Raw genomic sequence first — 69,546 nt, forward strand, 5'->3', positions numbered from 1 at the left:
TTTCTTTCGTTCTGAACAAGTGTTAGTGTTTTCTGTACAAAAGCGATTCTGCCAAGCAATGTGAACACTTCTGCTTCCCAGGCACAGAGAAGGTGCTAGCAGGGAATTCTCTGCCTGCCTTTCCCCAGTGCTCTGCAAGCTCTCCAGGACAACATAAAATGTGGGGCTCTGTGCTTTCTTTCGTTCTGAACAAGTGTTACTGTTTTCTGCACAAAAGCGATTCTGCCAAGCAATGTGAACACTTCTGCTTCCCAGGCACAGAGAAGGTGCTAGCAGGGAATTCTCTGCCTGCCTTTCCCCAGTGCTCTGCAAGCTCTCCAGGACAACATAAAATGTGGGGCTCTGTGCTTTCTTTCGTTCTGAATAAGCGTTAGTGTTTTCTGTACAAAAGCGATTTTGCGAAGCAATGTGAACACTTCTGTTTCCCAGGCACAGAGAAGGTGCTAGCAGGGAATTCTCTGCCTGCCTTTCCCCAGTGCACTGCAAGCTCTCCAGGACAACAACAAATCTGGGGCTCTGTGCTTTCTTTCCTTCTGAACAAGTGTTACTGTTTTCTGCACAAAAGCGATTCTGCCAAGCAATGTGAACACTTCTGCTTCCCAGGCACAGAGAAGGTGCTAGCAGGGAATTCTCTGCCTGCCTTTCCCCAGTGCTCTGCAAGCTCTCCAGGACAACATAAAATGTGGGGCTCTGTGCTTTCTTTCGTTCTGAACAAGTGTTACTGTTTTCTGCACAAAAGCGATTCTGCCAAGCAATGTGAACACTTCTGCTTCCCAGGCACAGAGAAGGTGCTAGCAGGGAATTCTCTGCCTGCCTTTCCCCAGTGCTCTGCAAGCTCTCCAGGACAACATAAAATGTGGGGCTCTGTGCTTTCTTTCGTTCTGAACAAGTGTTACTGTTTTCTGCACAAAAGCGATTCTGCGAAGCAATGTGAACACTTCTGCTTCCCAGGCACAGAGAAGGTGCTAGCAGGGAATTCTCTGCCTGCCTTTCCCCAGTGCTCTGCAAGCTCTCCAGGACAACATAAAATCTGGGGCTCTGTGCTTTCTTTCGTTCTGAATAAGTGTTAGTGTTTTCTGTACAAAAGCGATTCTGCGAAGCAATGTGAACACTTCTGCTTCCCAGGCACAGAGAAGGTGCTAGCAGGGAATTCTCTGCCTGCCTTTCCCCAGTGCTCTGCAAGCTCTCCAGGACAACATAAAATGTGGGGCTCTGTGCTTTCTTTCGTTCTGAACAAGTGTTACTGTTTTCTGCACAAAAGCGATTTTGCGAAGCAATGTGAACACTTCTGCTTCCCAGGCACAGAGAAGGTGCTAGCAGGGAATTCTCTGCCTGCCTTTCCCCAGTGCACTGCAAGCTCTCCAGGACAACATAAAATCTGGGGCTCTGTGCTTTCTTTCGTTCTGAACAAGTGTTACTGTTTTCTGCACAAAAGCGATTCTGCCAAGCAATGTGAACACTTCTGCTTCCCAGGCACAGAGAAGGTGCTAGCAGGGAATTCTCTGCCTGCCGTTCCCCAGTGCTCTGCAAGCTCTCCAGGACAACATAAAATCTGGGGCTCTGTGCTTTCTTTCGCTCTGAACAAGTGTTACTGTTTTCTGCACAAAAGCGATTCTGCCAAGCAATGTGAACACTTCTGCTTCCCAGGCACAGAGAAGGTGCTAGCAGGGAATTCTCTGCCTGCCGTTCCCCAGTGCTCTGCAAGCTTTCCTGGACAACATAAAATCTGGGGCTCTGTGCTTTCTTTCGTTCTGAACAAGTGTTAGTGTTTTCTGCACAAAAGCGATTCTGCCAAGCAATGTGAACAGGCACAGAGAAGGTGCTAGCAGGGAATTCTCTGCCTGCCTTTCCCCAGTGCTCTGCAAGCTCTCCAGGACAACAGCAAATCTGGGGCTCTGTGCTTTCTTTCATTCTGAACAAGTGTTACTGTTTTCTGCACAAAAGCGATTCTGCCAAGCAATGTGAACACTTCTGCTTCCCAGGCACAGAGAAGGTGCTAGCAGGGAATTCTCTGCCTGCCTTTCCCCAGTGCTCTGCAAGCTCTCCAGGACAACATAAAATCTGGGGCTCTGTGCTTTCTTTCGTTCTGAACAAGTGTTAGTGTTTTCTGTACAAAAGCGATTCTGCCAAGCAATGTGAACACTTCTGCTTCCCAGGCACAGAGAAGGTGCTAGCAGGGAATTCTCTGCCTGCCTTTCCCCAGTGCTCTGCAAGCTCTCCAGGACAACATAAAATCTGGGGCTCTGTGCTTTCTTTCGTTCTGAACAAGTGTTAGTGTTTTCTGCACAAAAGCGATTCTGCGAGGAAATGTGAACACTTTGCCTTCCCGCGCACAGAGAAGGTGCTAGCAGGGAATTCTCTGCCTGCCTTTCCCCAGTGCTCTGCAAGCTCTCCAGGACAACATAAAATCTGGGGCTCTGTGCTTTCTTTCGTTCTGAATAAGTGTTAGTGTTTTCTGTACAAAAGCGATTCTGCGAAGCAATGTGAACACTTCTGCTTCCCAGGCACAGAGAAGGTGCTAGCAGGGAATTCTCTGCCTGCCTTTCCCCAGTGCTCTGCAAGCTCTCCAGGACAACATAAAATCTGGGGCTCTGTGCTTTCTTTCGTTCTGAACAAGTGTTACTGTTTTCTGCACAAAAGCGATTCTGCCAAGCAATGTGAACACTTCTGCTTCCCAGGCACAGAGAAGGTGCTAGCAGGGAATTCTCTGCCTGCCTTTCCCCAGTGCTCTGCAAGCTCTCCAGGACAACATAAAATCTGGGGCTCTGTGCTTTCTTTCGTTCTGAATAAGTGTTAGTGTTTTCTGTACAAAAGCGATTCTGCGAAGCAATGTGAACACTTCTGCTTCCCAGGCACAGAGAAGGTGCTAGCAGGGAATTCTCTGCCTGCCTTTCCCCAGTGCTCTGCAAGCTCTCCAGGACAACATAAAATGTGGGGCTCTGTGCTTTCTTTCGTTCTGAACAAGTGTTACTGTTTTCTGCACAAAAGCGATTTTGCGAAGCAATGTGAACACTTCTGCTTCCCAGGCACAGAGAAGGTGCTAGCAGGGAATTCTCTGCCTGCCTTTCCCCAGTGCACTGCAAGCTCTCCAGGACAACATAAAATCTGGGGCTCTGTGCTTTCTTTCGTTCTGAACAAGTGTTACTGTTTTCTGCACAAAAGCGATTCTGCCAAGCAATGTGAACACTTCTGCTTCCCAGGCACAGAGAAGGTGCTAGCAGGGAATTCTCTGCCTGCCGTTCCCCAGTGCTCTGCAAGCTCTCCAGGACAACATAAAATCTGGGGCTCTGTGCTTTCTTTCGCTCTGAACAAGTGTTACTGTTTTCTGCACAAAAGCGAATCTGCCAAGCAATGTTAACACTTCTGCTTCCCAGGCACAGAGAAGGTGCTAGCAGGGAATTCTCTGCCTGCCGTTCCCCAGTGCTCTGCAAGCTTTCCTGGACAACATAAAATGTGGGGCTCTGTGCTTTCTTTCGTTCTGAACAAGTGTTAGTGTTGTCTGCACAAAAGCGATTCTGCCAAGCAATGTGAACAGGCACAGAGAAGGTGCTAGCAGGGAATTCTCTGCCTGCCTTTCCCCAGTGCTCTGCAAGCTCTCCAGGACAACAGCAAATCTGGGGCTCTGTGCTTTCTTTCATTCTGAACAAGTGTTACTGTTTTCTGCACAAAAGCGATTCTGCCAAGCAATGTGAACACTTCTGCTTCCCAGGCACAGAGAAGGTGCTAGCAGGGAATTCTCTGCCTGCCTTTCCCCAGTGCTCTGCAAGCTCTCCAGGACAACATAAAATCTGGGGCTCTGTGCTTTCTTTCGTTCTGAACAAGTGTTAGTGTTTTCTGTACAAAAGCGATTCTGCCAAGCAATGTGAACACTTCTGCTTCCCAGGCACAGAGAAGGTGCTAGCAGGGAATTCTCTGCCTGCCTTTCCCCAGTGCTCTGCAAGCTCTCCAGGACAACATAAAATCTGGGGCTCTGTGCTTTCTTTCGTTCTGAACAAGTGTTAGTGTTTTCTGCACAAAAGCGATTCTGCGAGGAAATGTGAACACTTTGCCTTCCCGCGCACAGAGAAGGTGCTAGCAGGGAATTCTCTGCCTGCCTTTCCCCAGTGCTCTGCAAGCTCTCCAGGACAACATAAAATCTGGGGCTCTGTGCTTTCTTTCGTTCTGAACAAGTGTTACTGTTTTCTGCACAAAAGCGATTCTGCCAAGCAATGTGAACACTTCTGCTTCCCAGGCACAGAGAAGGTGCTAGCAGGGAATTCTCTGCCTGCCTTTCCCCAGTGCTCTGCAAGCTCTCCAGGACAACATAAAATCTGGGGCTCTGTGCTTTCTTTCGTTCTGAATAAGTGTTAGTGTTTTCTGTACAAAAGCGATTTTGCGAAGCAATGTGAACACTTCTGCTTCCCAGGCACAGAGAAGGTGCTAGCAGGGAATTCTCTGCCTGCCTTTCCCCAGTGCACTGCAAGCTCTCCAGGACAACAACAAATCTGGGGCTCTGTGCTTTCTTTCCTTCTGAACAAGTGTTACTGTTTTCTGCACAAAAGCGATTCTGCCAAGCAATGTGAACACTTCTGCTTCCCAGGCACAGAGAAGGTGCTAGCAGGGAATTCTCTGCCTGCCTTTCCCCAGTGCTCTGCAAGCTCTCCAGGACAACATAAAATGTGGGGCTCTGTGCTTTCTTTCGTGCTGAACAAGTGTTACTGTTTTCTGCACAAAAGCGATTCTGCCAAGCAATGTGAACACTTCTGCTTCCCAGGCACAGAGAAGGTGCTAGCAGGGAATTCTCTGCCTGCCTTTCCCCAGTGCTCTGCAAGCTCTCCAGGACAACATAAAATCTGGGGCTCTGTGCTTTCTTTCCTTCTGAACAAGTGTTACTGTTTTCTGCACAAAAGCGATTCTGCCAAGCAATGTGAACACTTCTGCTTCCCAGGCACAGAGAAGGTGCTAGCAGGGAATTCTCTGCCTGCCTTTCCCCAGTGCTCTGCAAGCTCTCCAGGACAACATAAAATCTGGGGCTCTGTGCTTTCTTTCGTTCTGAACAAGTGTTACTGTTTTCTGCACAAAAGCGATTCTGCCAAGCAATGTGAACACTTCTGCTTCCCAGGCACAGAGAAGGTGCTAGCAGGGAATTCTCTGCCTGCCGTTCCCCAGTGCTCTGCAAGCTCTCCAGGACAACATAAAATCTGGGGCTCTGTGCTTTCTTTCGCTCTGAACAAGTGTTACTGTTTTCTGCACAAAAGCGATTCTGCGAAGCAATGTGAACACTTCTGCTTCCCAGGCACAGAGAAGGTGCTAGCAGGGAATTCTCTGCCTGCCGTTCCCCAGTGCTCTGCAAGCTTTCCTGGACAACATAAAATCTGGGGCTCTGTGCTTTCTTTCGTTCTGAACAAGTGTTAGTGTTTTCTGCACAAAAGCGATTCTGCCAAGCAATGTGAACAGGCACAGAGAAGGTGCTAGCAGGGAATTCTCTGCCTGCCTTTCCCCAGTGCTCTGCAAGCTCTCCAGGACAACAGCAAATCTGGGGCTCTGTGCTTTCTTTCATTCTGAACAAGTGTTACTGTTTTCTGCACAAAAGCGATTCTGCCAAGCAATGTGAACACTTCTGCTTCCCAGGCACAGAGAAGGTGCTAGCAGGGAATTCTCTGCCTGCCTTTCCCCAGTGCTCTGCAAGCTCTCCAGGACAACATAAAATCTGGGGCTCTGTGCTTTCTTTCGTTCTGAACAAGTGTTAGTGTTTTCTGTACAAAAGCGATTCTGCCAAGCAATGTGAACACTTCTGCTTCCCAGGCACAGAGAAGGTGCTAGCAGGGAATTCTCTGCCTGCCTTTCCCCAGTGCTCTGCAAGCTCTCCAGGACAACATAAAATCTGGGGCTCTGTGCTTTCTTTCGTTCTGAACAAGTGTTAGTGTTTTCTGCACAAAAGCGATTCTGCGAGGAAATGTGAACACTTTGCCTTCCCGCGCACAGAGAAGGTGCTAGCAGGGAATTCTCTGCCTGCCTTTCCCCAGTGCTCTGCAAGCTCTCCAGGACAACATAAAATCTGGGGCTCTGTGCTTTCTTTCGTTCTGAATAAGTGTTAGTGTTTTCTGTACAAAAGCGATTCTGCGAAGCAATGTGAACACTTCTGCTTCCCAGGCACAGAGAAGGTGCTAGCAGGGAATTCTCTGCCTGCCTTTCCCCAGTGCTCTGCAAGCTCTCCAGGACAACATAAAATCTGGGGCTCTGTGCTTTCTTTCGTTCTGAACAAGTGTTACTGTTTTCTGCACAAAAGCGATTCTGCGAAGCAATGTGAACACTTCTGCTTCCCAGGCACAGAGAAGGTGCTAGCAGGGAATTCTCTGCCTGCCTTTCCCCAGTGCTCTGCAAGCTCTCCAGGACAACATAAAATCTGGGGCTCTGTGCTTTCTTTCGTTCTGAATAAGTGTTAGTGTTTTCTGTACAAAAGCGATTTTGCGAAGCAATGTGAACACTTCTGCTTCCCAGGCACAGAGAAGGTGCTAGCAGGGAATTCTCTGCCTGCCTTTCCCCAGTGCACTGCAAGCTCTCCAGGACAACAACAAATCTGGGGCTCTGTGCTTTCTTTCCTTCTGAACAAGTGTTACTGTTTTCTGCACAAAAGCGATTCTGCCAAGCAATGTGAACACTTCTGCTTCCCAGGCACAGAGAAGGTGCTAGCAGGGAATTCTCTGCCTGCCTTTCCCCAGTGCTCTGCAAGCTCTCCAGGACAACATAAAATGTGGGGCTCTGTGCTTTCTTTCGTGCTGAACAAGTGTTACTGTTTTCTGCACAAAAGCGATTCTGCCAAGCAATGTGAACACTTCTGCTTCCCAGGCACAGAGAAGGTGCTAGCAGGGAATTCTCTGCCTGCCTTTCCCCAGTGCTCTGCAAGCTCTCCAGGACAACATAAAATCTGGGGCTCTGTGCTTTCTTTCCTTCTGAACAAGTGTTACTGTTTTCTGCACAAAAGCGATTCTGCCAAGCAATGTGAACACTTCTGCTTCCCAGGCACAGAGAAGGTGCTAGCAGGGACTTCTCTGCCTGCCTTTCCCCAGTGCTCTGCAAGCTCTCCAGGACAACATAAAATCTGGGGCTCTGTGCTTTCTTTCGTTCTGAACAAGTGTTAGTGTTTTCTGTACAAAAGCGATTCTGCGAAGCAATGTGAACACTTCTGCTTCCCAGGCACAGAGAAGGTGCTAGCAGGGAATTCTCTGCCTGCCTTTCCCCAGTGCTCTGCAAGCTCTCCAGGACAACATAAAATCTGGGGCTCTGTGCTTTCTTTCGTTCTGAACAAGTGTTACTGTTTTCTGCACAAAAGCGATTCTGCCAAGCAATGTGAACACTTCTGCTTCCCAGGCACAGAGAAGGTGCTAGCAGGGAATTCTCTGCCTGCCGCTCCCCAGTGCTCTGCAAGCTTTCCAGGACAACATAAAATCTGGGGCTCTGTGCTTTCTTTCGTTCTGAACAAGTGTTAGTGTTTTCTGCACAAAAGCGATTCTGCCAAGCAATGTGAACAGGAACAGAGAAGGTGCTAGCAGGGAATTCTCTGCCTGCCTTTCCCCAGTGCTCTGCAAGCTCTCCAGGACAACATAAAATCTGGGGCTCTGTGCTTTCTTTCGCTCTGAACAATTGTTACTGTTTTCTGCACAAAAGCGATTCTGCCAAGCAATGTGAACACTTCTGCTTCCCAGGCACAGAGAAGGTGCTAGCAGGGAATTCTCTGCCTGCCGTTCCCCAGTGCTCTGCAAGCTTTCCTGGACAACATAAAATCTGGGGCTCTGTGCTTTCTTTCGTTCTGAACAAGTGTTAGTGTTGTCTGCACAAAAGCGATTCTGCCAAGCAATGTGAACAGGCACAGAGAAGGTGCTAGCAGGGAATTCTCTGCCTGCCTTTCCCCAGTGCTCTGCAAGCTCTCCAGGACAACATAAAATCTGGGGCTCTGTGCTTTCTTTCCTTCTGAACAAGTGTTACTGTTTTCTGCACAAAAGCGATTCTGCCAAGCAATGTGAACACTTCTGCTTCCCAGGCACAGAGAAGGTGCTAGCAGGGAATTCTCTGCCTGCCTTTCCCCAGTGCTCTGCAAGCTCTCCAGGACAACATAAAATCTGGGGCTCTGTGCTTTCTTTCGTTCTGAACAAGTGTTAGTGTTTTCTGTACAAAAGCGATTCTGCGAAGCAATGTGAACACTACTGCTTCCCAGGCACAGAGAAGGTGCTAGCAGGGAATTCTCTGCCTGCCTTTCCCCAGTGCTCTGCAAGCTCTCCAGGACAACATAAAATGTGGGGCTCTGTGCTTTCTTTCGTTCTGAACAAGTGTTACTGTTTTCTGCACAAAAGCGATTCTGCCAAGCAATGTGAACACTTCTGCTTCCCAGGCACAGAGAAGGTGCTAGCAGGGAATTCTCTGCCTGCCTTTCCCCAGTGCTCTGCAAGCTCTCCAGGACAACATAAAATCTGGGGCTCTGTGCTTTCTTTCGTTCTGAATAAGTGTTAGTGTTTTCTGTACAAAAGCGATTCTGCGAAGCAATGTGAACACTTCTGCTTCCCAGGCACAGAGAAGGTGCTAGCAGGGAATTCTCTGCCTGCCTTTCCCCAGTGCTCTGCAAGCTCTCCAGGACAACATAAAATGTGGGGCTCTGTGCTTTCTTTCGTTCTGAACAAGTGTTACTGTTTTCTGCACAAAAGCGATTCTGCCAAGCAATGTGAACACTTCTGCTTCCCAGGCACAGAGAAGGTGCTAGCAGGGAATTCTCTGCCTGCCTTTCCCCAGTGCTCTGCAAGCTCTCCAGGACAACATAAAATCTGGGGCTCTGTGCTTTCTTTCGTTCTGAATAAGTGTTAGTGTTTTCTGTACAAAAGCGATTCTGCGAAGCAATGTGAACACTTCTGCTTCCCAGGCACAGAGAAGGTGCTAGCAGGGAATTCTCTGCCTGCCTTTCCCCAGTGCTCTGCAAGCTCTCCAGGACAACATAAAATGTGGGGCTCTGTGCTTTCTTTCGTTCTGAACAAGTGTTACTGTTTTCTGCACAAAAGCGATTCTGCCAAGCAATGTGAACACTTCTGCTTCCCAGGCACAGAGAAGGTGCTAGCAGGGAATTCTCTGCCTGCCTTTCCCCAGTGCTCTGCAAGCTCTCCAGGACAACATAAAATCTGGGGCTCTGTGCTTTCTTTCGTTCTGAATAAGTGTTAGTGTTTTCTGTACAAAAGCGATTCTGCGAAGCAATGTGAACACTTCTGCTTCCCAGGCACAGAGAAGGTGCTAGCAGGGAATTCTCTGCCTGCCTTTCCCCATTGCTCTGCAAGCTCTCCAGGACAACATAAAATCTGGGGCTCTGTGCTTTCTTTCGCTCTGAACAAGTGTTACTGTTTTCTGCACAAAAGCGATTCTGCCAAGCAATGTGAACACTTCTGCTTCCCAGGCACAGAGAAGGTGCTAGCAGGGAATTCTCTGCCTGCCGTTCCCCAGTGCTCTGCAAGCTTTCCTGGACAACATAAAATCTGGGGCTCTGTGCTTTCTTTCGTTCTGAAGAAGTGTTACTGTTTTCTGCACAAAAGCGATTCTGCCAAGCAATGTGAACAGGCACAGAGAAGGTGCTAGCAGGGAATTCTCTGCCTGCCTTTCCCCAGTGCTCTGCAAGCTCTCCAGGACAACATAAAATCTGGGGCTCTGTGCTTTCTTTCCTTCTGAACAAGTGTTACTGTTTTCTGCACAAAAGCGATTCTGCCAAGCAATGTGAACACTTCTTCTTCCCAGGCACCGAGAAGGTGCTAGCAGGGAATTCTCTGCCTGCCTTTCCCCAGTGCTCTGCAAGCTCTCCAGGACAACATAAAATCTGGGGCTCTGTGCTTTCTTTCGTTCTGAACAAGTGTTAGTGTTTTCTGTACAAAAGCGATTCTGCGAAGCAATGTGAACACTTCTGCTTCCCAGGCACAGAGAAGGTGCTAGCAGGGAATTCTCTGCCTGCCTTTCCCCAGTGCTCTGCAAGCTCTCCAGGACAACATAAAATGTGGGGCTCTGTGCTTTCTTTCGTTCTGAACAAGTGTTACTGTTTTCTGCACAAAAGCGATTCTGCCAAGCAATGTGAACACTTCTGCTTCCCAGGCACAGAGAAGGTGCTAGCAGGGAATTCTCTGCCTGCCTTTCCCCAGTGCTCTGCAAGCTCTCCAGGACAACATAAAATCTGGGGCTCTGTGCTTTCTTTCGTTCTGAATAAGTGTTAGTGTTTTCTGTACAAAAGCGATTCTGCGAAGCAATGTGAACACTTCTGCTTCCCAGGCACAGAGAAGGTGCTAGCAGGGAATTCTCTGCCTGCCTTTCCCCAGTGCTCTGCAAGCTCTCCAGGACAACATAAAATGTGGGGCTCTGTGCTTTCTTTCGTTCTGAACAAGTGTTACTGTTTTCTGCACAAAAGCGATTCTGCCAAGCAATGTGAACACTTCTGCTTCCCAGGCACAGAGAAGGTGCTAGCAGGGAATTCTCTGCCTGCCTTTCCCCAGTGCACTGCAAGCTCTCCAGGACAACATAAAATCTGGGGCTCTGTGCTTTCTTTTGTTCTGAAGAAGTGTTACTGTTTTCTGCACAAAAGCGATTCTGCCAAGCAATGTGAACACTTCTGCTTCCCAGGCACAGAGAAGGTGCTAGCAGGGAATTCTCTGCCTGCCGTTCCCCAGTGCTCTGCAAGCTCTCCAGGACAACATAAAATCTGGGGCTCTGTGCTTTCTTTCGCTCTGAACAAGTGTTACTGTTTTCTGCACAAAAGCGATTCTGCCAAGCAATGTGAACACTTCTGCTTCCCAGGCACAGAGAAGGTGCTAGCAGGGAATTCTCTGCCTGCCGTTCCCCAGTGCTCTGCAAGCTTTCCTGGACAACATAAAATCTGGGGCTCTGTGCTTTCTTTCGTTCTGAACAAGTGTTAGTGTTTTCTGCACAAAAGCGATTCTGCCAAGCAATGTGAACAGGCACAGAGAAGGTGCTAGCAGGGAATTCTCTGCCTGCCTTTCCCCAGTGCTCTGCAAGCTCTCCAGGACAACATAAAATCTGGGGCTCTGTGCTTTCTTTCCTTCTGAATAAGAGTTAGTGTTTTCTGCACAAAAGCGATTCTGCCAAGCAATGTGAACACTTCTGCTTCCCAGGCACAGAGAAGGTGCTAGCAGGGAATTCTCTGCCTGCCTTTCCCCAGTGCTCTGCAAGCTCTCCAGGACAACATAAAATCTGGGGCTCTGTGCTTTCTTTCGTTCTGAACAAGTGTTACTGTTTTCTGCACAAAAGCGATTCTGCCAAGCAATGTGAACACTTCTGCTTCCCAGGCACAGAGAAGGTGCTAGCAGGGAATTCTCTGCCTGCCTTTCCCCAGTGCACTGCAAGCTCTCCAGGACAACATAAAATCTGGGGCTCTGTGCTTTCTTTCCTTCTGAACAAGTGTTACTGTTTTCTGCACAAAAGCGATTCTGCCAAGCAATGTGAACACTTCTGCTTCCCAGGCACAGAGAAGGTGCTAGCAGGGAATTCTCTGCCTGCCGTTCCCCAGTGCTCTGCAAGCTCTCCAGGACAACATAAAATCTGGGGCTCTGTGCTTTCTTTCGCTCTGAACAAGTGTTACTGTTTTCTGCACAAAAGCGATTCTGCCAAGCAATGTGAACACTTCTGCTTCCCAGGCACAGAGAAGGTGCTAGCAGGGAATTCTCTGCCTGCCGTTCCCCAGTGCTCTGCAAGCTTTCCTGGACAACATAAAATCTGGGGCTCTGTGCTTTCTTTCGTTCTGAACAAGTGTTAGTGTTTTCTGCACAAAAGCGATTCTGCCAAGCAATGTGAACAGGCACAGAGAAGGTGCTAGCAGGGAATTCTCTGCCTGCCTTTCCCCAGTGCTCTGCAAGCTCTCCAGGACAACAGCAAATCTGGGGCTCTGTGCTTTCTTTCCTTCTGAACAAGTGTTACTGTTTTCTGCACAAAAGCGATTCTGCGAAGCAATGTGAACACTTCTGCTTCCCAGGCACAGAGAAGGTGCTAGCAGGGAATTCTCTGCCTGCCTTTCCCCAGTGCTCTGCAAGCTCTCCAGGACAACATAAAATCTGGGGCTCTGTGCTTTCTTTCGTTCTGAACAAGTGTTAGTGTTTTCTGTACAAAAGCGATTCTGCGAAGCAATGTGAACACTTCTGCTTCCCAGGCACAGAGAAGGTGCTAGCAGGGAATTCTCTGCCTGCCTTTCCCCAGTGCTCTGCAAGCTCTCCAGGACAACATAAAATGTGGGGCTCTGTGCTTTCTTTCGTTCTGAACAAGTGTTACTGTTTTCTGCACAAAAGCGATTCTGCCAAGCAATGTGAACACTTCTGCTTCCCAGGCACAGAGAAGGTGCTAGCAGGGAATTCTCTGCCTGCCTTTCCCCAGTGCTCTGCAAGCTCTCCAGGACAACATAAAATCTGGGGCTCTGTGCTTTCTTTCGTTCTGAACAAGTGTTAGTGTTTTCTGTACAAAAGCGATTCTGCGAAGCAATGTGAACACTTCTGCTTCCCAGGCACAGAGAAGGTGCTAGCAGGGAATTCTCTGCCTGCCTTTCCCCAGTGCTCTGCAAGCTCTCCAGGACAACATAAAATGTGGGGCTCTGTGCTTTCTTTCGTTCTGAACAAGTGTTACTGTTTTCTGCACAAAAGCGATTCTGCCAAGCAATGTGAACACTTCTGCTTCCCAGGCACAGAGAAGGTGCTAGCAGGGAATTCTCTGCCTGCCTTTCCCCAGTGCTCTGCAAGCTCTCCAGGACAACATAAAATCTGGGGCTCTGTGCTTTCTTTCCTTCTGAATAAGAGTTAGTGTTTTCTGTACAAAAGCGATTCTGCGAAGCAATGTGAACACTTCTGCTTCCCAGGCACAGAGAAGGTGCTAGCAGGGAATTCTCTGCCTGCCTTTCCCCAGTGCTCTGCAAGCTCTCCAGGACAACATAAAATCTGGGGCTCTGTGCTTTCTTTCGTTCTGAACAAGTGTTACTGTTTTCTGCACAAAAGCGATTCTGCCAAGCAATGTGAACACTTCTGCTTCCCAGGCACAGAGAAGGTGCTAGCAGGGAATTCTCTGCCTGCCTTTCCCCAGTGCTCTGCAAGCTCTCCAGGACAACATAAAATGTGGGGCTCTGTGCTTTCTTTCGTTCTGAACAAGTGTTACTGTTTTCTGCACAAAAGCGATTCTGCCAAGCAATGTGAACACTTCTGCTTCCCAGGCACAGAGAAGGGGCTAGCAGGGAATTCTCTGCCTGCCTTTCCCCAGTGCTCTGCAAGCTCTCCAGGACAACATAATATCTGGGGCTCTGTGCTTTCTTTCGTTCTGAACAAGTGTTAGTGTTTTCTGTACAAAAGCGATTCTGCGAAGCAATGTGAACACTTCTGCTTCCCAGGCACAGAGAAGGTGCTAGCAGGGAATTCTCTGCCTGCCTTTCCCCAGTGCTCTGCAAGCTCTCCAGGACAACATAAAATGTGGGGCTCTGTGCTTTCTTTCGTTCTGAACAAGTGTTACTGTTTTCTGCACAAAAGCGATTCTGCCAAGCAATGTGAACACTTCTGCTTCCCAGGCACAGAGAAGGTGCTAGCAGGGAATTCTCTGCCTGCCTTTCCCCAGTGCTCTGCAAGCTCTCCAGGACAACATAAAATCTGGGGCTCTGTGCTTTCTTTCCTTCTGAATAAGAGTTAGTGTTTTCTGTACAAAAGCGATTCTACGAAGCAATGTGAACACTTCTGCTTCCCAGGCACAGAGAAGGTGCTAGCAGGGAATTCTCTGCCTGCCTTTCCCCAGTGCTCTGCAAGCTCTCCAGGACAACATAAAATCTGGGGCTCTGTGCTTTCTTTCGTTCTGAACAAGTGTTACTGTTTTCTGCACAAAAGCGATTCTGCCAAGCAATGTGAACACTTCTGCTTCCCAGGCACAGAGAAGGTGCTAGCAGGGAATTCTCTGCCTGCCTTTCCCCAGTGCACTGCAAGCTCTCCAGGACAACATAAAATCTGGGGCTCTGTGCTTTCTTTCCTTCTGAACAAGTGTTACTGTTTTCTGCACAAAAGCGATTCTGCCAAGCAATGTGAACACTTCTGCTTCCCAGGCACACAGAAGGTGCTAGCAGGGAATTCTCTGCCTGCCGTTCCCCAGTGCTCTGCAAGCTCTCCAGGACAACATAAAATCTGGGGCTCTGTGCTTTCTTTCGCTCTGAACAAGTGTTACTGTTTTCTGCACAAAAGCGATTCTGCCAAGCAATGTGAACACTTCTGCTTCCCAGGCACAGAGAAGGTGCTAGCAGGGAATTCTCTGCCTGCCGTTCCCCAGTGCTCTGCAAGCTTTCCTGGACAACATAAAATCTGGGGCTCTGTGCTTTCTTTCGTTCTGAACAAGTGTTAGTGTTTTCTGCACAAAAGCGATTCTGCGAAGCAATGTGAACAGGCACAGAGAAGGTGCTAGCAGGGAATTCTCTGCCTGCCTTTCCCCAGTGCTCTGCAAGCTCTCCAGGACAACAGCAAATCTGGGGCTCTGTGCTTTCTTTCCTTCTGAACAAGTGTTACTGTTTTCTGCACAAAAGCGATTCTGCCAAGCAATGTGAACACTTCTGCTTCCCAGGCACAGAGAAGGTGCTAGCAGGGAATTCTCTGCCTGCCTTTCCCCAGTGCTCTGCAAGCTCTCCAGGACAACATAAAATCTGGGGCTCTGTGCTTTCTTTCGTTCTGAACAAGTGTTACTGTTTTCTGTACAAAAGCGATTCTGCGAAGCAATGTGAACACTTCTGCTTCCCAGGCACAGAGAAGGTGCTAGCAGGGAATTCTCTGCCTGCCTTTCCCCAGTGCTCTGCAAGCTCTCCAGGACAACATAAAATGTGGGGCTCTGTGCTTTCTTTCGTTCTGAACAAGTGTTACTGTTTTCTGCACAAAAGCGATTCTGCCAAGCAATGTGAACACTTCTGCTTCCCAGGCACAGAGAAGGTGCTAGCAGGGAATTCTCTGCCTGCCTTTCCCCAGTGCTCTGCAAGCTCTCCAGGACAACATAAAATCTGGGGCTCTGTGCTTTCTTTCGTTCTGAATAAGTGTTAGTGTTTTCTGTACAAAAGCGATTTTGCGAAGCAATGTGAACACTTCTGCTTCCCAGGCACAGAGAAGGTGCTAGCAGGGAATTCTCTGCCTGCCTTTCCCCAGTGCTCTGCAAGCTCTCCAGGACAACATAAAATGTGGGGCTCTGTGCTTTCTTTCGTTCTGAACAAGTGTTACTGTTTTCTGCACAAAAGCGATTCTGCCAAGCAATGTGAACACTTCTGCTTCCCAGGCACAGAGAAGGTGCTAGCAGGGAATTCTCTGCCTGCCTTTCCCCAGTGCTCTGCAAGCTCTCCAGGACAACATAAAATCTGGGGCTCTGTGCTTTCTTTCGTTCTGAATAAGTGTTAGTGTTTTCTGTACAAAAGCGATTCTGCGAAGCAATGTGAACACTTCTGCTTCCCAGGCACAGAGAAGGTGCTAGCAGGGAATTCTCTGCCTGCCTTTCCCCAGTGCTCTGCAAGCTCTCCAGGACAACATAAAATGTGGGGCTCTGTGCTTTCTTTCGTTCTGAACAAGTGTTACTGTTTTCTGCACAAAAGCGATTCTGCCAAGCAATGTGAACACTTCTGCTTCCCAGGCACAGAGAAGGTGCTAGCAGGGAATTCTCTGCCTGCCTTTCCCCAGTGCTCTGCAAGCTCTCCAGGACAACATAAAATCTGGGGCTCTGTGCTTTCTTTCGTTCTGAATAAGTGTTAGTGTTTTCTGTACAAAAGCGATTCTGCGAAGCAATGTGAACACTTCTGCTTCCCAGGCACAGAGAAGGTGCTAGCAGGGAATTCTCTGCCTGCCTTTCCCCATTGCTCTGCAAGCTCTCCAGGACAACATAAAATCTGGGGCTCTGTGCTTTCTTTCGCTCTGAACAAGTGTTACTGTTTTCTGCACAAAAGCGATTCTGCCAAGCAATGTGAACACTTCTGCTTCCCAGGCACAGAGAAGGTGCTAGCAGGGAATTCTCTGCCTGCCGTTCCCCAGTGCTCTGCAAGCTTTCCTGGACAACATAAAATCTGGGGCTCTGTGCTTTCTTTCGTTCTGAACAAGTGTTAGTGTTTTCTGCACAAAAGCGATTCTGCCAAGCAATGTGAACAGGCACAGAGAAGGTGCTAGCAGGGAATTCTCTGCCTGCCTTTCCCCAGTGCTCTGCAAGCTCTCCAGGACAACATAAAATCTGGGGCTCTGTGCTTTCTTTCCTTCTGAACAAGTGTTACTGTTTTCTGCACAAAAGCGATTCTGCCAAGCAATGTGAACACTTCTGCTTCCCAGGCACAGAGAAGGTGCTAGCAGGGAATTCTCTGCCTGCCTTTCCCCAGTGCTCTGCAAGCTCTCCAGGACAACATAAAATCTGGGGCTCTGTGCTTTCTTTCGTTCTGAACAAGTGTTAGTGTTTTCTGTACAAAAGCGATTCTGCGAAGCAATGTGAACACTTCTGCTTCCCAGGCACAGAGAAGGTGCTAGCAGGGAATTCTCTGCCTGCCTTTCCCCAGTGCTCTGCAAGCTCTCCAGGACAACATAAAATGTGGGGCTCTGTGCTTTCTTTCGTTCTGAACAAGTGTTACTGTTTTCTGCACAAAAGCGATTCTGCCAAGCAATGTGAACACTTCTGCTTCCCAGGCACAGAGAAGGTGCTAGCAGGGAATTCTCTGCCTGCCTTTCCCCAGTGCTCTGCAAGCTCTCCAGGACAACATAAAATCTGGGGCTCTGTGCTTTCTTTCGTTCTGAATAAGTGTTAGTGTTTTCTGTACAAAAGCGATTCTGCGAAGCAATGTGAACACTTCTGCTTCCCAGGCACAGAGAAGGTGCTAGCAGGGAATTCTCTGCCTGCCTTTCCCCAGTGCTCTGCAAGCTCTCCAGGACAACATAAAATGTGGGGCTCTGTGCTTTCTTTCGTTCTGAACAAGTGTTACTGTTTTCTGCACAAAAGCGATTCTGCCAAGCAATGTGAACACTTCTGCTTCCCAGGCACAGAGAAGGTGCTAGCAGGGAATTCTCTGCCTGCCTTTCCCCAGTGCACTGCAAGCTCTCCAGGACAACATAAAATCTGGGGCTCTGTGCTTTCTTTTGTTCTGAAGAAGTGTTACTGTTTTCTGCACAAAAGCGATTCTGCCAAGCAATGTGAACACTTCTGCTTCCCAGGCACAGAGAAGGTGCTAGCAGGGAATTCTCTGCCTGCCGTTCCCCAGTGCTCTGCAAGCTCTCCAGGACAACATAAAATGTGGGGCTCTGTGCTTTCTTTCGCTCTGAACAAGTGTTACTGTTTTCTGCACAAAAGCGATTCTGCCAAGCAATGTGAACACTTCTGCTTCCCAGGCACAGAGAAGGTGCTAGCAGGGAATTCTCTGCCTGCCGTTCCCCAGTGCTCTGCAAGCTTTCCTGGACAACATAAAATCTGGGGCTCTGTGCTTTCTTTCGTTCTGAACAAGTGTTAGTGTTTTCTGCACAAAAGCGATTCTGCCAAGCAATGTGAACAGGCACAGAGAAGGTGCTAGCAGGGAATTCTCTGCCTGCCTTTCCCCAGTGCTCTGCAAGCTCTCCAGGACAACATAAAATCTGGGGCTCTGTGCTTTCTTTCCTTCTGAACAAGTGTTACTGTTTTCTGCACAAAAGCGATTCTGCCAAGCAATGTGAACACTTCTGCTTCCCAGGCACAGAGAAGGTGCTAGCAGGGAATTCTCTGCCTGCCTTTCCCCAGTGCTCTGCAAGCTCTCCAGGACAACATAAAATCTGGGGCTCTGTGCTTTCTTTCGTTCTGAATAAGTGTTAGTGTTTTCTGTACAAAAGCGATTCTGCGAAGCAATGTGAACACTTCTGCTTCCCAGGCACAGAGAAGGTGCTAGCAGGGAATTCTCTGCCTGCCTTTCCCCAGTGCTCTGCAAGCTCTCCAGGACAACATAAAATGTGGGGCTCTGTGCTTTCTTTCGTTCTGAACAAGTGTTACTGTTTTCTGCACAAAAGCGATTCTGCCAAGCAATGTGAACACTTCTGCTTCCCAGGCACAGAGAAGGTGCTAGCAGGGAATTCTCTGCCTGCCTTTCCCCAGTGCTCTGCAAGCTCTCCAGGACAACATAAAATCTGGGGCTCTGTGCTTTCTTTCGTTCTGAATAAGTGTTAGTGTTTTCTGTACAAAAGCGATTCTGCGAAGCAATGTGAACACTTCTGCTTCCCAGGCACAGAGAAGGTGCTAGCAGGGAATTCTCTGCCTGCCTTTCCCCAGTGCTCTGCAAGCTCTCCAGGACAACATAAAATGTGGGGCTCTGTGCTTTCTTTCCTTCTGAACAAGTGTTACTGTTTTCTGCACAAAAGCGATTCTGCCAAGCAATGTGAACACTTCTGCTTCCCAGGCACAGAGAAGGTGCTAGCAGGGAATTCTCTGCCTGCCTTTCCCCAGTGCTCTGCAAGCTCTCCAGGACAACATAAAATCTGGGGCTCTGTGCTTTCTTTCGTTCTGAATAAGTGTTAGTGTTTTCTGTACAAAAGCGATTCTGCGAAGCAATGTGAACACTTCTGCTTCCCAGGCACAGAGAAGGTGCTAGCAGGGAATTCTCTGCCTGCCTTTCCCCAGTGCTCTGCAAGCTCTCCAGGACAACAGCAAATCTGGGGCTCTGTGCTTTCTTTCGTTCTGAACAAGTGTTACTGTTTTCTGCACAAAAGCGATTCTGCCAAGCAATGTGAACACTTCTGCTTCCCAGGCACAGAGAAGGTGCTAGCAGGGAATTCTCTGCCTGCCTTTCCCCAGTGCTCTGCAAGCTCTCCAGGACAACATAAAATCTGGGGCTCTGTGCTTTCTTTCGTTCTGAATAAGTGTTAGTGTTTTCTGTACAAAAGCGATTCTGCGAAGCAATGTGAACACTTCTGCTTCCCAGGCACAGAGAAGGTGCTAGCAGGGAATTCTCTGCCTGCCTTTCCCCAGTGCTCTGCAAGCTCTCCAGGACAACATAAAATCTGGGGCTCTGTGCTTTCTTTCCTTCTGAACAAGTGTTACTGTTTTCTGCACAAAAGCGATTCTGCCAAGCAATGTGAACACTTCTGCTTCCCAGGCACAGAGAAGGTGCTAGCAGGGAATTCTCTGCCTGCCTTTCCCCAGTGCTCTGCAAGCTCTCCAGGACAACATAAAATCTGGGGCTCTGTGCTTTCTTTCGTTCTGAATAAGTGTTAGTGTTTTCTGTACAAAAGCGATTCTGCGAAGCAATGTGAACACTTCTGCTTCCCAGGCACAGAGAAGGTGCTAGCAGGGAATTCTCTGCCTGCCTTTCCCCAGTGCTCTGCAAGCTCTCCAGGACAACAGCAAATCTGGGGCTCTGTGCTTTCTTTCGTTCTGAACAAGTGTTACTGTTTTCTGCACAAAAGCGATTCTGCCAAGCAATGTGAACACTTCTGCTTCCCAGGCACAGAGAAGGTGCTAGCAGGGAATTCTCTGCCTGCCTTTCCCCAGTGCTCTGCAAGCTCTCCAGGACAACATAAAATCTGGGGCTCTGTGCTTTCTTTCGTTCTGAATAAGTGTTAGTGTTTTCTGTACAAAAGCGATTCTGCGAAGCAATGTGAACACTTCTGCTTCCCAGGCACAGAGAAGGTGCTAGCAGGGAATTCTCTGCCTGCCTTTCCCCAGTGCTCTGCAAGCTCTCCAGGACAACATAAAATCTGGGGCTCTGTGCTTTCTTTCCTTCTGAACAAGTGTTACTGTTTTCTGCACAAAAGCGATTCTGCCAAGCAATGTGAACACTTCTGCTTCCCAGGCACAGAGAAGGTGCTAGCAGGGAATTCTCTGCCTGCCTTTCCCCAGTGCTCTGCAAGCTCTCCAGGACAACATAAAATCTGGGGCTCTGTGCTTTCTTTCGTTCTGAATAAGTGTTAGTGTTTTCTGTACAAAAGCGATTTTGCGAAGCAATGTGAACACTTCTGCTTCCCAGGCACAGAGAAGGTGCTAGCAGGGAATTCTCTGCCTGCCTTTCCCCAGTGCTCTGCAAGCTCTCCAGGACAACATAAAATCTGGGGCTCTGTGCTTTCTTTTGTTCTGAAGAAGTGTTACTGTTTTCTGCACAAAAGCGATTCTGCGAAGCAATGTGAACACTTCTGCTTCCCAGGCACAGAGAAGGTACTAGCAGGGAATTCTCTGCCTGCCCTTCCCCATTGCTCTGCAAGCTCTCCAGGACAACATAAAATCTGGGGCTCTGTGCTTTCTTTCGTTCTGAACAAGTGTTAGTGTTGTCTGCACAAAAGCGATTCTGCGAAGCAATGTGAACACTTCTGCTTCCCAGGCACAGAGAAGGTGCTAGCAGGGAATTCTCTGCCTGCCTTTCCCCAGTGCTCTGCAAGCTTTCCTGGACAACATAAAATCTGGGGCTCTGTGCTTTCTTTCGTTCTGAACAAGTGTTAGTGTTTTCTGCACAAAAGCGATTCTGCGAAGCAATGTGAACAGGCACAGAGAAGGTGCTAGCAGGGAATTCTCTGCCTGCCTTTCCCCAGTGCTCTGCAAGCTCTCCAGGACAACATAAAATCTGGGGCTCTGTGCTTTCTTTCCTTCTGAACAAGTGTTACTGTTTTCTGCACAAAAGCGATTCTGCCAAGCAATGTGAACACTTCTGCTTCCCAGGCACAGAGAAGGTGCTAGCAGGGAATTCTCTGCCTGCCTTTCCCCAGTGCTCTGCAAGCTCTCCAGGACAACATAAAATCTGGGGCTCTGTGCTTTCTTTCGTTCTGAACAAGTGTTAGTGTTTTCTGTACAAAAGCGATTCTGCGAAGCAATGTGAACACTTCTGCTTCCCAGGCACAGAGAAGGTGCTAGCAGGGAATTCTCTGCCTGCCTTTCCCCAGTGCTCTGCAAGCTCTCCAGGACAACATAAAATGTGGGGCTCTGTGCTTTCTTTCGTTCTGAACAAGTGTTACTGTTTTCTGCACAAAAGCGATTCTGCCAAGCAATGTGAACACTTCTGCTTCCCAGGCACAGAGAAGGTGCTAGCAGGGAATTCTCTGCCTGCCTTTCCCCAGTGCTCTGCAAGCTCTCCAGGACAACATAAAATCTGGGGCTCTGTGCTTTCTTTCGTTCTGAATAAGTGTTAGTGTTTTCTGTACAAAAGCGATTCTGCGAAGCAATGTGAACACTTCTGCTTCCCAGGCACAGAGAAGGTGCTAGCAGGGAATTCTCTGCCTGCCTTTCCCCAGTGCTCTGCAAGCTCTCCAGGACAACATAAAATGTGGGGCTCTGTGCTTTCTTTCGTTCTGAACAAGTGTTACTGTTTTCTGCACAAAAGCGATTCTGCCAAGCAATGTGAACACTTCTGCTTCCCAGGCACAGAGAAGGTGCTAGCAGGGAATTCTCTGCCTGCCTTTCCCCAGTGCACTGCAAGCTCTCCAGGACAACATAAAATCTGGGGCTCTGTGCTTTCTTTCCTTCTGAACAAGTGTTACTGTTTTCTGCACAAAAGCGATTCTGCCAAGCAATGTGAACACTTCTGCTTCCCAGGCACAGAGAAGGTGCTAGCAGGGAATTCTCTGCCTGCCTTTCCCCAGTGCTCTGCAAGCTCTCCAGGACAACATAAAATCTGGGGCTCTGTGCTTTCTTTCGCTCTGAACAAGTGTTACTGTTTTCTGCACAAAAGCGATTCTGCCAAGCAATGTGAACACTTCTGCTTCCCAGGCACAGAGAAGGTGCTAGCAGGGAATTCTCTGCCTGCCGTTCCCCAGTGCTCTGCAAGCTTTCCTGGACAACATAAAATCTGGGGCTCTGTGCTTTCTTTCGTTCTGAACAAGTGTTAGTGTTTTCTGCACAAAAGCGATTCTGCCAAGCAATGTGAACAGGCACAGAGAAGGTGCTAGCAGGGAATTCTCTGCCTGCCTTTCCCCAGTGCTCTGCAAGCTCTCCAGGACAACAGCAAATCTGGGGCTCTGTGCTTTCTTTCCTTCTGAACAAGTGTTAGTGTTTTCTGCACAAAAGCGATTCTGCCAAGCAATGTGAACACTTCTGCTTCCCAGGCACAGAGAAGGTGCTAGCAGGGAATTCTCTGCCTGCCTTTCCCCAGTGCTCTGCAAGCTCTCCAGGACAACATAAAATCTGGGGCTCTGTGCTTTCTTTCGTTCTGAACAAGTGTTAGTGTTTTCTGTACAAAAGCGATTCTGCGAAGCAATGTGAACACTTCTCCTTCCCAGGCACAGAGAAGGTGCTAGCAGGGAATTCTCTGCCTGCCTTTCCCCAGTGCTCTGCAAGCTCTCCAGGACAACATAAAATGTGGGGCTCTGTGCTTTCTTTCGTTCTGAACAAGTGTTACTGTTTTCTGCACAAAAGCGATTCTGCCAAGCAATGTGAACACTTCTGCTTCCCAGGCACAGAGAAGGTGCTAGCAGGGAATTCTCTGCCTGCCTTTCCCCAGTGCTCTGCAAGCTCTCCAGGACAACATAAAATCTGGGGCTCTGTGCTTTCTTTCGTTCTGAATAAGTGTTAGTGTTTTCTGTACAAAAGCGATTCTGCGAAGCAATGTGAACACTTCTGCTTCCCAGGCACAGAGAAGGTGCTAGCAGGGAATTCTCTGCCTGCCTTTCCCCAGTGCTCTGCAAGCTCTCCAGGACAACATAAAATCTGGGGCTCTGTGCTTTCTTTCCTTCTGAACAAGTGTTACTGTTTTCTGCACAAAAGCGATTCTGCCAAGCAATGTGAACACTTCTGCTTCCCAGGCACAGAGAAGGTGCTAGCAGGGAATTCTCTGCCTGCCTTTCCCCAGTGCTCTGCAAGCTCTCCAGGACAACATAAAATCTGGGGCTCTGTGCTTTCTTTCGTTCTGAATAAGTGTTAGTGTTTTCTGTACAAAAGCGATTCTGCGAAGCAATGTGAACACTTCTGCTTCCCAGGCACAGAGAAGGTGCTAGCAGGGAATTCTCTGCCTGCCTTTCCCCAGTGCTCTGCAAGCTCTCCAGGACAACAGCAAATCTGGGGCTCTGTGCTTTCTTTCGTTCTGAACAAGTGTTAGTGTTTTCTGTACAAAAGCGATTCTGCGAAGCAATGTGAACACTTCTGCTTCCCAGGCACAGAGAAGGTGCTAGCAGGGAATTCTCTGCCTGCCTTTCCCCAGTGCTCTGCAAGCTCTCCAGGACAACATAAAATCTGGGGCTCTGTGCTTTCTTTCCTTCTGAATAAGAGTTAGTGTTTTCTGTACAAAAGCGATTCTGCGAAGCAATGTGAACACTTCTGCTTCCCAGGCACAGAGAAGGTGCTAGCAGGGAATTCTCTGCCTGCCTTTCCCCAGTGCTCTGCAAGCTCTCCAGGACAACATAAAATCTGGGGCTCTGTGCTTTCTTTCGTTCTGAATAAGTGTTAGTGTTTTCTGTACAAAAGCGATTTTGCGAAGCAATGTGAACACTTCTGCTTCCCAGGCACAGAGAAGGTGCTAGCAGGGAATTCTCTGCCTGCCTTTCCCCAGTGCTCTGCAAGCTCTCCAGGACAACATAAAATCTGGGGCTCTGTGCTTTCTTTTGTTCTGAAGAAGTGTTACTGTTTTCTGCACAAAAGCGATTCTGCGAAGCAATGTGAACACTTCTGCTTCCCAGGCACAGAGAAGGTACTAGCAGGGAATTCTCTGCCTGCCCTTCCCCATTGCTCTGCAAGCTCTCCAGGACAACATAAAATCTGGGGCTCTGTGCTTTCTTTCGTTCTGAACAAGTGTTAGTGTTGTCTGCACAAAAGCGATTCTGCGAAGCAATGTGAACACTTCTGCTTCCCAGGCACAGAGAAGGTGCTAGCAGGGAATTCTCTGCCTGCCTTTCCCCAGTGCTCTGCAAGCTCTCCAGGACAACATAAAATCTGGGGCTCTGTGCTTTCTTTTGTTCTGAAGAAGTGTTACTGTTTTCTGCACAAAAGCGATTCTGCCAAGCAATGTGAACAGGCACAGAGAAGGTGCTAGCAGGGAATTCTCTGCCTGCCTTTCCCCAGTGCTCTGCAAGCTCTCCAGGACAACATAAAATCTGGGGCTCTGTGCTTTCTTTCGTTCTGAACAAGTGTTACTGTTTTCTGCACAAAAGCGATTCTGCCAAGCAATGTGAACACTTCTGCTTCCCAGGCACAGAGAAGGTGCTAGCAGGGAATTCTCTGCCTGCCTTTCCCCAGTGCTCTGCAAGCTCTCCAGGACAACATAAAATCTGGGGCTCTGTGCTTTCTTTCGTTCTGAACAAGTGTTAGTGTTTTCTGTACAAAAGCGATTCTGCCAAGCAATGTGAACACTTCTGCTTCCCAGGCACAGAGAAGGTGCTAGCAGGGAATTCTCTGCCTGCCTTTCCCCAGTGCTCTGCAAGCTCTCCAGGACAACATAAAATCTGGGGCTCTGTGCTTTCTTTCGTTCTGAATAAGTGTTAGTGTTTTCTGTACAAAAGCGATTCTGCGAAGCAATGTGAACACTTCTGCTTCCCAGGCACAGAGAAGGTGCTAGCAGGGAATTCTCTGCCTGCCTTTCCCCAGTGCTCTGCAAGCTCTCCAGGACAACATAAAATCTGGGGCTCTGTGCTTTCTTTCGTTCTGAACAAGTGTTACTGTTTTCTGCACAAAAGCGATTCTGCCAAGCAATGTGAACACTTCTGCTTCCCAGGCACAGAGAAGGTGCTAGCAGGGAATTCTCTGCCTGCCTTTCCCCAGTGCTCTGCAAGCTCTCCAGGACAACATAAAATCTGGGGCTCTGTGCTTTCTTTCGTTCTGAATAAGTGTTAGTGTTTTCTGTACAAAAGCGATTTTGCGAAGCAATGTGAACACTTCTGCTTCCCAGGTACAGAGAAGGTGCTAGCAGGGAATTCTCTGCCTGCCTTTCCCCAGTGCACTGCAAGCTCTCCAGGACAACAACAAATCTGGGGCTCTGTGCTTTCTTTCCTTCTGAACAAGTGTTACTGTTTTCTGCACAAAAGCGATTCTGCCAAGCAATGTGAACACTTCTGCTTCCCAGGCACAGAGAAGGTGCTAGCAGGGAATTCTCTGCCTGCCTTTCCCCAGTGCTCTGCAAGCTCTCCAGGACAACATAAAATGTGGGGCTCTGTGCTTTCTTTCGTTCTGAACAAGTGTTACTGTTTTCTGCACAAAAGCGATTCTGCCAAGCAATGTGAACACTTCTGCTTCCCAGGCACAGAGAAGGTGCTAGCAGGGAATTCTCTGCCTGCCTTTCCCCAGTGCTCTGCAAACTCTCCAGGACAACATAAAATCTGGGGCTCTGTGCTTTCTTTCCTTCTGAACAAGTGTTACTGTTTTCTGCACAAAAGCGATTCTGCGAAGCAATGTGAACACTTCTGCTTCCCAGGCACAGAGAAGGTGCTAGCAGGGACTTCTCTGCCTGCCTTTCCCCAGTGCTCTGCAAGCTCTCCAGGACAACATAAAATCTGGGGCTCTGTGCTTTCTTTTGTTCTGAAGAAGTGTTACTGTTTTCTGCACAAAAGCGATTCTGCCAAGCAATGTGAACACTTGTGCTTCCCAGGCACAGAGAAGGTGCTAGCAGGGAATTCTCTGCCTGCCGTTCCCCAGTGCTCTGCAAGCTCTCCAGGACAACATAAAATCTGGGGCTCTGTGCTTTCTTTCGTTCTGAACAAGTGTTAGTGTTTTCTGCACAAAAGCGATTCTGCCAAGCAATGTGAACAGGCACAGAGAAGGTGCTAGCAGGGAATTCTCTGCCTGCCTTTCCCCAGTGCTCTGCAAGCTCTCCAGGACAACAGCAAATCTGGGGCTCTGTGCTTTCTTTCCTTCTGAACAAGTGTTACTGTTTTCTGCACAAAAGCGATTCTGCCAAGCAATGTGAACACTTCTGCTTCCCAGGCACAGAGAAGGTGCTAGCAGGGAATTCTCTGCCTGCCTTTCCCCAGTGCTCTGCAAGCTCTCCAGGACAACATAAAATCTGGGGCTCTGTGCTTTCTTTCGTTCTGAACAAGTGTTAGTGTTTTCTGTACAAAAGCGATTCTGCGAAGCTATGTGAACACTTCTGCTTCCCAGGCACAGAGAAGGTGCTAGCAGGGAATTCTCTGCCTGCCTTTCCCCAGTGCTCTGCAAGCTCTCCAGGACAACATAAAATCTGGGGCTCTGTGCTTTCTTTCGTTCTGAACAAGTGTTACTGTTTTCTGCACAAAAGCGATTCTGCCAAGCAATGTGAACACTTCTGCTTCCCAGGCACAGAGAAGGTGCTAGCAGGGAATTCTCTGCCTGCCTTTCCCCAGTGCTCTGCAAGCTCTCCAGGACAACATAAAATCTGGGGCTCTGTGCTTTCTTTCGTTCTGAATAAGTGTTAGTGTTTTCTGTACAAAAGCGATTCTGCGAAGCAATGTGAACACTTCTGCTTCCCAGGCACAGAGAAGGTGCTAGCAGGGAATTCTCTGCCTGCCTTTCCCCAGTGCTCTGCAAGCTCTCCAGGACAACATAAAATCTGGGGCTCTGTGCTTTCTTTCCTTCTGAACAAGTGTTACTGTTTTCTGCACAAAAGCGATTCTGCCAAGCAATGTGAACACTTGTGCTTCCCAGGCACAGAGAAGGTGCTAGCAGGGAATTCTCTGCCTGCCTTTCCCCAGTGCTCTGCAAGCTCTCCAGGACAACATAAAATCTGGGGCTCTGTGCTTTCTTTCGTTCTGAATAAGTGTTAGTGTTTTCTGTACAAAAGCGATTCTGCCAAGCAATGTGAACACTTCTGCTTCCCAGGCACAGAGAAGGTGCTAGCAGGGAATTCTCTGCCTGCCTTTCCCCAGTGCTCTGCAAGCTCTCCAGGACAACAGCAAATCTGGGGCTCTGTGCTTTCTTTCGTTCTGAACAAGTGTTACTGTTTTCTGCACAAAAGCGATTCTGCCAAGCAATGTGAACACTTCTGCTTCCCAGGCACAGAGAAGGTGCTAGCAGGGAATTCTCTGCCTGCCTTTCCCCAGTGCTCTGCAAGCTCTCCAGGACAACATAAAATCTGGGGCTCTGTGCTTTCTTTCGTTCTGAATAAGTGTTAGTGTTTTCTGTACAAAAGCGATTTTGCGAAGCAATGTGAACACTTCTGCTTCCCAGGCACAGAGAAGGTGCTAGCAGGGAATTCTCTGCCTGCCTTTCCCCAGTGCTCTGCAAGCTCTCCAGGACAACATAAAATCTGGGGCTCTGTGCTTTCTTTTGTTCTGAAGAAGTGTTACTGTTTTCTGCACAAAAGCGATTCTGCGAAGCAATGTGAACACTTCTGCTTCCCAGGCACAGAGAACGTACTAGCAGGGAATTCTCTGCCTGCCCTTCCCCATTGCTCTGCAAGCTCTCCAGGACAACATAAAATCTGGGGCTCTGTGCTTTCTTTCGTTCTGAACAAGTGTTAGTGTTGTCTGCACAAAAGCGATTCTGCGAAGCAATGTGAACACTTCTGGTTCCCAGGCACAGAGAAGGTGCTAGCAGGGAATTCTCTGCCTGCCTTTCCCCAGTGCTCTGCAAGCTCTCCAGGACAACAGCAAATCTGGGGCTCTGTGCTTTCTTTCCTTCTGAACAAGTGTTACTGTTTTCTGCACAAAAGCGATTCTGCCAAGCAATGTGAACACTTCTGCTTCCCAGGCACAGAGAAGGTGCTAGCAGGGAATTCTCTGCCTGCCTTTCCCCAGTGCTCTGCAAGCTCTCCAGGACAACATAAAATGTGGGGCTCTGTGCTTTCTTTCATTCTGAACAAGTGTTAGTGTTTTCTGTACAAAAGCGATTCTGCGAAGCAATGTGAACACTTCTGCTTCCCAGGCACAGAGAAGGTGCTAGCAGGGAATTCTCTGCCTGCCTTTCCCCAGTGCTCTGCAAGCTCTCCAGGACAACATAAAATGTGGGGCTCTGTGCTTTCTTTCGTTCTGAACAAGTGTTACTGTTTTCTGCACAAAAGCGATTTTGCGAAGCAATGTGAACACTTCTGCTTCCCAGGCACAGAGAAGGTGCTAGCAGGGAATTCTCTGCCTGCCTTTCCCCAGTGCACTGCAAGCTCTCCAGGACAACATAAAATCTGGGGCTCTGTGCTTTCTTTCCTTCTGAACAAGTGTTACTGTTTTCTGCACAAAAGCGATTCTGCCAAGCAATGTGAACACTTCTGCTTCCCAGGCACAGAGAAGGTGCTAGCAGGGAATTCTCTGCCTGCCGTTCCCCAGTGCTCTGCAAGCTCTCCAGGACAACATAAAATCTGGGGCTCTGTGCTTTCTTTCGCTCTGAACAAGTGTTACTGTTTTCTGCACAAAAGCGATTCTGCCAAGCAATGTGAACACTTCTGCTTCCCAGGCACAGAGAAGGTGCTAGCAGGGAATTCTCTGCCTGCCGTTCCCCAGTGCTCTGCAAGCTTTCCTGGACAACATAAAATCTGGGGCTCTGTGCTTTCTTTCGTTCTGAACAAGTGTTAGTGTTTTCTGCACAAAAGCGATTCTGCCAAGCAATGTGAACAGGCACAGAGAAGGTGCTAGCAGGGAATTCTCTGCCTGCCTTTCCCCAGTGCTCTGCAAGCTCTCCAGGACAACAGCAAATCTGGGGCTCTGTGCTTTCTTTCATTCTGAACAAGTGTTACTGTTTTCTGCACAAAAGCGATTCTGCCAAGCAATGTGAACACTTCTGCTTCCCAGGCACAGAGAAGGTGCTAGCAGGGAATTCTCTGCCTGCCTTTCCCCAGTGCTCTGCAAGCTCTCCAGGACAACATAAAATCTGGGGCTCTGTGCTTTCTTTCCTTCTGAACAAGTGTTACTGTTTTCTGCACAAAAGCGATTCTGCGAAGCAATGTGAACACTTCTGCTTCCCAGGCACAGAGAAGGTGCTAGCAGGGAATTCTCTGCCTGCCTTTCCCCAGTGCTCTGCAAGCTCTCCAGGACAACATAAAATCTGGGGCTCTGTGCTTTCTTTCGTTCTGAACAAGTGTTACTGTTTTCTGCACAAAAGCGATTCTGCCAAGCAATGTGAACACTTCTGCTTCCCAGGCACAGAGAAGGTGCTAGCAGGGAATTCTCTGCCTGCCTTTCCCCAGTGCTCTGCAAGCTCTCCAGGACAACATAAAATCTGGGGCTCTGTGCTTTCTTTCGTTCTGAATAAGTGTTAGTGTTTTCTGTACAAAAGCGATTTTGCGAAGCAATGTGAACACTTCTGCTTCCCAGGCACAGAGAAGGTGCTAGCAGGGAATTCTCTGCCTGCCTTTCCCCAGTGCACTGCAAGCTCTCCAGGACAACAACAAATCTGGGGCTCTGTGCTTTCTTTCCTTCTGAACAAGTGTTACTGTTTTCTGCACAAAAGCGATTCTGCCAAGCAATGTGAACACTTCTGCTTCCCAGGCACAGAGAAGGTGCTAGCAGGGACTTCTCTGCCTGCCTTTCCCCAGTGCTCTGCAAGCTCTCCAGGACAACATAAAATCTGGGGCTCTGTGCTTTCTTTTGTTCTGAAGAAGTGTTACTGTTTTCTGCACAAAAGCGATTCTGCCAAGCAATGTGAACACTTCTGCTTCCCAGGCACAGAGAAGGTGCTAGCAGGGAATTCTCTGCCTGCCGTTCCCCAGTGCTCTGCAAGCTCTCCAGGACAACATAAAATCTGGGGCTCTGTCCTTTCTTTCGTTCTGAACAACTGTTAGTGTTTTCTGCACAAAAGCGATTCTGCCAAGCAATGTGAACAGGCACAGAGAAGGTGCTAGCAGGGAATTCTCTGCCTGCCTTTCTCCAGTGCTCTGCAAGCTCTCCAGGACAACATAAAATCTGGGGCTCTGTGCTTTCTTTCCTTCTGAACAAGTGTTACTGTTTTCTGCACAAAAGCGATTCTGCCAAGCAATGTGAACACTTCTGCTTCCCAGGCACACAGAAGGTGCTAGCAGGGAATTCTCTGCCTGCCTTTCCCCAGTGCTCTGCAAGCTCTCCAGGACAACATAAAATCTGGGGCTCTGTGCTTTCTTTCGTTCTGAACAAGTGTTAGTGTTTTCTGTACAAAAGCGATTCTGCGAAGCAATGTGAACACTTCTGCTTCCCAGGCACAGAGAAGGTGCTAGCAGGGAATTCTCTGCCTGCCTTTCCCCAGTGCTCTGCAAGCTCTCCAGGACAACATAAAATGTGGGGCTCTGTGCTTTCTTTCGTTCTGAACAAGTGTTACTGTTTTCTGCACAAAAGCGATTCTGCCAAGCAATGTGAACACTTCTGCTTCCCAGGCACAGAGAAGGTGCTAGCAGGGAATTCTCTGCCTGCCTTTCCCCAGTGCTCTGCAAGCTCTCCAGGACAACATAAAATCTGGGGCTCTGTGCTTTCTTTCGTTCTGAATAAGTCTTAGTGTTTTCTGCACAAAAGCGATTCTGCCAAGCAATGTGAACACTTGTGCTTCCCAGGCACAGAGAAGGTGCTAGCAGGGAATTCTCTGCCTGCCGTTCCCCAGTGCTCTGCAAGCTTTCCTGGACAACATAAAATCTGGGGCTCTGTGCTTTCTTTCGTTCTGAACAAGTGTTAGTGTTTTCTGCACAAAAGCGATTCTGCCAAGCAATGTGAACAGGCACAGAGAAGGTGCTAGCAGGGAATTCTCTGCCTGCCTTTCCCCAGTGCTCTGCAAGCTCTCCAGGACAACAGCAAATCTGGGGCTCTGTGCTTTCTTTCATTCTGAACAAGTGTTACTGTTTTCTGCACAAAAGCGATTCTGCCAAGCAATGTGAACACTTCTGCTTCCCAGGCACAGAGAAGGTGCTAGCAGGGAATTCTCTGCCTGCCTTTCCCCGGTGCTCTGCAAGCTCTCCAGGACAACATAAAATGTGGGGCTCTGTGCTTTCTTTCGTTCTGAACAAGTGTTAGTGTTTTCTGTACAAAAGCGATTCTGCGAAGCAATGTGAACACTTCTGCTTCCCAGGCACAGAGAAGGTGCTAGCAGGGAATTCTCTGCCTGCCTTTCCCCAGTGCTCTGCAAGCTCTCCAGGACAACATAAAATGTGGGGCTCTGTTCTTTCTTTCGTTCTGAACAAGTGTTACTGTTTTCTGCACAAAAGCGATTCTGCCAAGCAATGTGAACACTTCTGCTTCCCAGGCACAGAGAAGGTGCTAGCAGGGAATTCTCTGCCTGCCTTTCCCCAGTGCTCTGCAAGCTCTCCAGGACAACATAAAATCTGGGGCTCTGTGCTTTCTTTCCTTCTGAACAAGTGTTACTGTTTTCTGCACAAAAGCGATTCTGCCAAGCAATGTGAACACTTCTGCTTCCCAGGCACAGAGAAGGTGCTAGCAGGGAATTCTCTGCCTGCCTTTCCCCAGTGCTCTGCAAGCTCTCCAGGACAACATAAAATGTGGGGCTCTGTGCTTTCTTTCGTTCTGAACAAGTGTTAGTGTTTTCTGTACAAAAGCGATTCTGCGAAGCAATGTGAACACTTCTGCTTCCCAGGCACAGAGAAGGTGCTAGCAGGGAATTCTCTGCCTGCCTTTCCCCAGTGCTCTGCAAGCTCTCCAGGACAACATAAAATCTGGGGCTCTGTGCTTTCTTTCGTTCTGAACAAGTGTTACTGTTTTCTGCACAAAAGCGATTCTGCCAAGCAATGTGAACACTTCTGCTTCCCAGGCACAGAGAAGGTGCTAGCAGGGAATTCTCTGCCTGCCTTTCCCCAGTGCTCTGCAAGCTCTCCAGGACAACATAAAATCTGGGGCTCTGTGCTTTCTTTCCTTCTGAACAAGTGTTACTGTTTTCTGCACAAAAGCGATTCTGCCAAGCAATGTGAACACTTCTGCTTCCCAGGCACAGAGAAGGTGCTAGCAGGGAATTCTCTGCCTGCCGTTCCCCAGTGCTCTGCAAGCTTTCCTGGACAACATAAAATCTGGGGCTCTGTGCTTTCTTTCGTTCTGAACAAGTGTTAGTGTTTTCTGCACAAAAGCGATTCTGCCAAGCAATGTGAACAGGCACAGAGAAGGTGCTAGCAGGGAATTCTCTGCCTGCCTTTCCCCAGTGCTCTGCAAGCTCTCCAGGACAACAGCAAATCTGGGGCTCTGTGCTTTCTTTCATTCTGAACAAGTGTTACTGTTTTCTGCACAAAAGCGATTCTGCCAAGCAATGTGAACACTTCTGCTTCCCAGGCACAGAGAAGGTGCTAGCAGGGAATTCTCTGCCTGCCTTTCCCCAGTGCTCTGCAAGCTCTCCAGGACAACATAAAATCTGGGGCTCTGTCCTTTCTTTCGTTCTGAACAAGTGTTAGTGTTTTCTGTACAAAAGCGATTCTGCGAAGCTATGTGAACACTTCTGCTTCCCAGGCACAGAGAAGGTGCTAGCAGGGAATTCTCTGCCTGCCTTTCCCCAGTGCTCTGCAAGCTCTCCAGGACAACATAAAATGTGGGGCTCTGTGCTTTCTTTCGTTCTGAACAAGTGTTACTGTTTTCTGCACAAAAGCGATTCTGCCAAGCAATGTGAACACTTCTGCTTCCCAGGCACAGAGAAGGTGCTAGCAGGGAATTCTCTGCCTGCCTTTCCCCAGTGCTCTGCAAGCTCTCCAGGACAACATAAAATCTGGGGCTCTGTGCTTTCTTTCGTTCTGAATAAGTGTTAGTGTTTTCTGTACAAAAGCGATTCTGCGAAGCAATGTGAACACTTCTGCTTCCCAGGCACAGAGAAGGTGCTAGCAGGGAATTCTCTGCCTGCCTTTCCCCAGTGCTCTGCAAGCTCTCCAGGACAACATAAAATCTGGGGCTCTGTGCTTTCTTTCCTTCTGAACAAGTGTTACTGTTTTCTGCACAAAAGCGATTCTGCCAAGCAATGTGAACACTTGTGCTTCCCAGGCACAGAGAAGGTGCTAGCAGGGAATTCTCTGCCTGCCTTTCCCCAGTGCTCTGCAAGCTCTCCAGGACAACATAAAATCTGGGGCTCTGTGCTTTCTTTCGTTCTGAATAAGTGTTAGTGTTTTCTGTACAAAAGCGATTCTGCCAAGCAATGTGAACACTTCTGCTTCCCAGGCACAGAGAAGGTGCTAGCAGGGAATTCTCTGCCTGCCTTTCCCCAGTGCTCTGCAAGCTCTCCAGGACAACAGCAAATCTGGGGCTCTGTGCTTTCTTTCGTTCTGAACAAGTGTTACTGTTTTCTGCACAAAAGCGATTCTGCCAAGCAATGTGAACACTTCTGCTTCCCAGGCACAGAGAAGGTGCTAGCAGGGAATTCTCTGCCTGCCTTTCCCCAGTGCTCTGCAAGCTCTCCAGGACAACATAAAATCTGGGGCTCTGTGCTTTCTTTCGTTCTGAATAAGTGTTAGTGTTTTCTGTACAAAAGCGATTTTGCGAAGCAATGTGAACACTTCTGCTTCCCAGGCACAGAGAAGGTGCTAGCAGGGAATTCTCTGCCTGCCTTTCCCCAGTGCTCTGCAAGCTCTCCAGGACAACATAAAATCTGGGGCTCTGTGCTTTCTTTTGTTCTGAAGAAGTGTTACTGTTTTCTGCACAAAAGCGATTCTGCGAAGCAATGTGAACACTTCTGCTTCCCAGGCACAGAGAACGTACTAGCAGGGAATTCTCTGCCTGCCCTTCCCCATTGCTCTGCAAGCTCTCCAGGACAACATAAAATCTGGGGCTCTGTGCTTTCTTTCGTTCTGAACAAGTGTTAGTGTTGTCTGCACAAAAGCGATTCTGCGAAGCAATGTGAACACTTCTGGTTCCCAGGCACAGAGAAGGTGCTAGCAGGGAATTCTCTGCCTGCCTTTCCCCAGTGCTCTGCAAGCTCTCCAGGACAACATAAAATCTGGGGCTCTGTGCTTTCTTTTGTTCTGAAGAAGTGTTACTGTTTTCTGCACAAAAGCGATTCTGCCAAGCAATGTGAACAGGCACAGAGAAGGTGCTAGCAGGGAATTCTCTGCCTGCCTTTCCCCAGTGCTCTGCAAGCTCTCCAGGACAACAGCAAATCTGGGGCTCTGTGCTTTCTTTCATTCTGAACAAGTGTTACTGTTTTCTGCACAAAAGCGATTCTGCCAAGCAATGTGAACACTTCTGCTTCCCAGGCACAGAGAAGGTGCTAGCAGGGAATTCTCTGCCTGCCTTTCCCCAGTGCTCTGCAAGCTCTCCAGGACAACATAAAATGTGGGGCTCTGTGCTTTCTTTCATTCTGAACAAGTGTTAGTGTTTTCTGTACAAAAGCGATTCTGCGAAGCAATGTGAACACTTCTGCTTCCCAGGCACAGAGAAGGTGCTAGCAGGGAATTCTCTGCCTGCCTTTCCCCAGTGCTCTGCAAGCTCTCCAGGACAACATAAAATCTGGGGCTCTGTGCTTTCTTTCGCTCTGAACAAGTGTTACTGTTTTCTGCACAAAAGCGATTCTGCCAAGCAATGTGAACACTTCTGCTTCCCAGGCACAGAGAAGGTGCTAGCAGGGAATTCTCTGCCTGCCGTTCCCCAGTGCTCTGCAAGCTTTCCTGGACAACATAAAATCTGGGGCTCTGTGCTTTCTTTCGTTCTGAACAAGTGTTAGTGTTTTCTGCACAAAAGCGATTCTGCCAAGCAATGTGAACAGGCACAGAGAAGGTGCTAGCAGGGAATTCTCTGCCTGCCTTTCCCCAGTGCTCTGCAAGCTCTCCAGGACAACAGCAAATCTGGGGCTCTGTGCTTTCTTTCATTCTGAACAAGTGTTACTGTTTTCTGCACAAAAGCGATTCTGCCAAGCAATGTGAACACTTCTGCTTCCCAGGCACAGAGAAGGTGCTAGCAGGGAATTCTCTGCCTGCCTTTCCCCAGTGCTCTGCAAGCTCTCCAGGACAACATAAAATCTGGGGCTCTGTGCTTTCTTTCGTTCTGAACAAGTGTTAGTGTTTTCTGTACAAAAGCGATTCTGCGAAGCAATGTGAACACTTCTGCTTCCCAGGCACAGAGAAGGTGCTAGCAGGGAATTCTCTGCCTGCCTTTCCCCAGTGCTCTGCAAGCTCTCCAGGACAACATAAAATCTGGGGCTCTGTGCTTTCTTTCGTTCTGAATAAGTGTTAGTGTTTTCTGTACAAAAGCGATTCTGCGAAGCAATGTGAACACTTCTGCTTCCCAGGCACAGAGAAGGTGCTAGCAGGGAATTCTCTGCCTGCCTTTCCCCAGTGCTCTGCAAGCTCTCCAGGACAACATAAAATCTGGGGCTCTGTGCTTTCTTTCCTTCTGAACAAGTGTTACTGTTTTCTGCACAAAAGCGATTCTGCCAAGCAATGTGAACACTTCTGCTTCCCAGGCACAGAGAAGGTGCTAGCAGGGAATTCTCTGCCTGCCTTTCCCCAGTGCTCTGCAAGCTCTCCAGGACAACATAAAATCTGGGGCTCTGTGCTTTCTTTCCTTCTGAACAAGTGTTACTGTTTTCTGCACAAAAGCGATTCTGCGAAGCAATGTGAACACTTGTGCTTCCCAGGCACAGAGAAGGTGCTAGCAGGGACTTCTCTGCCTGCCTTTCCCCAGTGCTCTGCAAGCTCTCCAGGACAACATAAAATCTGGGGCTCTGTGCTTTCTTTTGTTCTGAAGAAGTGTTACTGTTTTCTGCACAAAAGCGATTCTGCCAAGCAATGTGAACAGGCACAGAGAAGGTGCTAGCAGGGAATTCTCTGCCTGCCTTTCCCCAGTGCTCTGCAAGCTCTCCAGGACAACAGCAAATCTGGGGCTCTGTGCTTTCTTTCATTCTGAACAAGTGTTACTGTTTTCTGCACAAAAGCGATTCTGCCAAGCAATGTGAACACTTCTGCTTCCCAGGCACAGAGAAGGTGCTAGCAGGGAATTCTCTGCCTGCCTTTCCCCAGTGCTCTGCAAGCTCTCCAGGACAACAGCAAATCTGGGGCTCTGTGCTTTCTTTCGTTCTGAACAAGTGTTAGTGTTTTCTGCACAAAAGCGATTCTGCGAAGCAATGTGAACACTTCTGCTTCCCAGGCACAGAGAAGGTGCTAGCAGGGAATTCTCTGCCTGCCTTTCCCCAGTGCTCTGCAAGCTCTCCAGGACAACATAAAATGTGGGGCTCTGTGCTTTCTTTCGTTCTGAACAAGTGTTACTGTTTTCTGCACAAAAGCGATTTTGCGAAGCAATGTGAACACTTCTGCTTCCCAGGCACAGAGAAGGTGCTAGCAGGGAATTCTCTGCCTGCCTTTCCCCAGTGCACTGCAAGCTCTCCAGGACAACATAAAATCTGGGGCTCTGTGCTTTCTTTCCTTCTGAACAAGTGTTACTGTTTTCTGCACAAAAGCGATTCTGCCAAGCAATGTGAACACTTCTGCTTCCCAGGCACAGAGAAGGTGCTAGCAGGGAATTCTCTGCCTGCCGTTCCCCAGTGCTCTGCAAGCTCTCCAGGACAACATAAAATCTGGGGCTCTGTGCTTTCTTTCGCTCTGAACAAGTGTTACTGTTTTCTGCACAAAAGCGATTCTGCCAAGCAATGTGAACACTTCTGCTTCCCAGGCACAGAGAAGGTGCTAGCAGGGAATTCTCTGCCTGCCGTTCCCCAGTGCTCTGCAAGCTTTCCTGGACAACATAAAATCTGGGGCTCTGTGCTTTCTTTCGTTCTGAACAAGTGTTAGTGTTTTCTGCACAAAAGCGATTCTGCCAAGCAATGTGAACAGGCACAGAGAAGGTGCTAGCAGGGAATTCTCTGCCTGCCTTTCCCCAGTGCTCTGCAAGCTCTCCAGGACAACAGCAAATCTGGGGCTCTGTGCTTTCTTTCATTCTGAACAAGTGTTACTGTTTTCTGCACAAAAGCGATTCTGCCAAGCAATGTGAACACTTCTGCTTCCCAGGCACAGAGAAGGTGCTAGCAGGGAATTCTCTGCCTGCCTTTCCCCAGTGCTCTGCAAGCTCTCCAGGACAACATAAAATCTGGGGCTCTGTGCTTTCTTTCGTTCTGAACAAGTGTTAGTGTTTTCTGTACAAAAGCGATTCTGCCAAGCAATGTGAACACTTCTGCTTCCCAGGCACAGAGAAGGTGCTAGCAGGGAATTCTCTGCCTGCCTTTCCCCAGTGCTCTGCAAGCTCTCCAGGACAACATAAAATCTGGGGCTCTGTGCTTTCTTTCGTTCTGAATAAGTGTTAGTGTTTTCTGTACAAAAGCGATTCTGCGAAGCAATGTGAACACTTCTGCTTCCCAGGCACAGAGAAGGTGCTAGCAGGGAATTCTCTGCCTGCCTTTCCCCAGTGCTCTGCAAGCTCTCCAGGACAACATAAAATCTGGGGCTCTGTGCTTTCTTTCCTTCTGAACAAGTGTTACTGTTTTCTGCACAAAAGCGATTCTGCCAAGCAATGTGAACACTTCTGCTTCCCAGGCACAGAGAAGGTGCTAGCAGGGAATTCTCTGCCTGCCTTTCCCCAGTGCTCTGCAAGCTCTCCAGGACAACATAAAATCTGGGGCTCTGTGCTTTCTTTCCTTCTGAACAAGTGTTACTGTTTTCTGCACAAAAGCGATTCTGCGAAGCAATGTGAACACTTCTGCTTCCCAGGCACAGAGAAGGTGCTAGCAGGGACTTCTCTGCCTGCCTTTCCCCAGTGCTCTGCAAGCTCTCCAGGACAACATAAAATCTGGGGCTCTGTGCTTTCTTTTGTTCTGAAGAAGTGTTACTGTTTTCTGCACAAAAGCGATTCTGCCAAGCAATGTGAACACTTCTGCTTCCCAGGCACAGAGAAGGTGCTAGCAGGGAATTCTCTGCCTGCCGTTCCCCAGTGCTCTGCAAGCTCTCCAGGACAACATAAAATGTGGGGCTCTGTGCTTTCTTTCGTTCTGAACAACTGTTAGTGTTTTCTGCACAAAAGCGATTCTGCCAAGCAATGTGAACAGGCACAGAGAAGGTGCTAGCAGGGAATTCTCTGCCTGCCTTTCTCCAGTGCTCTGCAAGCTCTCCAGGACAACATAAAATGTGGGGCTCTGTGCTTTCTTTCGTTCTGAACAAGTGTTACTGTTTTCTGCACAAAAGCGATTCTGCCAAGCAATGTGAACACTTCTGCTTCCCAGGCACAGAGAAGGTGCTAGCAGGGAATTCTCTGCCTGCCTTTCCCCAGTGCTCTGCAAGCTCTCCAGGACAACATAAAATCTGGGGCTCTGTGCTTTCTTTCGTTCTGAACAAGTGTTAGTGTTTTCTGTACAAAAGCGATTCTGCGAAGCAATGTGAACACTTCTGCTTCCCAGGCACAGAGAAGGTGCTAGCAGGGAATTCTCTGCCTGCCTTTCCCCAGTGCTCTGCAAGCTCTCCAGGACAACATAAAATGTGGGGCTCTGTGCTTTCTTTCGTTCTGAACAAGTGTTACTGTTTTCTGCACAAAAGCGATTCTGCCAAGCAATGTGAACACTTCTGCTTCCCAGGCACAGAGAAGGTGCTAGCAGGGAATTCTCTGCCTGCCTTTCCCCAGTGCTCTGCAAGCTCTCCAGGACAACATAAAATCTGGGGCTCTGTGCTTTCTTTCGTTCTGAATAAGTCTTAGTGTTTTCTGCACAAAAGCGATTCTGCCAAGCAATGTGAACACTTCTGCTTCCCAGGCACAGAGAAGGTGCTAGCAGGGAATTCTCTGCCTGCCGTTCCCCAGTGCTCTGCAAGCTTTCCTGGACAACATAAAATCTGGGGCTCTGTGCTTTCTTTCGTTCTGAACAAGTGTTAGTGTTTTCTGCACAAAAGCGATTCTGCCAAGCAATGTGAACAGGCACAGAGAAGGTGCTAGCAGGGAATTCTCTGCCTGCCTTTCCCCAGTGCTCTGCAAGCTCTCCAGGACAACAGCAAATCTGGGGCTCTGTGCTTTCTTTCATTCTGAACAAGTGTTACTGTTTTCTGCACAAAAGCGATTCTGCCAAGCAATGTGAACACTTCTGCTTCCCAGGCACAGAGAAGGTGCTAGCAGGGAATTCTCTGCCTGCCTTTCCCCAGTGCTCTGCAAGCTCTCCAGGACAACATAAAATCTGGGGCTCTGTGCTTTCTTTCCTTCTGAACAAGTGTTACTGTTTTCTGCACAAAAGCGATTCTGCCAAGCAATGTGAACACTTCTGCTTCCCAGGCACAGAGAAGGTGCTAGCAGGGAATTCTCTGCCTGCCTTTCCCCAGTGCTCTGCAAGCTCTCCAGGACAACATAAAATGTGGGGCTCTGTGCTTTCTTTCGTTCTGAACAAGTGTTAGTGTTTTCTGTACAAAAGCGATTCTGCGAAGCAATGTGAACACTTCTGCTTCCCAGGCACAGAGAAGGTGCTAGCAGGGAATTCTCTGCCTGCCTTTCCCCAGTGCTCTGCAAGCTCTCCAGGACAACATAAAATGTGGGGCTCTGTGCTTTCTTTCGTTCTGAACAAGTGTTACTGTTTTCTGCACAAAAGCGATTCTGCCAAGCAATGTGAACACTTCTGCTTCCCAGGCACAGAGAAGGTGCTAGCAGGGAATTCTCTGCCTGCCTTTCCCCAGTGCTCTGCAAGCTCTCCAGGACAACATAAAATCTGGGGCTCTGTGCTTTCTTTCCTTCTGAACAAGTGTTACTGTTTTCTGCACAAAAGCGATTCTGCCAAGCAATGTGAACACTTCTGCTTCCCAGGCACAGAGAAGGTGCTAGCAGGGAATTCTCTGCCTGCCGTTCCCCAGTGCTCTGCAAGCTTTCCTGGACAACATAAAATCTGGGGCTCTGTGCTTTCTTTCGTTCTGAACAAGTGTTAGTGTTTTCTGCACAAAAGCGATTCTGCCAAGCAATGTGAACAGGCACAGAGAAGGTGCTAGCAGGGAATTCTCTGCCTGCCTTTCCCCAGTGCTCTGCAAGCTCTCCAGGACAACAGCAAATCTGGGGCTCTGTGCTTTCTTTCATTCTGAACAAGTTTTACTGTTTTCTGCACAAAAGCGATTCTGCCAAGCAATGTGAACACTTGTGCTTCCCAGGCACAGAGAAGGTGCTAGCAGGGAATTCTCTGCCTGCCTTTCCCCAGTGCTCTGCAAGCTCTCCAGGACAACATAAAATCTGGGGCTCTGTGCTTTCTTTCGTTCTGAACAAGTGTTAGTGTTTTCTGTACAAAAGCGATTCTGCGAAGCAATGTGAACACTTCTGCTTCCCAGGCACAGAGAAGGTGCTAGCAGGGAATTCTCTGCCTGCCTTTCCCCAGTGCTCTGCAAGCTCTCCAGGACAACATAAAATGTGGGGCTCTGTGCTTTCTTTCGTTCTGAATAAGTGTTAGTGTTTTCTGTACAAAAGCGATTCTGCGAAGCAATGTGAACACTTCTGCTTCCCAGGCACAGAGAAGGTGCTAGCAGGGAATTCTCTGCCTGCCTTTCCCCAGTGCTCTGCAAGCTCTCCAGGACAACATAAAATCTGGGGCTCTGTGCTTTCTTTCCTTCTGAACAAGTGTTACTGTTTTCTGCACAAAAGCGATTCTGCGAAGCAATGTGAACACTTCTGCTTCCCAGGCACAGAGAAGGTGCTAGCAGGGAATTCTCTGCCTGCCGTTCCCCAGTGCTCTGCAAGCTCTCCAGGACAACATAAAATCTGGGGCTCTGTCCTTTCTTTCGTTCTGAACAAGTGTTAGTGTTTTCTGCACAAAAGCGATTCTGCCAAGCAATGTGAACAGGCACAGAGAAGGTGCTAGCAGGGAATTCTCTGCCTGCCTTTCTCCAGTGCTCTGCAAGCTCTCCAGGACAACATAAAATCTGGGGCTCTGTGCTTTCTTTCCTTCTGAACAAGTGTTACTGTTTTCTGCACAAAAGCGATTCTGCCAAGCAATGTGAACACTTCTGCTTCCCAGGCACACAGAAGGTGCTAGCAGGGAATTCTCTGCCTGCCTTTCCCCAGTGCTCTGCAAGCTCTCCAGGACAACATAAAATCTGGGGCTCTGTGCTTTCTTTCCTTCTGAACAAGTGTTAGTGTTTTCTGTACAAAAGCGATTCTGCGAAGCAATGTGAACACTTCTGCTTCCCAGGCACAGAGAAGGTGCTAGCAGGGAATTCTCTGCCTGCCTTTCCCCAGTGCTCTGCAAGCTCTCCAGGACAACATAAAATGTGGGGCTCTGTGCTTTCTTTCGTTCTGAACAAGTGTTACTGTTTTCTGCACAAAAGCGATTCTGCCAAGCAATGTGAACACTTCTGCTTCCCAGGCACAGAGAAGGTGCTAGCAGGGAATTCTCTGCCTGCCTTTCCCCAGTGCTCTGCAAGCTCTCCAGGACAACATAAAATCTGGGGCTCTGTGCTTTCTTTCGTTCTGAATAAGTCTTAGTGTTTTCTGCACAAAAGCGATTCTGCCAAGCAATGTGAACACTTCTGCTTCCCAGGCACAGAGAAGGTGCTAGCAGGGAATTCTCTGCCTGCCGTTCCCCAGTGCTCTGCAAGCTTTCCTGGACAACATAAAATCTGGGGCTCTGTGCTTTCTTTCGTTCTGAACAAGTGTTAGTGTTTTCTGCACAAAAGCGATTCTGCCAAGCAATGTGAACAGGCACAGAGAAGGTGCTAGCAGGGAATTCTCTGCCTGCCTTTCCCCAGTGCTCTGCAAGCTCTCCAGGACAACAGCAAATCTGGGGCTCTGTGCTTTCTTTCATTCTGAACAAGTGTTACTGTTTTCTGCACAAAAGCGATTCTGCCAAGCAATGTGAACACTTCTGCTTCCCAGGCACAGAGAAGGTGCTAGCAGGGAATTCTCTGCCTGCCTTTCCCCAGTGCTCTGCAAGCTCTCCAGGACAACATAAAATGTGGGGCTCTGTGCTTTCTTTCGTTCTGAACAAGTGTTAGTGTTTTCTGTACAAAAGCGATTCTGCGAAGCAATGTGAACACTTCTGCTTCCCAGGCACAGAGAAGGTGCTAGCAGGGAATTCTCTGCCTGCCTTTCCCCAGTGCTCTGCAAGCTCTCCAGGACAACATAAAATGTGGGGCTCTGTTCTTTCTTTCGTTCTGAACAAGTGTTACTGTTTTCTGCACAAAAGCGATTCTGCCAAGCAATGTGAACACTTCTGCTTCCCAGGCACAGAGAAGGTGCTAGCAGGGAATTCTCTGCCTGCCTTTCCCCAGTGCTCTGCAAGCTCTCCAGGACAACATAAAATCTGGGGCTCTGTGCTTTCTTTCCTTCTGAACAAGTGTTACTGTTTTCTGCACAAAAGCGATTCTGCCAAGCAATGTGAACACTTCTGCTTCCCAGGCACAGAGAAGGTGCTAGCAGGGAATTCTCTGCCTGCCGCTCCCCAGTGCTCTGCAAGCTCTCCAGGACAACATAAAATGTGGGGCTCTGTGCTTTCTTTCGTTCTGAACAAGTGTTAGTGTTTTCTGTACAAAAGCGATTCTGCGAAGCAATGTGAACACTTCTGCTTCCCAGGCACAGAGAAGGTGCTAGCAGGGAATTCTCTGCCTGCCTTTCCCCAGTGCTCTGCAAGCTCTCCAGGACAACATAAAATGTGGGGCTCTGTGCTTTCTTTCGTTCTGAACAAGTGTTACTGTTTTCTGCACAAAAGCGATTCTGCCAAGCAATGTGAACACTTCTGCTTCCCAGGCACAGAGAAGGTGCTAGCAGGGAATTCTCTGCCTGCCTTTCCCCAGTGCTCTGCAAGCTCTCCAGGACAACATAAAATCTGGGGCTCTGTGCTTTCTTTCCTTCTGAACAAGTGTTACTGTTTTCTGCACAAAAGCGATTCTGCCAAGCAATGTGAACACTTCTGCTTCCCAGGCACAGAGAAGGTGCTAGCAGGGAATTCTCTGCCTGCCGTTCCCCAGTGCTCTGCAAGCTTTCCTGGACAACATAAAATCTGGGGCTCTGTGCTTTCTTTCGTTCTGAACAAGTGTTAGTGTTTTCTGCACAAAAGCGATTCTGCCAAGCAATGTGAACAGGCACAGAGAAGGTGCTAGCAGGGAATTCTCTGCCTGCCTTTCCCCAGTGCTCTGCAAGCTCTCCAGGACAACATAAAATGTGGGGCTCTGTGCTTTCTTTCATTCTGAACAAGTGTTAGTGTTTTCTGTACAAAAGCGATTCTGCGAAGCAATGTGAACACTTCTGCTTCCCAGGCACAGAGAAGGTGCTAGCAGGGAATTCTCTGCCTGCCTTTCCCCAGTGCTCTGCAAGCTCTCCAGGACAACATAAAATGTGGGGCTCTGTTCTTTCTTTCGTTCTGAACAAGTGTTACTGTTTTCTGCACAAAAGCGATTCTGCCAAGCAATGTGAACACTTCTGCTTCCCAGGCACAGAGAAGGTGCTAGCAGGGAATTCTCTGCCTGCCTTTCCCCAGTGCTCTGCAAGCTCTCCAGGACAACATAAAATGTGGGGCTCTGTGCTTTCTTTCGTTCTGAACAAGTGTTACTGTTTTCTGCACAAAAGCGATTCTGCCAAGCAATGTGAACACTTCTGCTTCCCAGGCACAGAGAAGGTGCTAGCAGGGAATTCTCTGCCTGCCTTTCCCCAGTGCTCTGCAAGCTCTCCAGGACAACATAAAATCTGGGGCTCTGTGCTTTCTTTCGTTCTGAACAAGTGTTAGTGTTTTCTGTACAAAAGCGATTCTGCGAAGCAATGTGAACACTTCTGCTTCCCAGGCACAGAGAAGGTGCTAGCAGGGAATTCTCTGCCTGCCTTTCCCCAGTGCTCTGCAAGCTCTCCAGGACAACATAAAATGTGGGGCTCTGTGCTTTCTTTCGTTCTGAACAAGTGTTACTGTTTTCTGCACAAAAGCGATTCTGCCAAGCAATGTGAACACTTCTGCTTCCCAGGCACAGAGAAGGTGCTAGCAGGGAATTCTCTGCCTGCCTTTCCCCAGTGCTCTGCAAGCTCTCCAGGACAACATAAAATCTGGGGCTCTGTGCTTTCTTTCGTTCTGAATAAGTGTTAGTGTTTTCTGTACAAAAGCGATTCTGCGAAGCAATGTGAACACTTCTGCTTCCCAGGCACAGAGAAGGTGCTAGCAGGGAATTCTCTGCCTGCCTTTCCCCAGTGCTCTGCAAGCTCTCCAGGACAACATAAAATGTGGGGCTCTGTGCTTTCTTTCCTTCTGAACAAGTGTTACTGTTTTCTGCACAAAAGCGATTCTGCCAAGCAATGTGAACACTTCTGCTTCCCAGGCACAGAGAAGGTGCTAGCAGGGAATTCTCTGCCTGCCTTTCCCCAGTGCTCTGCAAGCTCTCCAGGACAACATAAAATGTGGGGCTCTGTGCTTTCTTTCGTTCTGAACAAGTGTTACTGTTTTCTGCACAAAAGCGATTCTGCCAAGCAATGTGAACACTTCTGCTTCCCAGGCACAGAGAAGGTGCTAGCAGGGAATTCTCTGCCTGCCTTTCCCCAGTGCACTGCAAGCTCTCCAGGACAACATAAAATCTGGGGCTCTGTGCTTTCTTTCCTTCTGAACAAGTGTTACTGTTTTCTGCACAAAAGCGATTCTGCCAAGCAATGTGAACACTTCTGCTTCCCAGGCACAGAGAAGGTGCTAGCAGGGAATTCTCTGCCTGCCGTTCCCCAGTGCTCTGCAAGCTCTCCAGGACAACATAAAATCTGGGGCTCTGTGCTTTCTTTCGCTCTGAACAAGTGTTACTGTTTTCTGCACAAAAGCGATTCTGCCAAGCAATGTGAACACTTCTGCTTCCCAGGCACAGAGAAGGTGCTAGCAGGGAATTCTCTGCCTGCCGTTCCCCAGTGCTCTGCAAGCTTTCCTGGACAACATAAAATCTGGGGCTCTGTGCTTTCTTTCGTTCTGAAAAAGTGTTAGTGTTTTCTGCACAAAAGCGATTCTGCCAAGCAATGTGAACAGGCACAGAGAAGGTGCTAGCAGGGAATTCTCTGCCTGCCTTTCCCCAGTGCTCTGCAAGCTCTCCAGGACAACATAAAATCTGGGGCTCTGTGCTTTCTTTCGTTCTGAATAAGTGTTAGTGTTTTCTGTACAAAAGCGATTCTGCGAAGCAATGTGAACACTTCTGCTTCCCAGGCACAGAGAAGGTGCTAGCAGGGAATTCTCTGCCTGCCTTTCCCCAGTGCTCTGCAAGCTCTCCAGGACAACATAAAATGTGGGGCTCTGTGCTTTCTTTCGTTCTGAACAAGTGTTACTGTTTTCTGCACAAAAGCGATTCTGCCAAGCAATGTGAACACTTCTGCTTCCCAGGCACAGAGAAGGTGCTAGCAGGGAATTCTCTGCCTGCCTTTCCCCAGTGCTCTGCAAGCTCTCCAGGACAACATAAAATCTGGGGCTCTGTGCTTTCTTTCGTTCTGAACAAGTGTTAGTGTTTTCTGTACAAAAGCGATTCTGCGAAGCAATGTGAACACTTCTGCTTCCCAGGCACAGAGAAGGTGCTAGCAGGGAATTCTCTGCCTGCCTTTCCCCAGTGCTCTGCAAGCTCTCCAGGACAACATAAAATGTGGGGCTCTGTGCTTTCTTTCGTTCTGAAGAAGTGTTACTGTTTTCTGCACAAAAGCGATTCTGCGAAGCAATGTGAACACTTCTGCTTCCCAGGCACAGAGAAGGTGCTAGCAGGGAATTCTCTGCCTGCCTTTCCCCAGTGCTCTGCAAGCTCTCCAGGACAACATAAAATCTGGGGCTCTGTGCTTTCTTTCGTTCTGAATAAGTGTTAGTGTTTTCTGTACAAAAGCGATTCTGCGAAGCAATGTGAACACTTCTGCTTCCCAGGCACAGAGAAGGTGCTAGCAGGGAATTCTCTGCCTGCCTTTCCCCAGTGCTCTGCAAGCTCTCCAGGACAACATAAAATGTGGGGCTCTGTGCTTTCTTTCCTTCTGAACAAGTGTTACTGTTTTCTGCACAAAAGCGATTCTGCCAAGCAATGTGAACACTTCTGCTTCCCAGGCACAGAGAAGGTGCTAGCAGGGAATTCTCTGCCTGCCTTTCCCCAGTGCTCTGCAAGCTCTCCAGGACAACATAAAATGTGGGGCTCTGTGCTTTCTTTTGTTCTGAAGAAGTGTTACTGTTTTCTGCACAAAAGCGATTCTGCCAAGCAATGTGAACACTTCTGCTTCCCAGGCACAGAGAAGGTGCTAGCAGGGAATTCTCTGCCTGCCTTTCCCCAGTGCTCTGCAAGCTCTCCAGGACAACATAAAATCTGGGGCTCTGTGCTTTCTTTTGTTCTGAAGAAGTGTTACTGTTTTCTGCACAAAAGCGATTCTGCGAAGCAATGTGAACACTTCTGCTTCCCAGGCACAGAGAAGGTACTAGCAGGGAATTCTCTGCCTGCCCTTCCCCATTGCTCTGCAAGCTCTCCAGGACAACAGCAAATCTGGGGCTCTGTGCTTTCTTTCCTTCTGAACAAGTGTTACTGTTTTCTGCACAAAAGCGATTCTGCCAAGCAATGTGAACACTTCTGCTTCCCAGGCACAGAGAAGGTGCTAGCAGGGAATTCTCTGCCTGCCTTTCCCCAGTGCTCTGCAAGCTCTCCAGGACAACATAAAATCTGGGGCTCTGTGCTTTCTTTCGTTCTGAACAAGTGTTAGTGTTTTCTGTACAAAAGCGATTCTGCGAAGCAATGTGAACACTTCTGCTTCCCAGGCACAGAGAAGGTGCTAGCAGGGAATTCTCTGCCTGCCTTTCCCCAGTGCTCTGCAAGCTCTCCAGGACAACATAAAATGTGGGGCTCTGTGCTTTCTTTCGTTCTGAACAAGTGTTACTGTTTTCTGCACAAAAGCGATTCTGCCAAGCAATGTGAACACTTCTGCTTCCCAGGCACAGAGAAGGTGCTAGCAGGGAATTCTCTGCCTGCCTTTCCCCAGTGCTCTGCAAGCTCTCCAGGACAACATAAAATCTGGGGCTCTGTGCTTTCTTTCGTTCTGAATAAGTGTTAGTGTTTTCTGTACAAAAGCGATTCTGCGAAGCAATGTGAACACTTCTGCTTCCCAGGCACAGAGAAGGTGCTAGCAGGGAATTCTCTGCCTGCCTTTCCCCAGTGCTCTGCAAGCTCTCCAGGACAACATAAAATGTGGGGCTCTGTGCTTTCTTTCGTTCTGAACAAGTGTTACTGTTTTCTGCACAAAAGCGATTCTGCCAAGCAATGTGAACACTTCTGCTTCCCAGGCACAGAGAAGGTGCTAGCAGGGAATTCTCTGCCTGCCTTTCCCCAGTGCTCTGCAAGCTCTCCAGGACAACATAAAATCTGGGGCTCTGTGCTTTCTTTCGTTCTGAATAAGTGTTAGTGTTTTCTGTACAAAAGCGATTCTGCGAAGCAATGTGAACACTTCTGCTTCCCAGGCACAGAGAAGGTGCTAGCAGGGAATTCTCTGCCTGCCTTTCCCCAGTGCTCTGCAAGCTCTCCAGGACAACATAAAATGTGGGGCTCTGTGCTTTCTTTCGTTCTGAACAAGTGTTACTGTTTTCTGCACAAAAGCGATTCTGCCAAGCAATGTGAACACTTCTGCTTCCCAGGCACAGAGAAGGTGCTAGCAGGGAATTCTCTGCCTGCCTTTCCCCAGTGCTCTGCAAGCTCTCCAGGACAACATAAAATCTGGGGCTCTGTGCTTTCTTTCGTTCTGAATAAGTGTTAGTGTTTTCTGTACAAAAGCGATTCTGCGAAGCAATGTGAACACTTCTGCTTCCCAGGCACAGAGAAGGTGCTAGCAGGGAATTCTCTGCCTGCCTTTCCCCAGTGCTCTGCAAGCTCTCCAGGACAACATAAAATCTGGGGCTCTGTGCTTTCTTTCCTTCTGAACAAGTGTTACTGTTTTCTGCACAAAAGCGATTCTGCCAAGCAATGTGAACACTTCTGCTTCCCAGGCACAGAGAAGGTGCTAGCAGGGAATTCTCTGCCTGCCTTTCCCCAGTGCTCTGCAAGCTCTCCAGGACAACATAAAATCTGGGGCTCTGTGCTTTCTTTTGTTCTGAAGAAGTGTTACTGTTTTCTGCACAAAAGCGATTCTGCGAAGCAATGTGAACACTTCTGCTTCCCAGGCACAGAGAAGGTACTAGCAGGGAATTCTCTGCCTGCCCTTCCCCATTGCTCTGCAAGCTCTCCAGGACAACATAAAATCTGGGGCTCTGTGCTTTCTTTCGTTCTGAACAAGTGTTAGTGTTGTCTGCACAAAAGCGATTCTGCGAAGCAATGTGAACACTTCTGCTTCCCAGGCACAGAGAAGGTGCTAGCAGGGAATTCTCTGCCTGCCTTTCCCCAGTGCTCTGCAAGCTCTCCAGGACAACATAAAATGTGGGGCTCTGTGCTTTCTTTCCTTCTGAACAAGTGTTACTGTTTTCTGCACAAAAGCGATTCTGCCAAGCAATGTGAACACTTCTGCTTCCCAGGCACAGAGAAGGTGCTAGCAGGGAATTCTCTGCCTGCCTTTCCCCAGTGCTCTGCAAGCTCTCCAGGACAACATAAAATCTGGGGCTCTGTGCTTTCTTTCGTTCTGAACAAGTGTTAGTGTTTTCTGTACAAAAGCGATTCTGCGAAGCAATGTGAACACTTCTGCTTCCCAGGCACAGAGAAGGTGCTAGCAGGGAATTCTCTGCCTGCCTTTCCCCAGTGCTCTGCAAGCTCTCCAGGACAACATAAAATGTGGGGCTCTGTGCTTTCTTTCGTTCTGAACAAGTGTTACTGTTTTCTGCACAAAAGCGATTCTGCCAAGCAATGTGAACACTTCTGCTTCCCAGGCACAGAGAAGGTGCTAGCAGGGAATTCTCTGCCTGCCTTTCCCCAGTGCTCTGCAAGCTCTCCAGGACAACATAAAATCTGGGGCTCTGTGCTTTCTTTCGTTCTGAACAAGTGTTAGTGTTTTCTGTACAAAAGCGATTCTGCGAAGCAATGTGAACACTTCTGCTTCCCAGGCACAGAGAAGGTGCTAGCAGGGAATTCTCTGCCTGCCTTTCCCCAGTGCTCTGCAAGCTCTCCAGGACAACATAAAATGTGGGGCTCTGTGCTTTCTTTCGTTCTGAACAAGTGTTACTGTTTTCTGCACAAAAGCGATTTTGCGAAGCAATGTGAACACTTCTGCTTCCCAGGCACAGAGAAGGTGCTAGCAGGGAATTCTCTGCCTGCCTTTCCCCAGTGCACTGCAAGCTCTCCAGGACAACATAAAATGTGGGGCTCTGTGCTTTCTTTCCTTCTGAACAAGTGTTACTGTTTTCTGCACAAAAGCGATTCTGCCAAGCAATGTGAACACTTCTGCTTCCCAGGCACAGAGAAGGTGCTAGCAGGGAATTCTCTGCCTGCCGTTCCCCAGTGCTCTGCAAGCTCTCCAGGACAACATAAAATCTGGGGCTCTGTGCTTTCTTTCGCTCTGAACAAGTGTTACTGTTTTCTGCACAAAAGCGATTCTGCCAAGCAATGTGAACACTTCTGCTTCCCAGGCACAGAGAAGGTGCTAGCAGGGAATTCTCTGCCTGCCGTTCCCCAGTGCTCTGCAAGCTCTCCAGGACAACATAAAATCTGGGGCTCTGTGCTTTCTTTCGTTCTGAACAAGTGTTAGTGTTTTCTGCACAAAAGCGATTCTGCCAAGCAATGTGAACAGGCACAGAGAAGGTGCTAGCAGGGAATTCTCTGCCTGCCTTTCCCCAGTGCTCTGCAAGCTCTCCAGGACAACATAAAATCTGGGGCTCTGTGCTTTCTTTCGTTCTGAACAAGTGTTAGTGTTTTCTGCACAAAAGCGATTCTGCGAAGCAATGTGAACACTTCTGCTTCCCAGGCACAGAGAAGGTGCTAGCAGGGAATTCTCTGCCTGCCTTTCCCCAGTGCTCTGCAAGCTCTCCAGGACAACATAAAATCTGGGGCTCTGTGCTTTCTTTCGTTCTGAACAAGTGTTAGTGTTTTCTGTACAAAAGCGATTCTGCGAAGCAATGTGAACACTTCTGCTTCCCAGGCACAGAGAAGGTGCTAGCAGGGAATTCTCTGCCTGCCTTTCCCCAGTGCTCTGCAAGCTCTCCAGGACAACATAAAATCTGGGGCTCTGTGCTTTCTTTCCTTCTGAACAAGTGTTACTGTTTTCTGCACAAAAGCGATTCTGCCAAGCAATGTGAACACTTCTGCTTCCCAGGCACAGAGAAGGTGCTAGCAGGGAATTCTCTGCCTGCCTTTCCCCAGTGCTCTGCAAGCTCTCCAGGACAACATAAAATCTGGGGCTCTGTGCTTTCTTTCCTTCTGAACAAGTGTTACTGTTTTCTGCACAAAAGCGATTCTGCCAAGCAATGTGAACACTTCTGCTTCCCAGGCACAGAGAAGGTGCTAGCAGGGAATTCTCTGCCTGCCTTTCCCCAGTGCTCTGCAAGCTCTCCAGGACAACATAAAATCTGGGGCTCTGTGCTTTCTTTCGTTCTGAACAAGTGTTAGTGTTTTCTGTACAAAAGCGATTCTGCCAAGCAATGTGAACACTTCTGCTTCCCAGGCACAGAGAAGGTGCTAGCAGGGAATTCTCTGCCTGCCTTTCCCCAGTGCACTGCAAGCTCTCCAGGACAACAACAAATCTGGGGCTCTGTGCTTTCTTTCCTTCTGAACAAGTGTTACTGTTTTCTGCACAAAAGCGATTCTGCGAAGCAATGTGAACACTTCTGCTTCCCAGGCACAGAGAAGGTGCTAGCAGGGAATTCTCTGCCTGCCTTTCCCCAGTGCTCTGCAAGCTCTCCAGGACAACATAAAATCTGGGGCTCTGTGCTTTCTTTCCTTCTGAACAAGTGTTACTGTTTTCTGCACAAAAGCGATTCTGCGAAGCAATGTGAACACTTCTGCTTCCCAGGCACAGAGAAGGTGCTAGCAGGGACTTCTCTGCCTGCCTTTCCCCAGTGCTCTGCAAGCTCTCCAGGACAACATAAAATCTGGGGCTCTGTGCTTTCTTTTGTTCTGAAGAAGTGTTACTGTTTTCTGCACAAAAGCGATTCTGCCAAGCAATGTGAACACTTCTGCTTCCCAGGCACAGAGAAGGTGCTAGCAGGGAATTCTCTGCCTGCCGTTCCCCAGTGCTCTGCAAGCTCTCCAGGACAACATAAAATCTGGGGCTCTGTCCTTTCTTTCGTTCTGAACAACTGTTAGTGTTTTCTGCACAAAAGCGATTCTGCCAAGCAATGTGAACAGGCACAGAGAAGGTGCTAGCAGGGAATTCTCTGCCTGCCGTTCCCCAGTGCTCTGCAAGCTCTCCAGGACAACATAAAATGTGGGGCTCTGTGCTTTCTTTCGTTCTGAACAAGTGTTACTGTTTTCTGCACAAAAGCGATTCTGCCAAGCAATGTGAACACTACTGCTTCCCAGGCACCGAGAAGGTGCTAGCAGGGAATTCTCTGCCTGCCTTTCCCCAGTGCTCTGCAAGCTCTCCAGGACAACATAAAATCTGGGGCTCTGTGCTTTCTTTCGTTCTGAATAAGTGTTAGTGTTTTCTGTACAAAAGCGATTCTGCGAAGCAATGTGAACACTTCTGCTTCCCAGGCACAGAGAAGGTGCTAGCAGGGAATTCTCTGCCTGCCTTTCCCCAGTGCTCTGCAAGCTCTCCAGGACAACATAAAATGTGGGGCTCTGTGCTTTCTTTCGTTCTGAACAAGTGTTACTGTTTTCTGCACAAAAGCGATTCTGCCAAGCAATGTGAACACTTCTGCTTCCCAGGCACAGAGAAGGTGCTAGCAGGGAATTCTCTGCCTGCCTTTCCCCAGTGCTCTGCAAGCTCTCCAGGACAACATAAAATCTGGGGCTCTGTGCTTTCTTTCGTTCTGAATAAGTGTTAGTGTTTTCTGTACAAAAGCGATTCTGCGAAGCAATGTGAACACTTCTGCTTCCCAGGCACAGAGAAGGTGCTAGCAGGGAATTCTCTGCCTGCCTTTCCCCAGTGCTCTGCAAGCTCTCCAGGACAACATAAAATCTGGGGCTCTGTGCTTTCTTTCCTTCTGAACAAGTGTTACTGTTTTCTGCACAAAAGCGATTCTGCCAAGCAATGTGAACACTTCTGCTTCCCAGGCACAGAGAAGGTGCTAGCAGGGAATTCTCTGCCTGCCTTTCCCCAGTGCTCTGCAAGCTCTCCAGGACAACATAAAATCTGGGGCTCTGTGCTTTCTTTTGTTCTGAAGAAGTGTTACTGTTTTCTGCACAAAAGCGATTCTGCGAAGCTATGTGAACACTTCTGCTTCCCAGGCACAGAGAAGGTACTAGCAGGGAATTCTCTGCCTGCCCTTCCCCATTGCTCTGCAAGCTCTCCAGGACAACATAAAATCTGGGGCTCTGTGCTTTCTTTCGTTCTGAACAAGTGTTAGTGTTGTCTGCACAAAAGCGATTCTGCGAAGCAATGTGAACACTTCTGCTTCCCAGGCACAGAGAAGGTGCTAGCAGGGAATTCTCTGCCTGCCTTTCCCCAGTGCTCTGCAAGCTCTCCAGGACAACATAAAATGTGGGGCTCTGTGCTTTCTTTTGTTCTGAAGAAGTGTTACTGTTTTCTGCACAAAAGCGATTCTGCGAAGCAATGTGAACACTTCTGCTTCCCAGGCACAGAGAAGGTGCTAGCAGGGAATTCTCTGCCTGCCTTTCCCCAGTGCACTGCAAGCTCTCCAGGACAACATAAAATGTGGGGCTCTGTGCTTTCTTTCGTTCTGAACAAGTGTTAGTGTTTTCTGCACAAAAGCGATTCTGCCAAGCAATGTGAACACTTCTGCTTCCCAGGCACAGAGAAGGTGCTAGCAGGGAATTCTCTGCCTGCCGTTCCCCAGTGCTCTGCAAGCTCTCCAGGACAACATAAAATCTGGGGCTCTGTGCTTTCTTTCGCTCTGAACAAGTGTTACTGTTTTCTGCACAAAAGCGATTCTGCCAAGCAATGTGAACACTTCTGCTTCCCAGGCACAGAGAAGGTGCTAGCAGGGAATTCTCTGCCTGCCGTTCCCCAGTGCTCTGCAAGCTCTCCAGGACAACATAAAATCTGGGGCTCTGTGCTTTCTTTCGTTCTGAACAAGTGTTAGTGTTTTCTGCACAAAAGCGATTCTGCCAAGCAATGTGAACAGGCACAGAGAAGGTGCTAGCAGGGAATTCTCTGCCTGCCTTTCCCCAGTGCTCTGCAAGCTCTCCAGGACAACATAAAATCTGGGGCTCTGTGCTTTCTTTCGTTCTGAACAAGTGTTAGTGTTTTCTGCACAAAAGCGATTCTGCGAAGCAATGTGAACACTTCTGCTTCCCAGGCACAGAGAAGGTGCTAGCAGGGAATTCTCTGCCTGCCTTTCCCCAGTGCTCTGCAAGCTCTCCAGGACAACATAAAATCTGGGGCTCTGTGCTTTCTTTCGTTCTGAACAAGTGTTAGTGTTTTCTGTACAAAAGCGATTCTGCGAAGCAATGTGAACACTTCTGCTTCCCAGGCACAGAGAAGGTGCTAGCAGGGAATTCTCTGCCTGCCTTTCCCCAGTGCTCTGCAAGCTCTCCAGGACAACATAAAATCTGGGGCTCTGTGCTTTCTTTCCTTCTGAACAAGTGTTACTGTTTTCTGCACAAAAGCGATTCTGCCAAGCAATGTGAACACTTCTGCTTCCCAGGCACAGAGAAGGTGCTAGCAGGGAATTCTCTGCCTGCCTTTCCCCAGTGCTCTGCAAGCTCTCCAGGACAACATAAAATCTGGGGCTCTGTGCTTTCTTTCGTTCTGAATAAGTGTTAGTGTTTTCTGTACAAAAGCGATTCTGCGAAGCAATGTGAACACTTCTGCTTCCCAGGCACAGAGAAGGTGCTAGCAGGGAATTCTCTGCCTGCCTTTCCCCAGTGCTCTGCAAGCTCTCCAGGACAACATAAAATCTGGGGCTCTGTGCTTTCTTTCCTTCTGAACAAGTGTTACTGTTTTCTGCACAAAAGCGATTCTGCCAAGCAATGTGAACACTTCTGCTTCCCAGGCACAGAGAAGGTGCTAGCAGGGAATTCTCTGCCTGCCTTTCCCCAGTGCTCTGCAAGCTCTCCAGGACAACATAAAATCTGGGGCTCTGTGCTTTCTTTCGTTCTGAACAAGTGTTAGTGTTTTCTGTACAAAAGCGATTCTGCCAAGCAATGTGAACACTTCTGCTTCCCAGGCACAGAGAAGGTGCTAGCAGGGAATTCTCTGCCTGCCGCTCCCCAGTGCACTGCAAGCTCTCCAGGACAACAACAAATCTGGGGCTCTGTGCTTTCTTTCCTTCTGAACAAGTGTTACTGTTTTCTGCACAAAAGCGATTCTGCCAAGCAATGTGAACACTTCTGCTTCCCAGGCACAGAGAAGGTGCTAGCAGGGAATTCTCTGCCTGCCTTTCCCCAGTGCTCTGCAAGCTCTCCAGGACAACATAAAATCTGGGGCTCTGTGCTTTCTTTCCTTCTGAACAAGTGTTACTGTTTTCTGCACAAAAGCGATTCTGCGAAGCAATGTGAACACTTCTGCTTCCCAGGCACAGAGAAGGTGCTAGCAGGGACTTCTCTGCCTGCCTTTCCCCAGTGCTCTGCAAGCTCTCCAGGACAACATAAAATGTGGGGCTCTGTGCTTTCTTTTGTTCTGAAGAAGTGTTACTGTTTTCTGCACAAAAGCGATTCTGCCAAGCAATGTGAACACTTCTGCTTCCCAGGCACAGAGAAGGTGCTAGCAGGGAATTCTCTGCCTGCCGTTCCCCAGTGCTCTGCAAGCTCTCCAGGACAACATAAAATCTGGGGCTCTGTCCTTTCTTTCGTTCTGAACAACTGTTAGTGTTTTCTGCACAAAAGCGATTCTGCCAAGCAATGTGAACAGGCACAGAGAAGGTGCTAGCAGGGAATTCTCTGCCTGCCGTTCCCCAGTGCTCTGCAAGCTCTCCAGGACAACATAAAATGTGGGGCTCTGTGCTTTCTTTCGTTCTGAACAAGTGTTACTGTTTTCTGCACAAAAGCGATTCTGCCAAGCAATGTGAACACTACTGCTTCCCAGGCACCGAGAAGGTGCTAGCAGGGAATTCTCTGCCTGCCTTTCCCCAGTGCTCTGCAAGCTCTCCAGGACAACATAAAATCTGGGGCTCTGTGCTTTCTTTCGTTCTGAATAAGTGTTAGTGTTTTCTGTACAAAAGCGATTCTGCGAAGCAATGTGAACACTTCTGCTTCCCAGGCACAGAGAAGGTGCTAGCAGGGAATTCTCTGCCTGCCTTTCCCCAGTGCTCTGCAAGCTCTCCAGGACAACATAAAATCTGGGGCTCTGTGCTTTCTTTCGTTCTGAACAAGTGTTACTGTTTTCTGCACAAAAGCGATTCTGCCAAGCAATGTGAACACTTCTGCTTCCCAGGCACAGAGAAGGTGCTAGCAGGGAATTCTCTGCCTGCCTTTCCCCAGTGCTCTGCAAGCTCTCCAGGACAACATAAAATCTGGGGCTCTGTGCTTTCTTTCGTTCTGAATAAGTGTTAGTGTTTTCTGTACAAAAGCGATTCTGCGAAGCAATGTGAACACTTCTGCTTCCCAGGCACAGAGAAGGTGCTAGCAGGGAATTCTCTGCCTGCCTTTCCCCAGTGCTCTGCAAGCTCTCCAGGACAACATAAAATCTGGGGCTCTGTGCTTTCTTTCCTTCTGAACAAGTGTTACTGTTTTCTGCACAAAAGCGATTCTGCCAAGCAATGTGAACACTTCTGCTTCCCAGGCACAGAGAAGGTGCTAGCAGGGAATTCTCTGCCTGCCTTTCCCCAGTGCTCTGCAAGCTCTCCAGGACAACATAAAATCTGGGGCTCTGTGCTTTCTTTTGTTCTGAAGAAGTGTTACTGTTTTCTGCACAAAAGCGATTCTGCGAAGCTATGTGAACACTTCTGCTTCCCAGGCACAGAGAAGGTACTAGCAGGGAATTCTCTGCCTGCCCTTCCCCATTGCTCTGCAAGCTCTCCAGGACAACATAAAATCTGGGGCTCTGTGCTTTCTTTCGTTCTGAACAAGTGTTAGTGTTGTCTGCACAAAAGCGATTCTGCGAAGCAATGTGAACACTTCTGCTTCCCAGGCACAGAGAAGGTGCTAGCAGGGAATTCTCTGCCTGCCTTTCCCCAGTGCTCTGCAAGCTCTCCAGGACAACATAAAATGTGGGGCTCTGTGCTTTCTTTTGTTCTGAAGAAGTGTTACTGTTTTCTGCACAAAAGCGATTCTGCGAAGCAATGTGAACACTTCTGCTTCCCAGGCACAGAGAAGGTGCTAGCAGGGAATTCTCTGCCTGCCTTTCCCCAGTGCTCTGCAAGCTCTCCAGGACAACATAAAATCTGGGGCTCTGTGCTTTCTTTTGTTCTGAAGAAGTGTTACTGTTTTCTGCACAAAAGCGATTCTGCCAAGCAATGTGAACACTTCTGCTTCCCAGGCACAGAGAAGGTGCTAGCAGGGAATTCTCTGCCTGCCGTTCCCCAGTGCTCTGCAAGCTTTCCTGGACAACATAAAATCTGGGGCTCTGTGCTTTCTTTCGTTCTGAACAAGTGTTAGTGTTTTCTGCACAAAAGCGATTCTGCCAAGCAATGTGAACAGGCACAGAGAAGGTGCTAGCAGGGAATTCTCTGCCTGCCTTTCCCCAGTGCTCTGCAAGCTCTCCAGGACAACATAAAATGTGGGGCTCTGTGCTTTCTTTCGTTCTGAACAAGTGTTACTGTTTTCTGCACAAAAGCGATTCTGCCAAGCAATGTGAACACTTCTGCTTCCCAGGCACAGAGAAGGTGCTAGCAGGGAATTCTCTGCCTGCCTTTCCCCAGTGCTCTGCAAGCTCTCCAGGACAACATAAAATCTGGGGCTCTGTGCTTTCTTTCGTTCTGAACAAGTGTTAGTGTTTTCTGTACAAAAGCGATTCTGCGAAGCAATGTGAACACTTCTGCTTCCCAGGCACAGAGAAGGTGCTAGCAGGGAATTCTCTGCCTGCCTTTCCCCAGTGCTCTGCAAGCTCTCCAGGACAACATAAAATGTGGGGCTCTGTGCTTTCTTTCGTTCTGAACAAGTGTTACTGTTTTCTGCACAAAAGCGATTCTGCCAAGCAATGTGAACACTTCTGCTTCCCAGGCACAGAGAAGGTGCTAGCAGGGAATTCTCTGCCTGCCTTTCCCCAGTGCTCTGCAAGCTCTCCAGGACAACATAAAATGTGGGGCTCTGTGCTTTCTTTCGTTCTGAACAAGTGTTACTGTTTTCTGCACAAAAGCGATTTTGCGAAGCAATGTGAACACTTCTGCTTCCCAGGCACAGAGAAGGTGCTAGCAGGGAATTCTCTGCCTGCCTTTCCCCAGTGCACTGCAAGCTCTCCAGGACAACATAAAATGTGGGGCTCTGTGCTTTCTTTTGTTCTGAAGAAGTGTTACTGTTTTCTGCACAAAAGCGATTCTGCCAAGCAATGTGAACACTTCTGCTTCCCAGGCACAGAGAAGGTGCTAGCAGGGAATTCTCTGCCTGCCGTTCCCCAGTGCTCTGCAAGCTCTCCAGGACAACATAAAATCTGGGGCTCTGTGCTTTCTTTCGCTCTGAACAAGTGTTACTGTTTTCTGCACAAAAGCGATTCTGCGAAGCAATGTGAACACTTCTGCTTCCCAGGCACAGAGAAGGTGCTAGCAGGGAATTCTCTGCCTGCCGTTCCCCAGTGCTCTGCAAGCTTTCCTGGACAACATAAAATCTGGGGCTCTGTGCTTTCTTTCGTTCTGAACAAGTGTTAGTGTTTTCTGCACAAAAGCGATTCTGCCAAGCAATGTGAACAGGCACAGAGAAGGTGCTAGCAGGGAATTCTCTGCCTGCCTTTCCCCAGTGCTCTGCAAGCTCTCCAGGACAACAGCAAATCTGGGGCTCTGTGCTTTCTTTCATTCTGAACAAGTGTTACTGTTTTCTGCACAAAAGCGATTCTGCCAAGCAATGTGAACACTTCTGCTTCCCAGGCACAGAGAAGGTGCTAGCAGGGAATTCTCTGCCTGCCTTTCCCCAGTGCTCTGCAAGCTCTCCAGGACAACATAAAATCTGGGGCTCTGTGCTTTCTTTCGTTCTGAACAAGTGTTAGTGTTTTCTGTACAAAAGCGATTCTGCGAAGCAATGTGAACACTTCTGCTTCCCAGGCACAGAGAAGGTGCTAGCAGGGAATTCTCTGCCTGCCTTTCCCCAGTGCTCTGCAAGCTCTCCAGGACAACATAAAATCTGGGGCTCTGTGCTTTCTTTCCTTCTGAACAAGTGTTACTGTTTTCTGCACAAAAGCGATTCTGCCAAGCAATGTGAACACTTCTGCTTCCCAGGCACAGAGAAGGTGCTAGCAGGGAATTCTCTGCCTGCCTTTCCCCAGTGCTCTGCAAGCTCTCCAGGACAACATAAAATGTGGGGCTCTGTGCTTTCTTTCGTTCTGAATAAGTGTTAGTGTTTTCTGTACAAAAGCGATTCTGCGAAGCAATGTGAACACTTCTGCTTCCCAGGCACAGAGAAGGTGCTAGCAGGGAATTCTCTGCCTGCCTTTCCCCAGTGCTCTGCAAGCTCTCCAGGACAACATAAAATCTGGGGCTCTGTGCTTTCTTTCCTTCTGAACAAGTGTTACTGTTTTCTGCACAAAAGCGATTCTGCCAAGCAATGTGAACACTTCTGCTTCCCAGGCACAGAGAAGGTGCTAGCAGGGAATTCTCTGCCTGCCTTTCCCCAGTGCTCTGCAAGCTCTCCAGGACAACATAAAATCTGGGGCTCTGTGCTTTCTTTCGTTCTGAACAAGTGTTAGTGTTTTCTGTACAAAAGCGATTCTGCCAAGCAATGTGAACACTTCTGCTTCCCAGGCACAGAGAAGGTGCTAGCAGGGAATTCTCTGCCTGCCTTTCCCCAGTGCACTGCAAGCTCTCCAGGACAACAACAAATCTGGGGCTCTGTGCTTTCTTTCCTTCTGAACAAGTGTTACTGTTTTCTGCACAAAAGCGATTCTGCCAAGCAATGTGAACACTTCTGCTTCCCAGGCACAGAGAAGGTGCTAGCAGGGAATTCTCTGCCTGCCTTTCCCCAGTGCTCTGCAAGCTCTCCAGGACAACATAAAATGTGGGGCTCTGTGCTTTCTTTCGTTCTGAACAAGTGTTACTGTTTTCTGCACAAAAGCGATTCTGCCAAGCAATGTGAACACTTCTGCTTCCCAGGCACAGAGAAGGTGCTAGCAGGGAATTCTCTGCCTGCCTTTCCCCAGTGCTCTGCAAGCTCTCCAGGACAACATAAAATGTGGGGCTCTGTGCTTTCTTTCGTTCTGAACAAGTGTTACTGTTTTCTGCACAAAAGCGATTCTGCCAAGCAATGTGAACACTTCTGCTTCCCAGGCACAGAGAAGGTGCTAGCAGGGAATTCTCTGCCTGCCTTTCCCCAGTGCTCTGCAAGCTCTCCAGGACAACATAAAATCTGGGGCTCTGTGCTTTCTTTCCTTCTGAACAAGTGTTACTGTTTTCTGCACAAAAGCGATTCTGCGAAGCAATGTGAACACTTCTGCTTCCCAGGCACAGAGAAGGTGCTAGCAGGGACTTCTCTGCCTGCCTTTCCCCAGTGCTCTGCAAGCTCTCCAGGACAACATAAAATATGGGGCTCTGTGCTTTCTTTTGTTCTGAAGAAGTGTTACTGTTTTCTGCACAAAAGCGATTCTGCCAAGCAATGTGAACACTTCTGCTTCCCAGGCACAGAGAAGGTGCTAGCAGGGAATTCTCTGCCTGCCGTTCCCCAGTGCTCTGCAAGCTCTCCAGGACAACATAAAATCTGGGGCTCTGTCCTTTCTTTCGTTCTGAACAACTGTTAGTGTTTTCTGCACAAAAGCGATTCTGCCAAGCAATGTGAACAGGCACAGAGAAGGTGCTAGCAGGGAATTCTCTGCCTGCCGTTCCCCAGTGCTCTGCAAGCTCTCCAGGACAACATAAAATCTGGGGCTCTGTGCTTTCTTTCCTTCTGAACAAGTGTTACTGTTTTCTGCACAAAAGCGATTCTGCCAAGCAATGTGAACACTTCTGCTTCCCAGGCACAGAGAAGGTGCTAGCAGGGAATTCTCTGCCTGCCTTTCCCCAGTGCTCTGCAAGCTCTCCAGGACAACATAAAATGTGGGGCTCTGTGCTTTCTTTCGTTCTGAACAAGTGTTAGTGTTTTCTGTACAAAAGCGATTCTGCGAAGCAATGTGAACACTTCTGCTTCCCAGGCACAGAGAAGGTGCTAGCAGGGAATTCTCTGCCTGCCTTTCCCCAGTGCTCTGCAAGCTCTCCAGGACAACATAAAATGTGGGGCTCTGTGCTTTCTTTCGTTCTGAACAAGTGTTACTGTTTTCTGCACAAAAGCGATTCTGCCAAGCAATGTGAACACTTCTGCTTCCCAGGCACCGAGAAGGTGCTAGCAGGGAATTCTCTGCCTGCCTTTCCCCAGTGCTCTGCAAGCTCTCCAGGACAACATAAAATCTGGGGCTCTGTGCTTTCTTTCGTTCTGAATAAGTGTTAGTGTTTTCTGTACAAAAGCGATTCTGCGAAGCAATGTGAACACTTCTGCTTCCCAGGCACCGAGAAGGTGCTAGCAGGGAATTCTCTGCCTGCCTTTCCCCAGTGCTCTGCAAGCTCTCCAGGACAACATAAAATGTGGGGCTCTGTGCTTTCTTTCGTTCTGAACAAGTGTTACTGTTTTCTGCACAAAAGAGATTTTGCGAAGCAATGTGAACACTTCTGCTTCCCAGGCACAGAGAAGGTGCTAGCAGGGAATTCTCTGCCTGCCTTTCCCCAGTGCTCTGCAAGCTCTCCAGGACAACATAAAATCTGGGGCTCTGTGCTTTCTTTCCTTCTGAACAAGTGTTACTGTTTTCTGCACAAAAGCGATTCTGCCAAGCAATGTGAACACTTCTGCTTCCCAGGCACAGAGAAGGTGCTAGCAGGGAATTCTCTGCCTGCCGCTCCCCAGTGCTCTGCAAGCTTTCCTGGACAACATAAAATCTGGGGCTCTGTGCTTTCTTTCGTTCTGAACAAGTGTTAGTGTTTTCTGCACAAAAGCGATTCTGCCAAGCAATGTGAACAGGCACAGAGAAGGTGCTAGCAGGGAATTCTCTGCCTGCCTTTCCCCAGTGCTCTGCAAGGTCTCCAGGACAACAGCAAATCTGGGGCTCTGTGCTTTCTTTCATTCTGAACAAGTGTTACTGTTTTCTGCACAAAAGCGATTCTGCCAAGCAATGTGAACACTTCTGCTTCCCAGGCACAGAGAAGGTGCTAGCAGTGAATTCTCTGCCTGCCTTTCCCCAGTGCTCTGCAAGCTCTCCAGGACAACATAAAATGTGGGGCTCTGTGCTTTCTTTCATTCTGAACAAGTGTTAGTGTTTTCTGTACAAAAGCGATTCTGCGAAGCAATGTGAACACTTCTGCTTCCCAGGCACAGAGAAGGTGCTAGCAGGGAATTCTCTGCCTGCCTTTCCCCAGTGCTCTGCAAGCTCTCCAGGACAACATAAAATGTGGGGCTCTGTGCTTTCTTTCGTTCTGAACAAGTGTTACTGTTTTCTGCACAAAAGCGATTCTGCGAAGCAATGTGAACACTTCTGCTTCCCAGGCACAGAGAAGGTGCTAGCAGGGAATTCTCTGCCTGCCTTTCCCCAGTGCTCTGCAAGGTCTCAAGGACAACAGCAAATCTGGGGCTCTGTGCTTTCTTTCATTCTGAACAAGTGTTACTGTTTTCTGCACAAAAGCGATTCTGCCAAGCAATGTGAACACTTCTGCTTCCCAGGCACAGAGAAGGTGCTAGCAGTGAATTCTCTGCCTGCCTTTCCCCAGTGCTCTGCAAGCTCTCCAGGACAACATAAAATCTGGGGCTCTGTGCTTTCTTTCATTCTGAACAAGTGTTACTGTTTTCTGCACAAAAGCGATTCTGCCAAGCAATGTGAACACTTCTGCTTCCCAGGCACAGAGAAGGTGCTAGCAGTGAATTCTCTGCCTGCCTTTCCCCAGTGCTCTGCAAGCTCTCCAGGACAACATAAAATCTGGGGCTCTGTGCTTTCTTTCCTTCTGAACAAGTGTTACTGTTTTCTGCACAAAAGCGATTCTGCGAAGCAATGTGAACACTTCTGCTTCCCAGGCACAGAGAAGGTGCTAGCAGGGACTTCTCTGCCTGCCTTTCCCCAGTGCTCTGCAAGCTCGCCAGGACAACATAAAATGTGGGGCTCTGTGCTTTCTTTTGTTCTGAAGAAGTGTTACTGTTTTCTGCACAAAAGCGATTCTGCCAAGCAATGTGAACACTTCTGCTTCCCAGGCACAGAGAAGGTGCTAGCAGGGAATTCTCTGCCTGCCGTTCCCCAGTGCTCTGCAAGCTCTCCAGGACAACATAAAATCTGGGGCTCTGTCCTTTCTTTCGTTCTGAACAACTGTTAGTGTTTTCTGCACAAAAGCGATTCTGCCAAGCAATGTGAACAGGCACAGAGAAGGTGCTAGCAGGGAATTCTCTGCCTGCCGTTCCCCAGTGCTCTGCAAGCTCTCCAGGACAACATAAAATGTGGGGCTCTGTGCTTTCTTTCGTTCTGAACAAGTGTTACTGTTTTCTGCACAAAAGCGATTCTGCCAAGCAATGTGAACACTACTGCTTCCCAGGCACCGAGAAGGTGCTAGCAGGGAATTCTCTGCCTGCCTTTCCCCAGTGCTCTGCAAGCTCTCCAGGACAACATAAAATCTGGGGCTCTGTGCTTTCTTTCGTTCTGAATAAGTGTTAGTGTTTTCTGTACAAAAGCGATTCTGCGAAGCAATGTGAACACTTCTGCTTCCCAGGCACAGAGAAGGTGCTAGCAGGGAATTCTCTGCCTGCCTTTCCCCAGTGCTCTGCAAGCTCTCCAGGACAACATAAAATGTGGGGCTCTGTGCTTTCTTTCGTTCTGAACAAGTGTTACTGTTTTCTGCACAAAAGCGATTCTGCCAAGCAATGTGAACACTTCTGCTTCCCAGGCACAGAGAAGGTGCTAGCAGGGAATTCTCTGCCTGCCTTTCCCCAGTGCTCTGCAAGCTCTCCAGGACAACATAAAATCTGGGGCTCTGTGCTTTCTTTCGTTCTGAATAAGTGTTAGTGTTTTCTGTACAAAAGCGATTCTGCGAAGCAATGTGAACACTTCTGCTTCCCAGGCACAGAGAAGGTGCTAGCAGGGAATTCTCTGCCTGCCTTTCCCCAGTGCTCTGCAAGCTCTCCAGGACAACATAAAATCTGGGGCTCTGTGCTTTCTTTCCTTCTGAACAAGTGTTACTGTTTTCTGCACAAAAGCGATTCTGCCAAGCAATGTGAACACTTCTGCTTCCCAGGCACAGAGAAGGTGCTAGCAGGGAATTCTCTGCCTGCCTTTCCCCAGTGCTCTGCAAGCTCTCCAGGACAACATAAAATCTGGGGCTCTGTGCTTTCTTTTGTTCTGAAGAAGTGTTACTGTTTTCTGCACAAAAGCGATTCTGCGAAGCTATGTGAACACTTCTGCTTCCCAGGCACAGAGAAGGTACTAGCAGGGAATTCTCTGCCTGCCCTTCCCCATTGCTCTGCAAGCTCTCCAGGACAACATAAAATCTGGGGCTCTGTGCTTTCTTTCGTTCTGAACAAGTGTTAGTGTTGTCTGCACAAAAGCGATTCTGCGAAGCAATGTGAACACTTCTGCTTCCCAGGCACAGAGAAGGTGCTAGCAGGGAATTCTCTGCCTGCCTTTCCCCAGTGCTCTGCAAGCTCTCCAGGACAACATAAAATGTGGGGCTCTGTGCTTTCTTTTGTTCTGAAGAAGTGTTACTGTTTTCTGCACAAAAGCGATTCTGCGAAGCAATGTGAACACTTCTGCTTCCCAGGCACAGAGAAGGTGCTAGCAGGGAATTCTCTGCCTGCCTTTCCCCAGTGCTCTGCAAGCTCTCCAGGACAACATAAAATCTGGGGCTCTGTGCTTTCTTTTGTTCTGAAGAAGTGTTACTGTTTTCTGCACAAAAGCGATTCTGCCAAGCAATGTGAACACTTCTGCTTCCCAGGCACAGAGAAGGTGCTAGCAGGGAATTCTCTGCCTGCCGTTCCCCAGTGCTCTGCAAGCTTTCCTGGACAACATAAAATCTGGGGCTCTGTGCTTTCTTTCGTTCTGAACAAGTGTTAGTGTTTTCTGCACAAAAGCGATTCTGCCAAGCAATGTGAACAGGCACAGAGAAGGTGCTAGCAGGGAATTCTCTGCCTGCCTTTCCCCAGTGCTCTGCAAGCTCTCCAGGACAACATAAAATCTGGGGCTCTGTGCTTTCTTTCGTTCTGAACAAGTGTTACTGTTTTCTGCACAAAAGCGATTCTGCCAAGCAATGTGAACACTTCTGCTTCCCAGGCACAGAGAAGGTGCTAGCAGGGAATTCTCTGCCTGCCTTTCCCCAGTGCTCTGCAAGCTCTCCAGGACAACATAAAATCTGGGGCTCTGTGCTTTCTTTCGTTCTGAACAAGTGTTAGTGTTTTCTGTACAAAAGCGATTCTGCGAAGCAATGTGAACACTTCTGCTTCCCAGGCACAGAGAAGGTGCTAGCAGGGAATTCTCTGCCTGCCTTTCCCCAGTGCTCTGCAAGCTCTCCAGGACAACATAAAATGTGGGGCTCTGTGCTTTCTTTCGTTCTGAACAAGTGTTACTGTTTTCTGCACAAAAGCGATTCTGCCAAGCAATGTGAACACTTCTGCTTCCCAGGCACAGAGAAGGTGCTAGCAGGGAATTCTCTGCCTGCCTTTCCCCAGTGCTCTGCAAGCTCTCCAGGACAACATAAAATGTGGGGCTCTGTGCTTTCTTTCGTTCTGAACAAGTGTTACTGTTTTCTGCACAAAAGCGATTTTGCGAAGCAATGTGAACACTTCTGCTTCCCAGGCACAGAGAAGGTGCTAGCAGGGAATTCTCTGCCTGCCTTTCCCCAGTGCACTGCAAGCTCTCCAGGACAACATAAAATGTGGGGCTCTGTGCTTTCTTTTGTTCTGAAGAAGTGTTACTGTTTTCTGCACAAAAGCGATTCTGCCAAGCAATGTGAACACTTCTGCTTCCCAGGCACAGAGAAGGTGCTAGCAGGGAATTCTCTGCCTGCCGTTCCCCAGTGCTCTGCAAGCTCTCCAGGACAACATAAAATCTGGGGCTCTGTGCTTTCTTTCGCTCTGAACAAGTGTTACTGTTTTCTGCACAAAAGCGATTCTGCGAAGCAATGTGAACACTTCTGCTTCCCAGGCACAGAGAAGGTGCTAGCAGGGAATTCTCTGCCTGCCGTTCCCCAGTGCTCTGCAAGCTTTCCTGGACAACATAAAATCTGGGGCTCTGTGCTTTCTTTCGTTCTGAACAAGTGTTAGTGTTTTCTGCACAAAAGCGATTCTGCCAAGCAATGTGAACAGGCACAGAGAAGGTGCTAGCAGGGAATTCTCTGCCTGCCTTTCCCCAGTGCTCTGCAAGCTCTCCAGGACAACAGCAAATCTGGGGCTCTGTGCTTTCTTTCATTCTGAACAAGTGTTACTGTTTTCTGCACAAAAGCGATTCTGCCAAGCAATGTGAACACTTCTGCTTCCCAGGCACAGAGAAGGTGCTAGCAGGGAATTCTCTGCCTGCCTTTCCCCAGTGCTCTGCAAGCTCTCCAGGACAACATAAAATCTGGGGCTCTGTGCTTTCTTTCGTTCTGAACAAGTGTTAGTGTTTTCTGTACAAAAGCGATTCTGCGAAGCAATGTGAACACTTCTGCTTCCCAGGCACAGAGAAGGTGCTAGCAGGGAATTCTCTGCCTGCCTTTCCCCAGTGCTCTGCAAGCTCTCCAGGACAACATAAAATCTGGGGCTCTGTGCTTTCTTTCCTTCTGAACAAGTGTTACTGTTTTCTGCACAAAAGCGATTCTGCCAAGCAATGTGAACACTTCTGCTTCCCAGGCACAGAGAAGGTGCTAGCAGGGAATTCTCTGCCTGCCTTTCCCCAGTGCTCTGCAAGCTCTCCAGGACAACATAAAATGTGGGGCTCTGTGCTTTCTTTCGTTCTGAATAAGTGTTAGTGTTTTCTGTACAAAAGCGATTCTGCGAAGCAATGTGAACACTTCTGCTTCCCAGGCACAGAGAAGGTGCTAGCAGGGAATTCTCTGCCTGCCTTTCCCCAGTGCTCTGCAAGCTCTCCAGGACAACATAAAATCTGGGGCTCTGTGCTTTCTTTCCTTCTGAACAAGTGTTACTGTTTTCTGCACAAAAGCGATTCTGCCAAGCAATGTGAACACTTCTGCTTCCCAGGCACAGAGAAGGTGCTAGCAGGGAATTCTCTGCCTGCCTTTCCCCAGTGCTCTGCAAGCTCTCCAGGACAACATAAAATCTGGGGCTCTGTGCTTTCTTTCGTTCTGAACAAGTGTTAGTGTTTTCTGTACAAAAGCGATTCTGCCAAGCAATGTGAACACTTCTGCTTCCCAGGCACAGAGAAGGTGCTAGCAGGGAATTCTCTGCCTGCCTTTCCCCAGTGCACTGCAAGCTCTCCAGGACAACAACAAATCTGGGGCTCTGTGCTTTCTTTCCTTCTGAACAAGTGTTACTGTTTTCTGCACAAAAGCGATTCTGCCAAGCAATGTGAACACTTCTGCTTCCCAGGCACAGAGAAGGTGCTAGCAGGGAATTCTCTGCCTGCCTTTCCCCAGTGCTCTGCAAGCTCTCCAGGACAACATAAAATGTGGGGCTCTGTGCTTTCTTTCGTTCTGAACAAGTGTTACTGTTTTCTGCACAAAAGCGATTCTGCCAAGCAATGTGAACACTTCTGCTTCCCAGGCACAGAGAAGGTGCTAGCAGGGAATTCTCTGCCTGCCTTTCCCCAGTGCTCTGCAAGCTCTCCAGGACAACATAAAATGTGGGGCTCTGTGCTTTCTTTCGTTCTGAACAAGTGTTACTGTTTTCTGCACAAAAGCGATTCTGCCAAGCAATGTGAACACTTCTGCTTCCCAGGCACAGAGAAGGTGCTAGCAGGGAATTCTCTGCCTGCCTTTCCCCAGTGCTCTGCAAGCTCTCCAGGACAACATAAAATCTGGGGCTCTGTGCTTTCTTTCCTTCTGAACAAGTGTTACTGTTTTCTGCACAAAAGCGATTCTGCGAAGCAATGTGAACACTTCTGCTTCCCAGGCACAGAGAAGGTGCTAGCAGGGACTTCTCTGCCTGCCTTTCCCCAGTGCTCTGCAAGCTCTCCAGGACAACATAAAATATGGGGCTCTGTGCTTTCTTTTGTTCTGAAGAAGTGTTACTGTTTTCTGCACAAAAGCGATTCTGCCAAGCAATGTGAACACTTCTGCTTCCCAGGCACAGAGAAGGTGCTAGCAGGGAATTCTCTGCCTGCCGTTCCCCAGTGCTCTGCAAGCTCTCCAGGACAACATAAAATCTGGGGCTCTGTCCTTTCTTTCGTTCTGAACAACTGTTAGTGTTTTCTGCACAAAAGCGATTCTGCCAAGCAATGTGAACAGGCACAGAGAAGGTGCTAGCAGGGAATTCTCTGCCTGCCGTTCCCCAGTGCTCTGCAAGCTCTCCAGGACAACATAAAATCTGGGGCTCTGTGCTTTCTTTCCTTCTGAACAAGTGTTACTGTTTTCTGCACAAAAGCGATTCTGCCAAGCAATGTGAACACTTCTGCTTCCCAGGCACAGAGAAGGTGCTAGCAGGGAATTCTCTGCCTGCCTTTCCCCAGTGCTCTGCAAGCTCTCCAGGACAACATAAAATCTGGGGCTCTGTGCTTTCTTTCGTTCTGAACAAGTGTTAGTGTTTTCTGTACAAAAGCGATTCTGCGAAGCAATGTGAACACTTCTGCTTCCCAGGCACAGAGAAGGTGCTAGCAGGGAATTCTCTGCCTGCCTTTCCCCAGTGCTCTGCAAGCTCTCCAGGACAACATAAAATGTGGGGCTCTGTGCTTTCTTTCGTTCTGAACAAGTGTTACTGTTTTCTGCACAAAAGCGATTCTGCCAAGCAATGTGAACACTTCTGCTTCCCAGGCACCGAGAAGGTGCTAGCAGGGAATTCTCTGCCTGCCTTTCCCCAGTGCTCTGCAAGCTCTCCAGGACAACATAAAATCTGGGGCTCTGTGCTTTCTTTCGTTCTGAATAAGTGTTAGTGTTTTCTGTACAAAAGCGATTCTGCGAAGCAATGTGAACACTTCTGCTTCCCAGGCACAGAGAAGGTGCTAGCAGGGAATTCTCTGCCTGCCTTTCCCCAGTGCTCTGCAAGCTCTCCAGGACAACATAAAATGTGGGGCTCTGTGCTTTCTTTCGTTCTGAACAAGTGTTACTGTTTTCTGCACAAAAGAGATTTTGCGAAGCAATGTGAACACTTCTGCTTCCCAGGCACAGAGAAGGTGCTAGCAGGGAATTCTCTGCCTGCCTTTCCCCAGTGCTCTGCAAGCTCTCCAGGACAACATAAAATCTGGGGCTCTGTGCTTTCTTTCCTTCTGAACAAGTGTTACTGTTTTCTGCACAAAAGCGATTCTGCCAAGCAATGTGAACACTTCTGCTTCCCAGGCACAGAGAAGGTGCTAGCAGGGACTTCTCTGCCTGCCTTTCCCCAGTGCTCTGCAAGCTTTCCTGGACAACATAAAATCTGGGGCTCTGTGCTTTCTTTCGTTCTGAACAAGTGTTAGTGTTTTCTGCACAAAAGCGATTCTGCCAAGCAATGTGAACAGGCACAGAGAAGGTGCTAGCAGGGAATTCTCTGCCTGCCTTTCCCCAGTGCTCTGCAAGGTCTCCAGGACAACAGCAAATCTGGGGCTCTGTGCTTTCTTTCATTCTGAACAAGTGTTACTGTTTTCTGCACAAAAGCGATTCTGCCAAGCAATGTGAACACTTCTGCTTCCCAGGCACAGAGAAGGTGCTAGCAGTGAATTCTCTGCCTGCCTTTCCCCAGTGCTCTGCAAGCTCTCCAGGACAACATAAAATGTGGGGCTCTGTGCTTTCTTTCATTCTGAACAAGTGTTAGTGTTTTCTGTACAAAAGCGATTCTGCGAAGCAATGTGAACACTTCTGCTTCCCAGGCACAGAGAAGGTGCTAGCAGGGAATTCTCTGCCTGCCTTTCCCCAGTGCTCTGCAAGCTCTCCAGGACAACATAAAATGTGGGGCTCTGTGCTTTCTTTCGTTCTGAACAAGTGTTACTGTTTTCTGCACAAAAGCGATTCTGCGAAGCAATGTGAACACTTCTGCTTCCCAGGCACAGAGAAGGTGCTAGCAGGGAATTCTCTGCCTGCCTTTCCCCAGTGCTCTGCAAGCTCTCCAGGACAACATAAAATGTGGGGCTCTGTGCTTTCTTTCATTCTGAACAAGTGTTACTGTTTTCTGCACAAAAGCGATTCTGCCAAGCAATGTGAACACTTCTGCTTCCCAGGCACAGAGAAGGTGCTAGCAGTGAATTCTCTGCCTGCCTTTCCCCAGTGCTCTGCAAGCTCTCCAGGACAACATAAAATCTGGGGCTCTGTGCTTTCTTTCATTCTGAACAAGTGTTAGTGTTTTCTGTACAAAAGCGATTCTGCGAAGCAATGTGAACACTTCTGCTTCCCAGGCACAGAGAAGGTGCTAGCAGGGAATTCTCTGCCTGCCTTTCCCCAGTGCTCTGCAAGCTCTCCAGGACAACATAAAATGTGGGGCTCTGTTCTTTCTTTCGTTCTGAACAAGTGTTACTGTTTTCTGCACAAAAGCGATTCTGCCAAGCAATGTGAACACTTCTGCTTCCCAGGCACAGAGAAGGTGCTAGCAGGGAATTCTCTGCCTGCCGCTCCCCAGTGCTCTGCAAGCTCTCCAGGACAACAGCAAATCTGGGGCTCTGTGCTTTCTTTCGTTCTGAATAAGTGTTAGTGTTTTCTGTACAAAAGCGATTCTGCGAAGCAATGTGAACACTTCTGCTTCCCAGGCACAGAGAAGGTGCTAGCAGGGACTTCTCTGCCTGCCTTTCCCCAGTGCTCTGCAAGCTCTCCAGGACAACATAA

The sequence above is a fragment of the Strix uralensis genome, chromosome 3 (genome assembly GCF_047716275.1).
Source record: "Strix uralensis isolate ZFMK-TIS-50842 chromosome 3, bStrUra1, whole genome shotgun sequence".
Taxonomy (NCBI): Eukaryota; Metazoa; Chordata; class Aves; order Strigiformes; family Strigidae; genus Strix; species Strix uralensis.